This window comes from Amborella trichopoda, chromosome 1, assembly GCF_054954075.1.
Source record: "Amborella trichopoda isolate Santa Cruz 75 chromosome 1, AtrichopodaSantaCruz75HAP2 v2.0, whole genome shotgun sequence".
In the NCBI taxonomy this organism is placed as follows: domain Eukaryota; kingdom Viridiplantae; phylum Streptophyta; class Magnoliopsida; order Amborellales; family Amborellaceae; genus Amborella; species Amborella trichopoda.
In genome coordinates this window covers 27,924,680-27,996,768 of record NC_142336.1, presented here as the reverse complement: position 1 = coordinate 27,996,768, position 72,089 = coordinate 27,924,680, and the positions used below count along the sequence as shown (strand labels likewise).

Below are 72,089 nucleotides of genomic sequence, written 5' to 3'. Positions count from 1 at the left end.
CCTCTCTCTCAAGTGAAAAGAGTCAAAATTGCTCAAATGAGAAAAAGGGTTTATATATGAGCCCCCCCCAAACATGGGCGGAAGCTCAAAAGTGGCCAAGATTGCTCAAAAATACAAATAAAACGATTTACGAAACTAATTTCGTTTTTGGGCCAAATGACCAAACTGCCCTTTGGCACAAACTTGGAAATAATGAAATCATCCCTCCAAAAGGGGTTGTTTCCATAGCCATGCTTGGAGCCTTCTTTTGGCATCTTCCGACGACTTTCCGAGCTAGCAAACACTGTAGAAGCATTGAGCTCATCGAGGGGATCGTTTTGATACCTATTAATAAACTTGAAATGGATTTTTTACCATGTTTTGAAATTTTGACCAAAACCCATAAACTTGATTTTTTTTCATCCGATCTTTGCTTGTTTTTACCTTGTTTTTTGTCATTCTTTTGATAAAAAATCATAGGGGAGGTTGTTGTGAGTATTTTGCAACAAAAACCCCCATATTTGGTGGTCATTTGGCCACTTCGGCAATTTTGGGGGTCGTTTAGCCTTCATACGATGCCTTTCGAGCCCTCATTTCGAGCTCAAGAGTATTTAGAACAAAGCTCTTTGAGTTATGGTCACAATGGACCTATTTTTTAAGCCATTGGTTTCTAAAATCTCAAGTTATGGTCATTCGAATGATCACACATGTTGCTGAAAATTGTTGTATTTTGGGTCACTTTTCAAATGAATTTCTCTCTTTGATTTCTCTGCGCTCGAGCCGTCTCACGATGCGTGCCACTCACGAAAACGTAGATCTCGGTGAGAGGAACAACATGTCCGAATTTAGGGTTCATTGGCTTCAAGAAGAGGGAGAACCATCACTCATAAGCTTTCCATGTTTTGGAGAAGCATAGTTACTAAAAATAGTAACTGGTTCAAAAAGTTCATGTGAATAGTAAAAAAAAAAGTTGCCTTTTTTAGAAAGTGTGACCTAGAACGGTCGGATTACAATGACAATTTTTTTTGGCCTTCCGGATCCAGTAGTGGTGGTCCCGTAGTTATTAGAAGTCTCTAGAGTAGGTTTCCCCAAATGTGGTACCGCAAGTCGCTAAAAAGCTGCATGGCATTTTTTAGCAGCAAGACCTAAGAGGGTCGGGTTGTGTCGAAATATGGCATGGTGACCGTTCTTAACCACCCAAGTCCCCTGGCGGTGCTCCCATGGTCATTAGAAGCCTCTAGGGTAGTGTGCTGGCTATGGTGCACCGTAGGCATGTTAGGAGCCTAGGCTGAAAAGTAATTTCTTCCTATTTTCTCCAATTTGCATCGGAATTCAATGAAACTTGAGGGACATGCTTGTATTGTGATGGGTAACCCATGCGATTAATTTGGGCCCGATCTGGCACCATCGTCAAGGCTTCTCAAAATAAGGCTTATTTGGTCAAGACTTCTACGGTCCACAAGCATTTTGGTACCTCCGAGCTTAAGTTGTACTGGCTTCTCTTTTATTTGTATCGGGGATACAAGTGTGTCAAAAATATTATCAAACACCCTAGTTTGAATAACTTCATTTAGATTTTTGGATTCAAAATCACTCTTGGTTTGTAGGTCCCTTAATCCTTAGTCTGGGTGGCTAAGCTCATTTTAGTTAAAATTTTCCTTTAAAGGATTTGTGTTTTGTCACCTAACCTAAATGCGTTGAATCTTCATTAGAGATTTGAGATTTTTAAAAATTTAGGTAGGTTGCCCCAATGTGGGAGCGCAAAAAAATGAGTGATTGTGTCCGTGGGATGCCCCTTGTGCCCATCTTCGGTTCCGCAACCATGTGGTGCTTTTTGGTACTTAGACCAACGACTATTGAGACATGGAAATGATAAATAGGCTATGGATCTCATTGGGTTTGTGAGGGCGTAAGTGAATCGTGTAATTTTTCCCAAAGACGTATGTGATGTGTAACGTGATCAGGAGGAGTGAAGTTCGATGGTTCAAACATTAGGTTTAAATATTGAAGCAAAAGATGATGAGGCTCCGAATGCACCTAGTAGTGAGCCTAGCTAGTGCGAATGTGCCACTTGGGTCCGAAGTGGTTGAGTGATCATTGATCTCCTTTGCGAAAATCCTTTTTGGGTTCAGATCTCTGGTGGTAAACACTAAACTATTATTGCGGTGGGCAGTCCCTCAGTGCTTGGGCTTGATCACCCTCAGAGGAGTACTAGGTTGGCATGCTTAAGCGCAAACTGATGCATCAAGGTTTGTTAGTTGCAGCCTAAACCTAACTTGATATCCCTACCATGACAATATCTCCCATTATGGGAGTTGATCGTGTTCTCTTTCGTGGCCGCTGAAAATATCTGGCTACAATTTTAACCGTCGTTGGGTCCTTACTTAGTTTTGATTGAGGCATTTCCTATTTTTTTCTACTAAACAGGTCAGCGTTCCACTTCCTTGTATCTCTTGCAATGGCATATTCAGAACCTAACTCTAGCATGAAACTTACAACTGTTTCTTGAATGGACTTAATTATCTTGCTTGATTGAAAGTTGTTTCTCGTTCTCTCTTTGGGAAATCTATACTTGGTCACATTAATGGGAAGAAAAGGGCTCCAAGCAAGGATGAACCCTCATTTATGATGGGAATCTAAGCTTTCAAAAAAAATTACCTTTTGCGTTAATGCTCAAGATTTATGGAAATTAATTGAGGAAATGTATGGCCAATAAAATAATATTGTACGTATGTTTCAATTAAAATAGGAAATGTCTCAAACAAAACAAGGGGATAGAACAATAGAATATCTTGGCACTCTCAAGAGTATGTGCGATAAGTTTAGAATGTTCTCACCCACAACTACTGACCTAGCAATCTTGCAAAAGCCTACTGAGCAAGACAAAATATTTCAGTTTTTTGTCAGGTTAAAGACTGAATATGAATCCATTCGGACTCAAATCTTAATGACCATGAAATTGCCCTCCTTTAGCCATGTTTGTGCTACTATTCAACAAGAGGAAACTAGGAAGAACATCATGAGTCTTGAGTTTAAAAATTCTGAATAAAGTATCAAGAAATTTGTCTTGGTTGCCAACAATGAAAAATACAAAACTACAAGACTTCAAAATAATTATTGCAGTGATGGTGGAAGTAGAGGCCCTAACAATTATCATGGTGATGGAAGGGGTCGCAGTACTAGAGGGCGTTCTAGATGTTATCATTACAACAATATAGGATATGTAAAGAACATGTGACGGGTATTATATCCATACTTACGGCATATTAACATGACAGTCAACAAATCTATCGCTCAGATCGCAATCACTCAAGCTCATCGTTGCAACTGCGATCATTATCAGCAACCAAGTAACAACAGTAATTTTTCCTCTACAAATGATTCTTCTTCTTCTTTCTCAAACACAGTTAAACCTTATGCATTTATTTCTTCTTGTGATACTTTTCCTTGGTTAATAGACTTAGGGGCCACAAGTCATAAAACTGGTAACCTACAGTGCTTGTTCTACCTAAAAAATTATATAAATATGAACCTTATGTTTATTGTTAATTGTTCATTAATCCTGGTTCATGGTATTGGTACAGTTAATTTTTTCTCCAAATCTCATAGCTATGAAACTTTGTTTATGCTATCCTTTCTCATTAAAGAGCATGAATTGCAAAGTTATTTTTTCTCCAAACTCTGTAAATTTTCAAGGCTTGACCACGGGGAGGAAGATTGATGAAGGAAGACTGTCTCTTGGGCTCTACCAATTTAATTAAGAAAATAAGGCCTTGATTGCCAATCGAGATAATTCTGATATCAATAAATTGTGGCATTGGAGATTTGGACGCCCTTTAGATTAAGTTTTTAAAATTTTAATTCCTTTTTTATCTTTAAAACTCTCATTCTTGTGAAGTCTATAAACTTTTAAAATATGGGATTAAGTTTTCAAAATGCTATTTCTAAACCTATGTGGAGGAAGGTCATGAAAGAGGAACTTCAGGCACTTAACAAGAACCATACTTGAGACATTGTCAAGTTACTTAAAAGGAAAAAAGCAGTTGGATGTAGATGAGTTTTTACAATCAAATATAATAGTGATGGGTAAGTTGAGAGACATAAGGCCAGGTTGCGACCAAAGGATTTACCCAAACTTATGGAGTCAACTATAAAGAGACCTTTGCACCAGTTGAGAAGATGAATATTGTTTGGGTCCTTTTGTCTATCACAGTTAATTATGGATAGTATGTGCATCATATGGATGTTAAAAATACCTTCTTACATGGTGACCTTGAAGAATAAATCGATATAAGTCTTCCTCCATGTCATTCTAAAGAAAATGAGAAATGCCTTGTATACAAATTAAAGAAGACATTGTCTGACTTAAACAATCACCTCGCGTATGGCATGCCAAATGCAACTTAGCCTTGATAAGTGTCAAGTTTCTTAGAAGTTCAACTGATTCTTTAATGTTCATAAAAGGGGAACTTCATGTACAATAGCTTGACTCATTTATGTTGATGATATTATTATTACATGTGATGATAAAGATAAAATCATGAAGCTTAAAAGTTAACTTCATAAGAAATTTGACCTTGAGGACCTTGGTCAACTAAAGTATTTTCTCGATATTGTAGTAGCACATTAAAAAAGGAACTTCTCATTTCGCAAAGGAAATATGAAGTAGATTTGTTAAATAAAACTGAAAAAATGGGAGTCAAACCCGTTGAAACCCTTGTTAATCTTAATCGCAAGCTTAATTCAACAAATAGTAAACCTCTTGAAGATGTGGGTTGCTTTCAAAGACTTGTGGGTACATTGATTTAATTGACTGTGACACGACCAGACATAATATATGTGATTAGCTTTGTGAGTCAATTTATGCAAGCTCCTAGGTCATGTCATATAGAAGCTATCAGTAGGATTCTTAGATATCTAAAGTCGTCATCCGGTAGAGGTATTTGGATGGAACAAAAGGGTCACACTAATACTATTGGTTATTTTGATATTTTTCCAGTTGACAGGAGGTCCATTACTAGCTATTACACATTAGTCGAAGGAAACTTAGTTACTTGAGCCTGGGTCAAATTGGATTGGACCCTCTCTCGAACAACCGCGTGACTTAGCACATGTCGCTTATGCGGAGTGTGTCACTCTTGCGGATAGGTATGTCCAACCATGAGAGGATTTTAAAATGCGGTGAAGAGATGAACTGAAACACCTTCCTCGCCACTGTTTGAGTTCGTGGGATAAGCCCGGACTAATGCCCTCTTAGATCAGCACACGAAAGCCCTCCGGCTGTCCCACAGCTCGGTTTGGACACAGTCCCCCTCTCGAAAACTCAACACCTCACCTCTAGATCTTACTTAAGAAACTGCTGATGGAGTTTATAAAAAATGTGCTCCTCTTTGATGTACCTCTCAATGGGAGAGTTGCTCTAGCTTAATGGTTGAATGGCTTGATAAAGAGAGAGAGAAAGGAGAGAAAGAACGAGAGAGAATGAAGCCCCTTACGACCTAAGCATTGTGCGACTTGATGGTTAGAGTAGCGAGAGGATCAGCTTATAAGAAAGTTGGCTCAGGATGACCCTAACCCGAGTGATTGGGTGCAAGAGAATCAATGCCTCTTATAACACAAGCTCACTGTGCAAGAAGGTGGTTAGAGTAGTAGTCACAAAATTTTGACCCTAGAGCACTATTTCAGGACAACCCCGAGTCGGGTGTTTAGGAAATGAGGGAAGTAAACAATGAAGAAGACGAGATAAGACAATGATAAAATAAATAGTGAAATGAAATAAATGAATGATTAAAAAGAATATGGTTTAGAGAAGAGAAAATAGAAAGTGTAGAAGAGAAAATAGAAAGTGTAGGTGCAAGTATAGGGACTAAAGGGGTAGTTATAGGTAACGAGAGATTAAGAGTGGATAGAGTTTAACATGGGCTAGGGATGTGTAGGGGATTAGTTTGGACGAGGGCGGATGGGAGCTAGGATGAGCAAGCACGGGTAGGAGCCGAGACATGCTAGAAGCAGGCACACATTGATGTGCGTGAGTGTGGGAACGAGTGAATGATAAGTGCGGGAGTGTAGGAGCGTGAGAGCGTAAGGGTGCAGGAAAGGTGCACTAAGTGATGGTACTGGATGTTCTCTTGTGTAAATTCTAAATTTTCATGTTTCTAAGTACATCTTCTCTCTAGAAATTCTCTCATTTCGGATCACTCCAAGTTGCATGCCTTATATCAAAATGATCGAGTCTTCAAGATCTAGTTTGTGTCTAAATTGAGATTAATTGGACTTAAAACGAGCAAGATATGATCATTTTAAAATCATCTCGAAATGAGAAGACATTTATGATAAGTTAGGCCCAGAATAGTCTCGAAGGATCCAATTGAGTCGAAATTTGGTCCCTAGGGGTTTTTGGATGTTTCAGATCTCATGACAGTGGTATGGTACTGTTTTGAAACATAGGGTTGTAGCTATAGGGTCCCTTTTTAGCGTTATAGGAACTGGATTTGAATACCAAGTTTTGTCCTGATCATATAAAAACTTATCAGAACGCGACGAAACTTTGCAAGTGTCTTTAGGGTATCCCAAAATACCCTCTCATACATTTTAGAGCCATTCTGAAACTTTTTTAGAGGTTGTCTAGTTTTAGGCTTATTTGTTGTAGTATTTCCGTAGTCAGGTGGTGTCTTGGGTGCCGTCGGGACCAGGTTACTATTGGCTCTCTCCTTATTCACCTTGGAGATATAAGTATGTCAAAAATAATGTGTAACACTTGGAACAACAAAAAACAAAATGTAGTTTCTCGATCTAGTGCAGTGGCTGAATATAGAGCTATGGTTGTAACTACAGCTGAATTACTATGATTAAAATTACTACATTGAGATATGGGGATCCAAATGGCCAATCCGATGGAAATGTTCTATGAGAATCAAGTAATATGCATATGGTCTCCAATCCAATCTTTCGTAAAGAGTAAAGCATGTAGAAGTTGATTATCACTTTATGAGATAAAAACTCAATAAAAATTATTACTATTCGTTATGTTGAAAGTGAAGACCAACTTGAATATATGCTTACTAAAGCTATTGTAAAGAGAAAGTTTCATCAGATACAATCCAATTTGGGCTCCATAAATATTTATGCACCAACTTGAGGGGGACTGTAGAAGGATATAACATCAAGATATTGATTTTCCTATCTTGTGGGATTACAAGATATTGAGTTTCCTGGTTTGGGGGATTATATTTGTAATAAGATGTTTCCTAAAAACCGAAAGTTGTATCATTATAATCTCTGGTAAACCAGAGTAATCCTTATGATAGAGAAACTAGTTTTCTCTCTGTGAACGTAATCACCATGAACGTAATCAGCATTGTCGAACCACGTATATATCTTGTCCTCTCTCTCTCTCTCTCTCTCTCTCTCTCTCTCTTCTCTCTCTCTCTCTCACTCTCTCTCTCTCTCTCTCTCTCTCTCTCTCTTTAGTCTTAGCAAATTCTACAATCGTTTTCCCATAAAATATAGTGCATCTTGCAATAAATTATCTAGACCTTCTATTTTCAAGATTTTCATGTATTTATAGATCTACTTGATTTGAAATATTTTTGGAGTTCTTCTTTGTTCATGATAATTATTTTTTAAATTTAAAAATTCAAAATTAGATTTAAAAAAGAATTATAAGGCCATCATAAGAAATTTGAACACTAAAATTATATCATACTAGTAAGATTACATGCGTTGCATGTAAAATATAAAAGAGATAGGAGAAAAAATAAATATACAGAAAAATAATTTCATAATATTGAAAAAAATATATATGACTATATCAAAACACTAAAAATTAAACAAAAAAAAAGCTCATAGAATACATGATATCTTAAAAATTATGAATATTATTTATTATTAGATATTGACGTTATAAGAGTTCTTTATATAAAAGTAATAAAACGTGGATGCCTATTACTTATAATTTTTGTGAAGCATTTAGATATGCATTATAAGAATTTGTAAAAGTCGCGTAAAGTCATGCACAAAAATTTTACTATGAAAAGATAATTTCAATTTTTAGATTTCAAAACTCATTAACAAACATGTTAGTGGAAAATATTTCACCACAAGTTTAAAGAATATACTAGAAATAGAAACCAAAAGGGCTATATATGTTATAATATTTAAAAATCAATTTAAAAATATTATACTTCAAAGGTAAAAAATGAACCTTGCCTATATTCGAGGTCAAGATAACATAGTTTTTTAAAACATTTAAAAATTGTGACAATTGAAAGTGCTTTTTGAAAGTTTGGCAAAAACCTAGGAATGTTATGCACCAAAATTTGTCTATAATTTTATTGAGTTACATAAGGAAATAATCAAAGAAACCACTTCAAATAAAAATCAAAAGTTCTAAGCAATTAATTTCTCTAGAACAAAAAATGTTTTTTTTTAATAAAAAAAAATTCCTCTCAAGTGAATTTTAATCTGAACCATGAAATAATAAGAATTGCGTAATCAAATATGAAAGCATCAATAATATGTAGTAGCACAGACTACAACCAGCAGAAGGCAAATTCAAAATTATAGAAAACCAACACAGAAACCCTCAATAAAACCAATTGGAATAAACACAACTATCCAATTCCAAACTCCAAAGATGCATGAAATCCAGACCGATAAAGGACAACAATATCATTATTTACATCGTTGAAGAAGAGGTCTTAACCATGGATGCGAAACCTAGTCAATTTCCTCTAAAAAAACCCCAACTGCTCCCTAAAATCAGCAATGACTTCAGTAAAAACTTGGCCATTAGAAGCCCCACCAAAATCGAGGTCCCCATTAGAGAGATAGAAAGAGCCTCAAAAGATTATTTCTTATTTAAATTATGAGAAGAGAAGTATTCTAGTTTTCATAAATGTCTCAAATCACCTTAATTTTATTGTATGTTCCCTAAAATCTCTAACGCTATCTCTATCTATTTATTTCCTAAAATTTCTAACTCAATTCCTATCCATCTGTTCCCTACTATCCAAACATTCGTTGGATGGATTGTTTGGATCTATAATTATTTGCACTTCTCATCAACTCAACAATCCCAAGATCAAGCTACAATTCAGTTTGCTCATTTAATTTCTTGTTTGGTCCTTCAAATCATTGCATTGGTAAGGATGATTAAAGAAGACAGATGCACACAACGAACATACAAAATAATAAATTTAGCTAAATATACCATCCAAAATAAAAATTAAATACAAATAATACACACCAAAACCCAATGTCAACACAAATATATGAAGAACAAATCCACAACAAGGAAAAATAAAAGTCACATTCCTTGAATCATTGGAAATAAAATCTCGATAAAAACCTTTAGCAACAGAACAACAACTTGAATTGTCAGGGAAGGAAGAAAATAAAATAAAAAATTCTGATTAAATTTAATATTGCAATAAAAAGTTTTAAGAATGATTTACCTTCGAATATTTGGGGAAATTTTATTTTGAGAAAAATAAGAAATTCATCATAAACTATTTACAAACTTTGAAATTTTTTATGGAAAACAACATTAAGAATTTTTTTTATTTTTTAGAAGTGAATTAGACGATATTTTTAAAATACATAATATATTATAATTATTTCTTTTAATAGTTAAGAAAACGTAATTTATTTTGATATTTTAAAATATTAAAATCACACACTTTACTTTTTTTAGTAGGTTGCAACTAAATGACAATCATTAAATTATGACATGCATGGATGAATAGTATGAAAATCAATATTCAATAACGTTTTATAAATCTTAGATTAAGGAAGAACTAATCACTTAAAAACTAATTATAAGTGAATTTTAAAGTATATGGTATTCAAGTGAATTAAAAAATAGCAATAAATCATACTTACAAAATATATATATATATATATATATATATATATAGAAAAAGATGGGATTAGCCCACTAGTTCATGTGAACATATGAGCTCAACATCCCAGATTGATTCTAGGCCGATCTGACGATCACGGATGTTCGGTAGTGTTTGAATTTTAGGTTTTTTTCTACGAATCCAAATCACTTGAAATTTTAGGCGTGTGTTCATCAAAAATAGATGAGTCGTTAAAAAATATCAAAAAAATATTTTACATGAAATAAATTGATCAAACTACTCCTGAAAATTTTCGGGGGGTATTTTGATCATTTTTTTTCACGAATAATTGTTTTTATATTTTTATTAGGTGTGCCTTGATGAGAAGAATAAACACCTGAAATTTCATGTAATTTGGATTCATAGAAAAAAAAAATTCAAGTACTACAGGACATCCGTGATCCTCAGATCGGCTCAGATTCAATCTAAGCCGTTGGGCTCATATGTTCATATGAGCTATAGGGAAAGGATGGGGTTAGCCCGCTTGCGCATGTGCTTCAACTGCGCCCAACGGTCACGATGAAGGATTGCTAAATAGAAGGTCCGTGAGGCAGTAGGAAAGGGGGACGAAAAGGCAGCATTTTTTAATAGATAGCTGACACTGTCTGCGGGCGTACTAACAGCCTGACACTTTCTCTCTCTTCATTTTTTTTAAAACCATGATTCTCTCTCTTCCAAAGCTGAACGAAAGCCTCTCTCTCTGTTCCAAATAAAAAACGAAGGGGTTTGCTTCTCTCTCTCTCTCTCTCTCTCTCTCTCTCTCTTTCTCTCTTCTGGTTTGCCTCTCCTGGCTGCTGCGAAGAAGCCCTCTCTCCCTGCCACTCTCTTGCCCCTCCTCCCTCCTCGCTTAACAAAAGTAAACGCCCTCTCTCTCTCTCTCTCTCTCTCTCTCTCTTTTGGTTTGCCTCTCCTGGCTGCTGCGAAGAAGCCCTCTCTCCCTGCCACTCTCTTGCCCCTCCTCCCTCCTCGCTGTTAAGAAGAACCCCTCTCTCCCTGCCACTCTTGCCCCTGTTTGCTGATGAGATGAAACCCACTCTTGTGGATTCAGTGGATCGTAATTCAGCGTATAATCATGTTGGGGTTTGGATATTATCTCCATCTCTTTTGATGGTAACTCTCTCTCTCTCTCTCTCTCTCTTTAATTTTGGCGGCTTATCTTTTCTGAAGTGAGTGGTTTTACAATTTTTATGCTTTTGAAAACTGTGTGCTTTCATAGAATTTGCTGTTGCCCTAAGCATAACTAGAATTAGGGTGTTGTATTTTTTCATTTTTCTTGAAAGAGTAAATGCATCAATGATCAATTTGTATCAAATTGAAGTGTTGGGCAATCGGGTTCCCCTCCCCCAAATCCCCCCTATTTGATTTTTTTTTTTAACCAGTTCTTCACTAATTCAGCCAATCCAAATCGCCGATCCAGCTGATCTCTTTTCCTGCCACTCTTGCCCCTGCTCGCTGCAGAGACAAAACTCACTCTTGCCCTTAGTTGCTGCTGAGACGAAACCCTCGCTCCCTGCCACTCTCTTGCCCCTCGCTCCAAGGAGGCCGCTCGACTTTTCTATGCCTCTCTGCAGCTCACCCCATCTCTAAAGGGACGCCCTCTCTATATATTTTACTCAGTTTTATAGTACAAATTGGGTTTATATCTGTGAACCCTATTTGCAAAATCCCCATTAAGGAGCTCTTGGTATACAAAAGAGCCCTAATTTTCAGCAGTAGCTTCACTTCTAAAACCATATTTATGCAGCCTAATAGGAAGATTTGAGCATAAGCAAATCGATAGGATGAGAGAGAGAGAGAGAGAGAGAGAGAGAGACATTGTGTGTGTGTTCGTGTGAGTATTTTACTCAGATCTATAGTAAACATTGGGTTTATATCTACGCACCCTATTTGCAAAACATCCATTGCTCCAATGGAGCTCTCTATATACAAAAGAGCCCTAATTCGATATTCACTACAAATTTGTAGTGATCAATTTACCTAACCAAGTAGGCTTTAATATTATTGTTGGCAATTGAGAATAACCTAATATTCTCCTATATCACGATATGTTATCATGATAGTGTTCATGTAGTGGTACCTTGATATTCTTCTATATCACGATATGCTATCATGTTAGTCCCTATGGTTGTTGAATACTCCATTATCTTTGGTCGAAGGTAACGAATTGATTACTTAATTGGTTTCAGTCCCAGTGGTTGTTGACCCCAAAGGAAAGAGATATTCATGATGTTGTATAAATTGGATGTTAAGCTTAAAGAAATTAGTTTATGTATCTACTTAGAATTATGCCTTAAGCAAGAGAGACTACAAGTTTCCTGAATGTTTATTTTTATACACTTTGATATATCATGTGTTTTGTCTAAGTCCAATATCTTCATATGGCATCTGATGCTATGAATCACTTACTCTTCCTCTTCTTTTCCTTTTTCCTTTTCTTTTTTTTTTTTTGCCATTGGGTTTTTTTACCCCTGCTGCATTGAGTTTATATTACAATTATGTAGTATCCATTTGTTACAATTTTTGCATGTGGCAAGGTCGGTTGAGGAAAATATGATTGGTATTCTTAAGATGATTGTTTAAATACATGTATTTTTGGCAGTATCACATTGGGTAAGTCAAAAAATTGAGATCGATCCCACAAATCCAGTAGGTGTGACATCTAGCACATACCCAAATGCAGGTAACATTGATGAAATCCCGGATGGTGGTTGTGGCTCGCCAAACATAAGCCAAGAAATGCTAAAATATGAATTTATTTTCCTCTTATAGGGCTAAGGACAAAATACGTTGTAAGCTTTAGACCCATAAGAAGGCAGCATATGTGTTTCAACGGTAAGAAGCAAAACATGTTTATATGCGTGTAAATTCATATTCGTAATTTCATTTGGAATACTATTGTCACTCATCATAATGTATTTGATGTCTTAGACAGAGAGGACAAATTCGTATGAAACAACTTCAAAGGAGGGGGGCTATGTTGCTGTTTTTTTTTTTTTTTTTTTTTTTTTTTAAGTTTGGTGTTAAACTATTGGCATTATTGTAAGGTGATTGGGTACAAAGAGCGAACCATTATTTGACAATGGGCTGGACTAATGATCTTTATATGAATGGATTACCCCATTTGGCAGGTAGTTGATGAATTGTACATAATATTGCAGTTATCAAATACAATGTATTATCACTATGGCAATAATTGGTCAATTTGTTTTTTGAAAGGTTTTTAGATGAGTAGAATGTAAGCCAAATTGTTATCAGATGCTATATAGTATCACTAGGGAGAGAGAGAGATGGACGTGTAAATATGTAGCTTTCAATTGTTATCGAGTTCTTGATATTTTCATGGCCTCATTGGAGATAATACACCGTGGGCAATGGAATTTCTACAGGAACATAAAGTTTCCTCATTATTTAGTGGAATCATGTTTTCCATTACTGATTAAATGATTACATGATTTCTTTTGCAGTTTAATATACTAACTATATTTCCAACCAAGATGGAGAATGAACATCTAAATAATGTGGCAAGTTTAGAGCTGTGAAGACCGTGTTGTTACCATTTCAAGAACACTACTATGTTAATTGAATATTTGCCTCCAAAAGAAGATAGTTTGGAGGCAAACAAGGAAATGAATGAAAAAATCTAATTCCCTTAAGCTTAATGCACACAAGAGAGAGAGAGGCCGCAAGGAGGGGCACACGAACATCATTCTAAGTTGATGGATTAAGATTTAAGTGAGAGAGGCAGTTAAACCCATGCATATTGGAACCACAAGGTTCACATTGTGATGAAGACAGAAGAAGGCCATAACAAATTGAATCTTTTTGTAGTTAACAGCATCTCTGATCCATATATCATATTCTTGAATTTTTCGAGTCGGCAAAATGTAGTGTGTAATTTGATAACTTTTGTGGCAACAAATTGGCCATGCTTATTATGAATATGATATATGGATTCAAAATTAAACTCGGATAAGTTGAATTTGTCATGCAAACATTAACATCAGCACAAATTTGTGGTGTTAGAAACAAACATCCATGATGACAAATAAAGAAAATCTATAACAGGAACAAGATTGAATTAAGCACAAAAGATGATAATTAGAATGGCAATGAAAAGAACCTCTCCCTTTGACAATGGTATTCCAGCTTTATCATAGTACCAGGCAGTCTCTCATTAATACAGTAACCCTTGAGGGAGAGAGAGATTTAAACCACTTAAGAATATTTGATGAGAGAGAGATAGAGAGATAGTTCCAAATTACATTTATGTACAAATATACTAAATTGAACATTGTTGTTCCATAAAGGATAGAGAACAATTAAATGCCTATTGTAGTTACCGTGTGTCTTTGATATAAAGACACGCATCCGACCACATCCTGGTTTACATTTACAAGCCCTTGGAGGGAATTGGTTGTCGATATCAATTCTATAAAGAAGTCATAATTAATATATTAAAAACTTCATTACCACAACTATTCTTAAACGACCATTTATCTGAGATGGTTAACAATGGGTAACACACCTAATAGAAATCATAAAATTCATCCGAAAGAAGGAAAAGTAGTTTTCATTATTGTCAAATTCAGTGAAATTGAATCTTTGGAGTTTCAATATTAGATAGTACAGAAAAGAAAAGATGTTATTGGGAATCCATAAAAAATATTCCATCTAAAAAGAGGAATGAGCTCTTTTGTTAATTAAAGAAGCAAACTGCACATTTGTGTTTAACATAGTGTCAATATAACCACAATTCACATTAGCTAAAAGGATTTTGCATTTCTAGCAAACTTTAGATAATATGAGTCGTGATAAAAATAATAATAAATATAAAGACTTGAATTTGATGGCATACAAAGGTTAATAACCCCATCAGAAAGATGATGAATATGTCTGACAAAATTCCTCCAATATCAGAAGTCTCATTCTATTTTCAATATCAACAAGACTAGGAATATGAGCATAAGACACTAAATCAAGAAAAACAAACTTCTAAATTAATGAATATGAGCTCTCTCTCCTCCTCCCCCCCTCCCCCCCCCCCCCCCCCCCCCCCCCCCAAAAAAAAAAAAGAACAACTTTCTCCGTCTGTAAATGTCCAATGCCCCAATCTATTACGAAGAAGCGATTAGCGTGCATCCAGAAAACATCTCTCTCTGTGTAATATCTTAAATTCCACAATGAGAAATACGCTCCCTCTAAATCAGTCTAAATATGTTCAACAAGTAGAAATCATAGAACAATCTAAGATGTATTGAAAATGCATTAGAAGTGAATAAAAACCCTTGGAAAAATTGGCAGTAAGATATCTGCTTTTATATGAATCCATGACAATACATTGTAACAGGTAGACACCAGAACCAAAGTGTGTAATATGAGATGAATCCCAATCCAAAGAAGAAGAAAGAATCCTAGAGAGAGACAATAAGACATCAAAAATATCAGGTCGAGAACCCAAATCTTGTGACAGGCAGGTCTTAACCTGCTGTCTAATATGAGGTGATCTATGAGTTGATTAGTTGGTTTTTTATTTTATGTCAGTTAAATATGATGATGTCCATGAATTTAAGTGGTCCCTCTCAAAGCAGTATAGCCATTGATTCTTTGTCAAACTCTCAATCCAAGATACAACATTCTAACAACAAAAGCTTGATACTTTGGGAGGGAAAACCCCCAAGCAATTTATCAGATTGCAAACATGGTCTATAAATTATGATATCGATCTTTTTATTTATTCATTTTTTATTAATTAAGCGTTAAGCTTTTTCTATTCATATCCTTCAAACTCACAGTTGGAAGATGAGTAGGCTTCATCCAATAGGTCACTACTACTTCATCAAGGCAAATGGCATATGAGATAGAATTTGCATCACTGTTGGGGCACAAGTGATTTTTTAATGAGTTTGTTTTATTTAAATAATATTGGTTGCTAATATCTTGAAGATATTGGTTGCCAATATATTATATGTTGAAGGTACATTCTCTATTTGTTTGCTTTCTCTTTTTTTTCTGTATTTTTAGGTATGTTACTTATCTATTAATTGAACGGGTCATGGAAGTTCTCCTTATCATTCTTTCAACACAATACATGCTACAAAAAAATAGTGAGGGCTAATATTCAAAACAAAAAGAAAATATGGAGGGCAATCTATAAGAATATTGAATATATTTTTTAAATTTTTTTTCTTTTTTGACTGCTCTCTCTCTCTCTCTCTCTCTCTCTCTCTCTGTGCCGTGTTGTGATGTTCAAACTATTTTGCATGTCAATATGGTATTATGAATAAAAAAATTGCCTTGCAAGTGAGTGATCCTTAGGAATAATACTGATATGTTATCATTTGCAATATACTATCTCGAAAGTTAGTGGTTCTTGGTTTCCGTTTAAAATTATCTGATATATTTTCATCACATATTTACATTATTAATCACACTTCTCTATATGTATTATTTGCATATTCATCTTCTTGGAGGAAGGCATATCAAAAGATGAAGTGGCCTCTAGGTTAATGTATGACGTTGGAGTAGAATTTTCTTTATGTGATGCATATGCTTATGACAATAAAGTTATCTAATACATGCTTACTAGAGAAACTAGCAATTCAAACTCATACATAAAGTATATGCATGTTTAAATACTATGTATGTATCAATGTGTATGTATATGCATGTGTATATAGATGTATGTATGCGCTTGCTTTGATAAACCAATAGGTATGATGTGTTAGGTAATAAACTTGGAAAACAATGAAAATTCTGGAGAATTTAAATCATATAGTATTTAGTTCAAATATTTGGTTGTCTGGAACCATTCAAATTAAACAGAGTATTTGTAGTTCTAAGTTTTTGGAATTTTATAAAAACATCAAATGCATGGGCTCTCAAACTATTGGAATTTTGAATGAAATCAAGCTGATCGAAGCATGAAAATTAGTATTAGTTAATTAGCATGTAAATTATTTTCACTTAATGGAAGATTACATAGTGTAATCGAAGAGGGAAAGGAAGTTGGTTGGGGAGAGCGAGGGAGAGAGAGAGACAGGGTTCCATATAGTAGAATAGAATATTCGCCTATTTTAAAACCTGAAATATTTTAAAATCTTATATATATATATATATATATATATATATAGGGAAAGGATGGGTTTAGCCCGCTCGCGCATGTGCTTCAGCTGTGCCCAACGATCACGATGAAGGATTGCTAAATCGACGGTTCGTGATGCAGTAGGAAAGGGGGGCGAAAAGGCAGCATTTCTTAATGGATAGTTTGCGGGCGTACTGACAGCATGACTCTTTCTCTCTCTTCGCTTTTTAAAAAAAGGACGATTCTCTCTCTTCCAAAGTTGAACGAAGGCCTCTCTCTCTGTTCCAAATAAACAACAAAGGGGTCTGCCTTTCTATCCCAAAAGTAAATGCCCTCTCTTTGTCTCTCCTGGTTTGCCCCTCCTGGCTGTTGCGAAGAAGCCCTCTCTCCCTGCCACTCTCTTACCCCTCGTCCCTCCTCACTGCTGAGAAGAACCCATCTCTCCCTACCACTTTTGCCCCTGCTCGCTGATGAGACGAAAACCAAGCTACCTGCCACTCTCTTGCCCCTCGCTCCAAGGAGGCCACTCGACTTCCCTGTGGCTCTCTACAACTCACAATCTCTAAAGGTATGCCATCTCTTTGTATTTTACTCAGATTTATAGTAAAAATTGAGTTTATATTTGTGTACCCCATTTACAAAACCCCCATTGCTCCAATGGAGCTCTCTGTATACAAAAGAGCCCTAATTTTCAACAGTAGCTTCACTTTATAAAACCATATTTGTGCACCCTAATAGGAAGATTTGAATCCATATTCTCAGGGAAGGAATTGGTGTTTCATTGTGGTTGGACGTTTTTCATTTTTTTTGGGCATAAGCAAATCGATAGGAAGATTTGAACTCCATTTGCGGGCTTTTGGTTTGGTTCCTAGCTCGACGAAAAAGAACCTCAATGGATAAGAAAACTGAAATTTTGGGTAAAAATGATCATATCTTACTTCCTGTCAAGAAAGTGGCATCTGATAATTACTCCAAATTTGAATTTTCAGAGGGTCCATCCAATTACAGTGTATAAGTTCGAGGATTTGCAGAAGGCTATAAACGATTTTAGCTCAGATTATAGAGTAATTTTGGAGAAGGATGAAGAGAGAGAAAAGGATGTGCTTTTGTCAACAGTCATAGTGCCATTGCTAGAGAGAAGATGCCAGAGAGAAGCTTAGGAGCATGATGGATCCCAGTTTGGGAGAGGATTACCCTTTGAATTTGGCACTCACCATAGCTCAGCAGGTTAAGACCTGCCTGTCACAAGATTTGGGTTCTCGACCTGATATTTTTGATGTCTTATTGTCTCTCTCTAGGATTCTTTCTTCTTCTTTGGATTGGGATTCATCTCATATTACACACTTTGGTTCTGGTGTCTACCTGTTACAATGTATTGTCATGGATTCATATAAAAGCAGATATCTTACTGCCAATTTTTCCAAGGGTTTTTATTCACTTCTAATGCATTTTCAATACATCTTAGATTGTTCTATGATTTCTACTTGTTGAATATATTTAGACTGATTTAGAGGGAGTGTATTTCTCAATGTGGAATTTAAGATATTACACATAGAGAGATGTTTTCTGGATGCACGCTAATCGCTTCTTCGTAATAGATTGGGGCATTGGACATTTATAGACGGAGAAAGTTGTTCCTTTTTTTTTTTGGGGGGGGGGGAAGGAGGAGAGAGAGCTCATATTCATTAATTTAGAAGTTTGTTTTTCTTGATTTAGTGTCTTATGCTCATATTCCTAGTCTTGTTGATATTGAAAATAGAATTAGACTTCTGATATTGGAGGAATTTAACAAGAAGCACAAAGGACACTGCTGTGAATTCAGTTATAAATTCACAGCAGTGTCCTTTGTGCTTCTTGTTAAAAGTAACAAACTCGATATAACTTATAAAATATTTGCCACTAATACAATTTAGAGAAAACCAACAAAATTAATGTTTGCCCAAATACTACACCCTTAAACACCATGGCTACACCCTTAAACCCATATTCCACAAATATGTCCATTGAAGAAAACACCTTGTTTATGTTGTACCAGAATCAAGGCATCAGTAATACTAGCCAAAAAATTCAAATAAGAAATTATACATTAAATAACAAAAGACAACCATAGCACTTTTAAAAACAAAATTTAACGAACTGAGAAAACTCAAAATGAAACCATAAAGCATGACGAATAAAATAAGAAAAAAAGATGAAATTGTATGAAAAATAAAAAATATGAAACACAGGGAATATAGTGTACGTATTTTAGAGTGGTTGCATGAAAAATGAAAATTTTAATACCCATTATTTTTTTATATGAGAGTTGAGAGGGGCACGACTTTTAAACCTATTTATTTTATCTAAATTGGGATGAAAACAAGATAAGAATATTGCAAACACCTATCTATCTTTCTCCTCAAGTAGGATATAGAATCTCTCTCTTTTAGCATGAGAGATATATTTTAGGTGAGGAAATAATATGTATAGATTTTAAGATATAGTTACGATATTCTACTTTAATTATAAAATAAGGGTTAGTTTGACAAAATAGAATCTGAATATTCAAATTTTAAAAAATATGAATAAAGCAATTGCCATATATGAATTATAAATCATATTTATATGTATTTTTCTATACATATTTGATTGTCTTAGACTACTGATAACTTTGGAAAGAATAATGATGAGTCCCTCGCAATGAAAGCCCCATTTTGAGTGAATAATCCAACCCTCCTTCAAGATATTGGGTAAAGGTAACATATTGGACAACCAAATGTCTTATTTTTCTCTCTCTATGCTATCTTGATCGCTTTTACAAGTAGCTCCATCCTTGATTCCTCGGCTCTATCGATGGTACTTACATTGTGTACCAACAAATTTTTGTTTTTTTTTTGACAAAAGCACAAAAAAAAAAGTTATTGTGATTTGCCCAAGATCTCAAGCAGTTTCTCTGATACTTCTTGTTGCAAGTTTCGCATGATAGCATCCTGGCTGGTCTACTACCTTCACTTTCAGCAGAGAAGCACATCCGATGCATAACCATTTTTGATGGTGCAAACATTGAATGAAGACAATTGAAAGTTCTGTTTGAGTTAAATCCTAGCGTAACTGTGCACACAATGTTCTATCATGTTCCTTCAACTACTACACTGTAGCCAATGATCACGGATGCCCTTGTAGACCCTAATGTTGACCCCTTGATATCTCAACCGTAATCACAAGCTAAATTTTCCTCTTCGACTAAAGAAACTTGACTTCAAGATAATTATAAGGGAAGATTTCAAAAAACCCTAAGAGTACAGTTTTTATTCAACTTACCCCCAACCTAACTTTTTCTCACTTTTTTTTCAAAAATACTTGCAAATACCTCCCAACCAAATAAAATATAAAAAAATACCTAAACTACCCTCCCTTACTTTTATCTTACCCACGCATCTCTCTTCTCTGTGTAAGTGGGCTCTGGCACTGTGTAAGTACACTCCGGCAGTACAACACTCTAGAGTCACAGCGCTCCGACACTGTCTATGTGCGCTCCTACAGTGAATCATGCACTTCAGCACTGTGTAAGTGCGCTCCGGCAGTGCAACACTTTAGAGTCATAACACTCCAGCACTGTCTATGTGTGCTCCAACAGTAAATCATGCGCTCCGGCATTGTGTAAGTGCGCTCCGATAGTGGAATCTGGAGTCACAATGTTCCGGCATTGTGTATGTGCGTTCAAGCAGTAGATTTCGCTCCGGTAGACACATCACTCTAACACTATCTATGTGCGCTCCAGCAGTGCAACACTCTAGAGTCACATCACTCCAACACTATCTATGTGCGCTCCGACAGTGGATCATGCGCTCCGAAACTGTGTAAGTGTGCTCCGACAGTGGAATCTGGAGTCACAGTGCTCCAACATTGTGTATGTACACTCCGGCCGTAGATGATGCGCTCTGGCACTGTGTAAGTACGCTCCGACACTGTGTAAGTACGCTCCTGCAGTATAACACTCTGGAGTCATATCGCTCTAGCATTGTCTATGTGCGCTTTGGCAGTGGATCATGCGCTCCAGCAGTGTGCAAGTGCGATCCGGCAATGCAACACTTCAACGCTCCGACACTGTCTATGTGCGCTCCGGCAGTGGATCATGCGCTCTGGCAGTGCAACACTACACCGCTCCGGTGATGTCTATGTGTACTCCGGTAGTGGATCATGCACTCTGGCACTGTGTAAGTGCCCTCCAGTAGTGTAATCTAGAGTCACAGCGCTCCAGCACTGTGTATGTGTGCTCCGGTAGTGGATCATGCACTCTGGCACTACGGTGGTTTGCTCTGACAATGAGCTCCGAAAGTTAACATCAAATTTGGCCAAATTGATTTCTATGTACAGGAATGGCATTTCCGTCTAGAAAAAATGAACTTTTTCCCTTGGGAGTATTTGCATAGAAAGTGTGTTTTTTAGAAAAAAGTGAGAGAAAAACTTAGACGAGGGTAAGTTGCATAAAAAGTGTGGTTTGAGGGGTCTTTTGTAATTTTCCCTAGTTATAAATGTGGAGAGAATATCTTCAATGCACTTAGTGATCCTCTATTTGACTTGTTCCTATATTCGGCTGTGCAAATCTCTCTCGTACCTTTTCTCTCACATCTACATATAAGCTTTCATAAAAAAATATCTCACCTCTCCTAAAATCTTTCAATCTCAAGATTCTCTATATCCATATATATCTTTCATTTTCAAGTCACTACTTACACATCTCTCCCTACATTCTTTTTCTCTATCTTTCCCTATCTCTCTTTCAAATACATAAGCTTCTATAAAAAAATTTCATCTCTCCTAAATAAAAAATTTTCATCTCTCCTAAAATCTATCATGCATTAATCTTTCAATCTCAATATTCTCCATATCCATATATATTTTATTTTAAAGTCTCTCTCTACACGCATTCTCTGTCCACCTTTCCCTATTCCTCTACCTTAAATGAGCTTCCATAAATATCTTTTTTTCTCTCTAAACATTTTTTATCCGCATCTCTTTTTCCCATTTTTCTTTATTCGTTTTCTGGAGGCAACTCTCTCCTCTTACTTTGGCTTATTTTTGCAACACGTGTCATCTTTTAACTCTGGCTTAATTAAATTTTAACGTAGCACACTTTTACCAACTGCACCAAAAAAAATGCTGGCCTTAGCCGGGCGAAGTTCTTTCGACAAATTTTGAGGGCCCAAACGCCTGTAAGCAATATTTTTGTGCCTGGGAGGCAGGGTCGGGTCTTCCCAAAATGTTTCGGGGTCGACAACACCCGATAACCGCCCTAATTGTGTCCCTAATGTTTCATGGTATGCACGCCATGCTTGACCCAGCACTGCAAAACCACTCTTCGCTTATTCTTTACTCTTCAGCCGTGCCATATGGCTAACCAGCCCACTAACACCCCTAATTTCACTGAAATGTCCCATACTCCTCCTCCTCCGCCTGAGTTTTCAGGCGAAATCTCCGCGGGTTCTAAGACTCGTTTTCCGAATCCTCCGGAGACTTATTTTCCGAATCGTCCAGACCCTTCGAATCCAGACCCTGTGACGCTGAGGGAGCAATGGAGGTTTGCAACGAGGCAATACGGCAAGTGGTACTCTCACGCATGGGGCACCGCCATTCTTGCTGGAATCTCCTTCTTTGCCCTCGGCTGGTTCATCAAAGGCGGCAATCCCTTGACCTCTTTTAAGCATGCTGATGATGATCACAAAGCAAAGGGTGATTAAATGATGGTTCTTTCTCGCGATTTGGAGGTGCATTCCATCATCTTCTATTGCTTCTTCATGTTATGGAGAATTGTAAAAGTTATATGGTCTCAAAAATGTTTACATGATTATTGTTGTGGGCAATTTCTCCCTCTGCTGTTTTTTTTCATTTGTCTTAACCAGTGACCATATGTTTTCATACCTGTTTCATGATCTCTATCTTTCTCCTCTTTTTTCTGTGAAATTATTGGGAAAAAGTTTCCTTTTTCATTAGCTGAGAAATTAAGAATTTATGAGTTGTAAGTACTGGATACGTGCCAAGAGAAGGGAAAGACTAGGGGCACGTGGCTGAGCAAGGAAGGAGAAAGGTCTCGTGGGCAGCAAAGAGATCCATTTCATCTCATCTCTATGATTCCATTTTCGATTTGTAATTCTGATCGCTCTTCAAATTTAACTTTTCTCTCTTCAGAACTACAACCATAAACTTTTCTTCTCCTCTCCAACTTAAGACCACCAAATTCGTCTTGTCTGCAACATAAAAGCCACGAACCTAGAAGATCAGCCCAAAAGTCCACCTAAGAAATGGATGAAAATTGCAGTTAAATCTGCTCTAAACAGCAAGCCGAAAGGCGAACCTTGTAACCTTAAGGGTAGTGGGGCAAATTCAAATATTGATGGTGAGGAGCCAAATTCAAGAAAGCAAAAACAAACGCCCAAACCTTCATAGAGCCCGAAAAAACTACATTCAGCGTTCATAATAAACTTCAACCTTCAAAGCTTACTTCTGTTTGAAGATTTGAGGACGAAATCATCTTCTAACCTTAGTCAATTTGAAGATTATGGGGCCAAATCCATCTTCTCTGCAATTTGAGTCCACCCAATTGCCCAAAAAAACATGCCAAATAACTGCCCAAGAAGAAAGCCAAAAGTTGTAGAGAAATCCTCCCAAAATAAAATAAAATAAAAACCCAAAAGTTGAAGAAATCCAATCCACCCATAGAAATAAAGATGCAAATTTTCTTCTCCTCCTTATTTTTCTTTTTTTTCCCATTTGGAGGAATTCTGGACATATAAATCGGAAAAGACTTGCCTCAGCCAAAGACATAGGCCAAGTAAGTCGGCCGAGTCCAAGTCTTGTCACATTGGAATAGCAGTTTCTTTTAGCTTCTGTTAAACTGGAGAATATCAAAATTCATGTTTGTCTGTGTTTTGTCTAGCGCATGCCTTCATGTCTAGACTATAGGCACTCATAGGAATGATGCAGCTAAGTTGCCGATCAAATAAAAAGGAAAATGAAGGTTTAACTGTGCTTTGCCAATCATACTTGGATGATCTTGACATGTTGGATTGTTTCCTTTTCTTAGGGTTGGGGGTAAATGGGTTTGTACTCTCTCAGAATGGTCTGGTTTTCAATTTGGCAAATCAGCTCTACAACTTCTCATGATGTGTTGAAACCCAATGACATTCAAGGGTCATTTCATGTTTTATTAAATGATGGGCAGTCAATTAATTTATCTTCTATTTTTCATTGTTTCAAAAAACAGCCCGCCCAACATTTTGGTATCTCCCTAGATGCCCAAGAGGCATAGGCCGCCTCACCTAGGCATATCCAGTATTGATCGATTTTGCGATTTTTTTGAAAGAAGAAAATTTTGAGAAGTTCATAGATTTATCCTAAACGTTACCATGTCACATTGCAATCAATTTTAGGGTCCAAATGAGGTTAGTGGACAAATCATAGTTGTTGGAAATGCTTGGGAACCCAAACTTTTTAGGAGCCAGAATCGCGGAATTGCTGTCGATTAGAAAATTCCTGTCTTAAGAATCATTATCTGTACAATAGGAACCGCGGGGAACGAGATTCCTAGTTTTTGAGAATCGTGTTTGAGCTGAAATAGATCCAAGTTTCATCTGCATATGGAATCGATATTTCGTCTTCAGAATTGAGATTTCCATCCCCTTGGAATTGACACTCCAGTAGTCAAGATTCAGTAATCTGTGGAATCGAGTTTTCGACATCTATGGAATCAAGTTTCTGACATATATGGAACAAAAATATGTTGCTGTTTCGAATCATGATTCTAAGATATTTGGAATCAAGTGTTTGAAGTATATGATCAGAGATCCATGCCAGTTTGAGATCAAGATTTGCAATAATATGGACTATGCAATGCGTTTGACGACCCCTACTAGGAATCGATATTTCATTTTTATGGAGAAGAAAATCCCAATCACATCTTGAGCCTTATCAACGTTAGAACCTATATTGGACGTCTCTTATTATAAGGTTTCCCAAATTTTAAAGTGATTGTGTTAATTATGAACTTACGGTATTTGTAAATTGTGATTTTGACTTCATTATTATAAAGACAAAATAGAATTATGTCTATGCCATGGTTTTACTTTTAATTGTATGTGTTGTATTTACCAGGTATATTTTAAATTTAAAGTAAAAGCCATCTAGGTTGGCACAAGTAAAATAATAAAAACTTGTAGCCACTAGAAGCATTCAAAGGAAGATTTCTACTCCAATTTCCTTTAGGAAGTGCACAACCATCATAAACATTGGACATTATGTACTTTGAATTGGGTTTTTTTTTTTTGATACTTTGAATTTATTTATTTTTGAATCAAGATTTAATCCTCGATGGAATCCAGATTCGATATATTTGGGAACGTCTACCCACAATTAATGGGTTTAAGTTTCTAAAGATATGTTGGAACGAGATTCCAAAATTAAGGAATAGAGTTTCCTTGGTTCCGATAAATGGTTTCTAAAGATGTATTGAATCAAGATTCCGAAATTAAGGACTTGAGTTTCCTTGGTTTTGAAAAATGGTTTCTAAAGATGTGTTGAAATGAGATTTCGAAATTAAGGAATCAAGTTTCCTTGGTTCTAAAAAACAGTTTCCGTGGAGATTTCTTAACAGAAATGTGGAATCGGGTTTCGGAATCGGAATCGCGAGGTCGGTAGAGAGATTTTGGTAACTATGGGACAAATTATAGGATTCTGAGCTTGTTAGACAACCAAAACATTGAAGATCAGACATCCGAAAAATTGAAGAATTAGGGATCTCTTTTTTTGCCATTTGTGTAACATCTTTCATACAACAACATTTTGTATTGGTGTTTTGGTCTCATTGCAGATTTGGAGTCTATGAGTATAATTGTATGTGGTATGGACACTATATCACTAATATGATAGGTACTAATTTTTTTTTTTTTTACTTTTTAAGTTTTTCAAAGAAGCAAAATTTTCAATGATTCGAACGTGCTTGAATATTTATGCGCATATATTTGTATACAATAGTGGTGATGCCTTGGGGCTGCCCAGCATTTTTGTAAACCTTCAATACTCTTAGCAACTTTGGGAGGCTATCAAAAATTGAAGGTTATAATACCAGGGCTCAAGTTGATACTTGTAATTTGATTTAAATACATAATGATGCCACTGTAATGGACGAAAAATATTGTAGTACCTATTTATAAGAACAAATGAGACATACATAATTGTACAAACTATCGAGGGATCAAGCTTATAGCCATACTATGAAGCTCAGGGAGAGAGTCATTGAGGAACAATTATGGCATGAAACATGTGTATCTGAAAACCAATTTGGTTTTATGCCAGGCAACTAAGGCTATTTTCCTACTTAGGCAACTGATTGAGAAGTTTAATGCGAAGGGAGTGCACATGGTCTTTATTGATCTAGAGAAAGCTTATATAGAGTATCTCGAGAATTAATTTGGTAGGTTTTGAAAAAGAAAGGAGTCTCCAGACACTACATCGACTTGGTGAGAGACATATATGATGGAGCGCTAACTAGTGTACGATCAACTAGTGGAGAGACAAGTGAGTTTTTAGTGACAATAGATCTACATCAAGGTCCAACATTGAGCCTGTACCTCTTTATCTTAGTTAAGAACGACTTAACTAGGCACCTACAGGATGAGGTACCATAATGCATGTTGTTTGCAGATGACGTAGTTTTGATCGATAAGACACAAAACGACGTCAACACAAAGAACTTTGGAGTGATGTTTTAGAATCCAAAGGTTTTTAAAATTAGCTGATCTAAGACAGAGTGTATGGAATGCAAGTTTAGTAATAATAGGAGTAGAGATGAGGAAGTAGTTAAGATTGACGGCTAGAAAGTACAAAAAAGACCGCACTTTCGATACTTTGGGTCGATAATCCAAGAAAATAGAGAGATTGAGGTAGATGCCATACATAGAATTAGAGCTGGGTGGGTGAAGTGGAGATGTGCAATTGGAATTTTATGTTATCACCGCATACCAATGAAGTTGAAGGGCAAGCTCTATAAGATACCTGTGAGACGAAGTTTGCTCTATGGGGTGGAATGTTGTGTAGACAAAAAACAATATACCCATAAATGAGTGTAGCGGAGATGATGATGTTGAGATGGATGAGTGGCATGATAAGAAGGGATAGAATCTAAATGGAATCCATTAGGGAAAGTTTAGGTGTAACACCAATAGGCGATAAGATGAGAGAAAGTAGACTTAGGTGGGCTAGCCATGTGTGGCATCGATCCAGTACAGCACCTGTTAGGAGGTGCGAGTTAGTTCAAGTGAAAGGATTGAAAAGGACAAGGGGAAGGGTCAAAAGGATGTGGTTGGAAGTCGTCTAAAAAGATATGGAGACTTATGGCCTCACTAAGGGTATGGCGTCACTAAGGGTATGACCTCACGTGGTTGAAGATCATCTTCTTGAGTCTACAATACATCGTGAACTCGTAGGGTCCCTCATCTATCTCACTATAACACACTTAGATATTGCATATGCTATCCATGTTGTGAGCAAGTTTGTTTCAGATCTTCACCGGCCACATCTATTAGTAGTTCACCAAATTTTGCACTATATTTTAGATACTTCCAATCATAGATTATCCTTGGACTCCACATCCTTTTTAGATTTCAGTGCATATGGAGATGCATATTGGGCAAGTGATCCAGACACTTGCTACTCTACTACAGAATGTTGTATATTTCTTGGATCATCATTAATATCATGGAAGAGTAAGAAACAAGACCTTGTCTCTAAGTCAAGGATTGAAGTTGAGTATTGTATTATGTCCTCTGTTGCTAGTGAGATTATTTGGGTTTGTGCTCTTCTCAATGATTTTGATCTCTATTTCAACTCCGACACCTCTATATGCTGATAACCAAAGTGCAATTAAGATTGCATCTAATCAAGTTTTTCATGAGCAAATAAAGCATATTTATGTAGATTGCCATTATGTTCGCGACCGCTATCTTGATGGTACATTATCTCTCTTTTGTTTCTTCTACTACACAAATGACTGATATTTCACCAAATTCGTTACTCAGAAACACCATGATTATCTAGTGGACAACCTAATGCTTTACTCATATCCGCATTAGCTTGAGGGGGGTAATAATGTGTGAAATCTATAATTTTCACCTTTATTGTCATTGTATATTTATGTAGAGATAAAGTGGTCTCAATTATATATGCATTTGTATATAAACCCTTTAGGGTTTTATGCTTGGGTAATGAGAGCTGATCAAACTAAGATCGTCGTGTCTCATTTCTCATCTCTCTACACCTTGTTGTTGTCTCCAATTCTAAGAGGCCACATGCAACGTAGACCTAATACAACAACGGTTAGGAGGAGCGAATTGGTTCAAATAGGAGGCTCTAAAAGGGCAAGGGGAAGGCCCGAAAGGATATAGTTGGAAGTAGTGAGAAGAGATATAATGACTTACAGTCTGATTGAGGGTATGACTCTTGATAGAGTAGAATGGTAGAACAAGATTCGTGTAGCTAACCCCCAAATAGTTGGGATAAGGCTTGGATGATGATGATGATAATGATGAATACAATTCAATGTAGGCACTTGAATTTCGTATTGGAGCCCGAGAGAATATTATTATTTTGTGATTTCTAGAATTTTGTTTGGATTCATCAGATATGTTTGGATTCATGGATTATGTTTGACGGATACACTTTAGAATGACCATATGTCATTTGGATAAAGATCAAATCTTCGGTACAAGTTTGAAAACATGTAACCATTGGAATAAGTTTTCACTGTGGTTATAAGGGAATTTGGGTTTATCCTTTCTAAACCAACAAGATTTGGGGATATGTTTGAATAATGTGTACTGATCAACTCCACTTGTGATGGTGTCTTAGCGGGTGAAATAAATTGATTGCTCAGCAGAAACTGTGATCAAAATAGTTCAATTCAAATTTGAGTTTTAAACGATTCAAAATTTAAACAGATTAGTTGTAACAATCAAGATTTCATCCTAGGCATCATCAATCGTTGAATTGGAGGAAGGGCATGAGATCAACAAATAATGAAAAAGAACTTATCTTTTTTGACCATCATCATCATCATCAGCGTCAAAGCCTTTTCCCAACTAATTGGGGTCGGCTACACGAATCTTGATCTACCATTTTGCTCTATTAAGGGTCATATACCCTCAGTAAGGCCATAAGTCCCCATATCTTTTCTCACTACTTCCAATCATGTCGTTTTTTGGCCTACTTCTTGTCCTTTTTGAGCCTTCTATTTGAACTAACTCATGCCTCCTAATAAGTGTTATACTGGGTCGGCGCCACACATGGCCAACCCACCTTAGTCTACTCTCTCTCATCTTATCACCTATTGGTGCTATACCTAAATTTTTCTGAATGCATTCATTTTGAATTCTATCTCTTCTTGACTCATCCAACTTATCTTCTTCAACTGATTATCACTATAGAGTCTACAAAAGCACTCTAACCAAAGAGAAGTCCTCTTTTTGGAGACTGTAGCGAGGAACAAACCTGGAGAGAGAACTTGTGGAATGGCATCAAGCTAGCCCACACAGGAAGACGCAACAAGCTTGGATACATGACAATAGTTGTGGTGTAGACTCAACTAATCCATGTATTTGCTAGGTGGGTCTCATCACACCAGTTGGTTTTTGTTACAGTCCACTTCCTGTAATCAGGCCCATTGATCAAGGGTATACCGTGTTTGCTTAACTGAGCATGGATGTAAATGAAACAAGTTGTCTTTTAACAATCAAGAGTAGATTTGGTTTCCTCATTGGTGTGTTTCTTTGGTAATCTGGTTTATTGCATTTGGTGTCCCTTCCTTTGAAATCTTCGTTAAAGCACACTTCTAGGAGAATCATGTGTCAACCTCAAACTAGCCCCTTTTTGTAGCATCACTATCCCTGTTTCAACTCCTTATATTTTCCTCGAGGGGCAGCCCATCTAATTCATTTAGAATATTCTTATCATTCTTCACACCAGCAAGAAAACGTATGCGCTACCGCCCAACGGCTTTGGCGCTAGCGCGCAGCAAGAAAATTCCCTCTCTGCTATAAAAATTGCTAATCTACCTTGTGTGTCAGGTGGTAAATACAAGTTTATTCCCCTTTTATTTTTCTCATTGTTTTATCGCACACCTTGAATGACATATTGACTCATAAAACAGTAGTTTCATCATAAGCTTGTTCAAAGAACTTACAGAAGATAAGTGCACGGCTCTCATCACTCTTCTGCATGGTCTAAAAGCCATTGAATCCTATAATATGTTCAAAGACCAAAATTGTTGAGGTGGTTGACCAATAGAGAGCATATCACATGGCCAATGATGCCCGGGAATAGCATGGAATATGAAGACATGATTTCTTTTGTAATTGATTATCATTCTGCTCTATTCAGAGTTGCTCGTTTCATTAGATCAATGTAAGTAACATTTTTCTTCAAAAAGAGTGTGTGAGGAGTTGCTTATGGAGCTTCCTCATGGTTTGTTCTCTATTGGTTCCTCCTAGGCTGTTAAGGCCTGGTTTGAGGCCTCATGTTAAGGTCTGTCTCGGCCCTATATAGGCCTGAATTTTTTGGGTTGGGCTCGGGCCAGTAATGGCCTGCCCTGTGTCCTTCCTGAATTTTTGTAAAGTATAGCTATTAATGTATTAAATATTTTTTCTCATATTATATAGGCATGGCCCATTTATCGGGCCCTGTCCTTGTCATTATGACCTTGGGCCTAGTCTCGGCCGGGCCCACTCTAAAATCTTTAGGCCCGGGCTGGGTGCTGCATTGTTTTGGGCTGGCTGTGGACGTGGCCCCGGCCTGAACCTGGCCCGTTAACAGCCGTAGTTCCTCCATGATTGCTGTCTATGTAAGAATTTATATAATTTCAAATTTTTGAATAGGTTCCTGAGTTGTGGTTTTTGAAGATCTCAGTACTGTCAGATGGAATTGGGGGAAAAAAAGTTGTGGAAACAGTAAAAGTCTCTGTATTGCTTTGAACGGGTTCTAAGAGGGCATTTTACCCTGCTTAGGTAGGTCATTGTTCTTGGAGGATGGAAAAGATTCAAATCAAAACCTCTTGTTTCCTTAAATAGAGGCAAGTTGCACATTTAAAGGATAATGTCAAATGTCTTCATGCAATCATACAGACCTTATTCTTTAACTAAAAAAACACCTGCATACTAGTAGATTTGATGTCAACAGGTATTTTCTAAATTAATGCATTCTAGAAGGATGAATGGGTTCACAAAACAGTTTTAAAACTGGTCCAGCAAAAAGATGAACTTGAAATAGTACATTATCTAGGAAATGCAGAATTCATAGGAAACTTTCGAAAGAATGCATGGAAGGGCATTAATAGGACAGTATGAATACATATCATGACATGTTGCCCTTTAATGTGCCTGGGATATTAATGAAGTGCATAGAGAACAGGAAAATTGAAAGAATTCCTTGAGATATTTTCGAAATGCAGGGATACATGGGGTTAATGCAGGGGACATTTTCAAAGCCTGTAATATTAGCTATTGCAAGAAACATTTTGTGCTATCATCATTGTTTTAAAAGGCGGCCGCATCACTGCATATGCGGCCGCATAATGGATTATGTGCCCCAGAGCGCATTGGATAGGGGTAGGGGTGCATATGCGCTTTGGTAGGATGCCCGCATATGCGCCGCATCCCCCACCGCATATGTGGCCACATAGCACATAGCACATATGCACCACATAGCTCGTGGGCGAAAATAGTGACGAGGATGGGTATTTTGGTCATTTTTCTCCCCGAAAGGGGGACCGGGGGGGGGGGAGTGTTTTGGGGGGTATTAAACCCCCCTCCAACACAAAAACACAACCATCTTCGTGGCTGTTTTTGGCTCAAACAAAGAAAAAAATTAGGCAGAATGTGTTTTTTTTTGGCAAAAAATTGTCAATTTGCTCTTGGTGTTGGTTGGGTTGTCGATTGGCATTAGCTTGGGCTTTGTTTTGAAGAAGTTTGAACATAGATTCGTCAATGTATCAAGGGTTTCAAGGGCCAAGTTTGCAATTGCGATTATGGTTTTTGGATGTTTATGAATTATGATAATATGAGTTTGCATGCAATTGCGATTATGGGTTTTGGATGTTTATGAATTATGTTAATATGATGTCTTCTAATGTCTTCTATAAAGTTTCTTTCAAGTTTCCAGTTTCTAATGTCCTCTAACATGGGATTCATAGTCTCTGAACAGCTGATAATATTGGAGTTAATTGATAAATTAAGTACCTACTATCACATAAATTACCTGCATATATTTCAGGCATTAACCTATTTTTGGAGATTTTTTAGAATTGTTTATATTTATTGACCGCAGCAGGGTGATGTGCTCGCATCTGGACCGCATCGTTGCATGGTACCCCCGACCGCATTAGGACCGCATCCCGCTTTTTAAAACACTAGCTATCACAGTGGAAGTATTCCTCCTTATTTGATAGATTCAAAACTTTGCAGTATAAATTAGTTGTCCCTGTGAACGATCACAGATTATGGACCAAAGATTGTGAATTGCTTGAAGATATCATTTTTCACATAGGAGCCATTCTTGAACCTTGATCTATTGGACATTCATTAATATGACGCGTAGTTGGAGTTGGAAATACATGGGCAAACCTGAAAGGTGAGACGAACTTAAACTGCTGTGGCATCAAGAAGTTGAAAATCGGATCCCTGTCTGTTTTGAGAAATTTTATCAGTTTGAGATTTCTTCATTTAATTTACTCTCTATTTAGATGATGTAGATGATACGAATTGCATTGTGTATGTTTCGTAGACAGATTATTTTCTTGGGAAGGCAAAAAACACAACTGTACTTCCATATTTGTTAGTGAAGGTGTATGTTGGGGAATCGCTATTTCCACCAGTAATATTGTCTCATAAATAGTTCTGTGGGTGACTTAACAGTAATGCTTACCCTCCACTGGAACTCTTTAAGTGCTGGAAATAAAATCTACTGGTTGGGAACTTTAAGTGCTGGAAATAAAATCTACTGGTTGGGAAGTGCATATTTTATGCTTGAGAGTTTCATCTGGCTTTTGTATCTTGTCTTTTGTTAGGACGCAAGGGTCTTTTGCTTAAAGGTTTGTCAAATTGCAGTAGGCTTTTCTATGGATTTGGAGGCGATGGGGAATTAGTTATATGTTTTTCACCTTGTTATGTGGGATTCACTGACCTTGACCATTAGAAGGTTTAGGGAGGGCGGTTTTGGAATGAATTCCATAGAACTTGTGATGTTAGGATCAGATAGATCGGGAGGTGCTTATAGGATGATACTTTGTTCAAGTAGAATGTCAGCTAAGGATTTGACGCCTAGAATGGCAGGTGGCTGAAAAAGTTTATACGAAGAACTTAGAAGGCAAATATAGGAAGCCAATAATAACTCTTGTTTTTTTTTTTTTGAAAATGTTAACTTAATTGTAACCCTTGATGTTGAGATGGCAGAAGATGTCATTTTTGGAAAGATTGTGAATGATATTCCTATGTTAAAATGTTTTCAAGTAATTTAGGTCGATGGATGAGGATACAGATCAGAAGCCACTGATAACTCTTGGTGTTTTCTTTTTTGAAACTTTTAGCTTGAATTATAACTCTCGATGTTGAGATGGCAGAAGATGTCATTTTTAGAAAGATTGTAAATGATATTCCTATGTTAAAATATTTCCAAGTAATTTAGGTCGATGGTTGAGGATACAAATTAAAATATGGATGATATTGTCTCTGAGATAGATGACGTCTTTTATGCCCCCACCATTGAGAAGAAATTTGGATATGGAAGACACGGTAGAATTATCGGTATACTCTTTATAACACATGTGAAGAAGAGTGATCGAACTATTGAAATGTTTGGGTGGTTAAGGGTTTTAAAAGATTTAGAAATTTCATTGGGCATTGTGCTATGTATGATCTTTCCATGTGGTGATGGGGGTGAGCTCTTTGTTGTGCGCAGTCTGGAGAAAGGACATACGTTCTAGGTATTGGAATTTACTTTCTCTTTTATGTATATGCAAGAGTATAGAGAAAGGAAGCACCCTCTTGGTTTACAATTTACTTTCTTCTTTCACGTATTTTCATCTGAATAATGTATGGAGTGTTGCTTATATGTGTTATGAAAGTCTGGCTGCATGACTTTTTTTTGTATCTTTTACTTTTTCAATAAACTTACAATACTAGTGATTCTTTATTTTGCATTTAAGATCTATTATTGTAATTATTGGATTCACCTGTTTTCCACTGCTACTCAGATTTTCCCTCCATTTTTTCATCGTTATGTTGTTAAAAATTACTTGAGTTAATTGCTTTAAGTTGTGCTACCCTGCACTGGAGTTGACCTTGTTGACTATATATAATATTATAAATATGAATGATTTGGTCTTCTTTTGCTTGTTTTTCTTCCTTAACTTTCATTGTTTTCTTCTTTCTCGCTTTTCCCTTCTTATTCTTTTCTTCACTCTTTTCACCTATTTTCCTTTGTTTTTTATATTTTTTGCTTTGCCATAATCTTCAAAATAGAAAAGACGCCCCATTAAAAATCCACCAAAACCCTAAAAAGAAAGTAACCCTTCATTCCCCCAATGAATGAAAATTCGGCCGCCTTGCCACCCAGGCTTAGCCCAGGTGGTGACGTCTGGGCAAGCATGCCTAAGGCGGGCACCCAAAAAAAAAAAAAGAAAAATTCCAATCCACCCAATAAAAATAGGGAAAATATCTCTTTATCCCCTATTTTTGACTTCTATATCTCATGAGATCCAAGAATTGAAAATATTACTTGTAAGCATAAGGTCTCTATCTTTTATATCTTACAACCCCTTAGATCCCTTTGACCCTAAATTTTGATCCCAAAAAACACTAAAATGACACCCTATCCAAACTTTTCTTTTTCCTCAAAAGCCCATCTCTCTTTCACTCTAAAACTCCATCTCTCTCTCACTCTAAAACTCAAAGTTGCATAAAAATTCCCCTCTCTATATCATCTTTCTCCTCTCACTCTCTCTAAAAATTTTCTGGCATCGTGGCCTCAAAAAATGGAATCTGAGGTATATGTGCCGTATATCTCCTGAAAGGATACTCAGATCGGTTCTTCGCCTTTGTTTCTTGGGGAAGATCGTAGAGTTCCTTAATAACAGAGAACATTTCCTTCTGCAGAGACTCAGGGACTGCAATACATACACAACCTCGAAATACCCTGGTCCCAGGGCCTTCCAGAGCATCTCGCACCTCTCGTGTTAGGGTTTTCCATCTTCATCTCTCAGTTCCTGGTATCAAATTACCAGACAAATCAAATACTGCTATTTCATACCTGAATCAGAGCCCATGTTCAAGACAAATGGAGCTGATTTTTTTTGGGTTGAATGGGGATAGATTTGATTTTTTGGTTGGTTTGTTGCAAGAGGTGCGGTGTATATATAGAGCAGGTCACAAGCTCTTCCCCTTTAGATTACAAGCACAAATATTAGTTTCTTAGTAAGAGCAGCTGGAGAAGAAAGTGACAGGAATTCCTTAATTTGACGGCCCATATCAGTCAAAAATGGCCACTGGTTCCTCTATTAACTAGGAAAACATAGAAAGAGAAAAACCCAAAGTTGCCATTGGTTCTTCTATTACCTAAGGAAAGAGAAAATCAGAACCTGTAGAAGTGATCAGAAGCCTTTATAGTTCAAGTGTCAGGGAAAAGGAACGATTGGAGACCAAATGAAGCTCGAATTTTTTTCTCTTTATGTCACAGTTAACTTTGAAGAAGCCTGCAAAGATCAGTTTTAGAGAGAGAGAGAGATTCTGTTTTTGGGGTTAGCTACAAGAAGACGAAGAACTAGTGCTGGATGAAAAGGGAAGTGGTGCTAGAGAGAGAAAATGGCCATTGGTTCCTCTATTACCCTAGGAAAATATAGAAAGAGAACATCAGAACTCGGAGAAAGAGACGATGCAGAGAGGGGGAGATAGAGTTTTGGGGAAGAAGAAAAGTTTGGATAGGATGTCATTTCAATGTTTTTTGGGGTAAAAAACATAGGGTCAAAGGGGTCCAGGGGGTTGTAAGATATAAAAGATGCGGACTTTTTGCTTACAAGCAGTATTTTTAATTCTGGGTCTCATGAGATATAGAAGTTAAAAATAGGGAATGAGGAGATATTTTCCCATAAAAATAAAGCCTGGTATTGCCCCTCTCTCTCTCTCTGGTCCATCTACTCTCTCTACATATGAGAAGAAGAAGATCAGAAGCCTTTATAGTTCAAGTGTCAGGGAAAAGGAACGATTGGAGACCAAATGAAGCTCGAATTTTTTTCTCTTTATGTCACAGTTAACTTTGAAGAAGCCTGCAAAGATCAGTTTTAGAGAGAGAGAGAGATTCTGTTTTTGGGGTTAGCTACAAGAAGACGAAGAACTAGTGCTGGATGAAAAGGGAAGTGGTGCTAGAGAGAGAAAATGGCCATTGGTTCCTCTATTACCCTAGGAAAATATAGAAAGAGAACATCAGAACTCGGAGAAAGAGACGATGCAGAGAGGGGGAGATAGAGTTTTGGGGAAGAAGAAAAGTTTGGATAGGATGTCATTTCAATGTTTTTTGGGGTAAAAAACATAGGGTCAAAGGGGTCCAGGGGGTTGTAAGATATAAAAGATGCGGACTTTTTGCTTACAAGCAGTATTTTTAATTCTGGGTCTCATGAGATATAGAAGTTAAAAATAGGGAATGAGGAGATATTTTCCCATAAAAATAAAGCCTGGTATTGCCCCTCTCTCTCTCTCTGGTCCATCTACTCTCTCTACATATGAGAAGAAGAAGATCAGAAGCCTTTATAGTTCAAGTGTCAGGGAAAAGGAACGATTGGAGACCAAATGAAGCTCGAATTTTTTTCTCTTTATGTCACAGTTAACTTTGAAGAAGCCTGCAAAGATCAGTTTTAGAGAGAGAGAGAGATTCTGTTTTTGGGGTTAGCTACAAGAAGACGAAGAACTAGTGCTGGATGAAAAGGGAAGTGGTGCTAGAGAGAGAAAATGGCCATTGGTTCCTCTATTACCCTAGGAAAATATAGAAAGAGAACATCAGAACTCGGAGAAAGAGACGATGCAGAGAGGGGGAGATAGAGTTTTGGGGAAGAAGAAAAGTTTGGATAGGATGTCATTTCAATGTTTTTTGGGGTAAAAAACATAGGGTCAAAGGGGTCCAGGGGGTTGTAAGATATAAAAGATGCGGACTTTTTGCTTACAAGCAGTATTTTTAATTCTGGGTCTCATGAGATATAGAAGTTAAAAATAGGGAATGAGGAGATATTTTCCCATAAAAATAAAGCCTGGTATTGCCCCTCTCTCTCTCTCTGGTCCATCTACTCTCTCTACATATGAGAAGAAGAAGAAGAAGGCTCCAAGTGTTCGACGCATGGCCTCTCTCTCATACATACACACACAAAGAAACACATGGACCCATATGCTCCCTCTTTACATATAAGAAGAAGAAAAAGAAAACGATGACCTCTAAGTGTTTGATGTGAGGTCCCTCTCTCACACAGACTCTCTCTCTCCTGGCATATCCTCCAAGTATTTGAGACCTCGTTCTCACAAATACAGATTCAAAAGAAAAAAAGAAAAGAAAAAAAAGGATTATCTGTAAGAATTTCATGCGAGACCTCATGCACACATACACACATACACATTCACAAAAAACCATAGGGCCCCCACCCCAACGCCTTCCCTTAGGGCGCCCCCTAGGCGGCCCAGACCCTTGGCCACGTAGGCGACTGCCTCCGCCTTTTTGAATATTGCATCCTCCTTAGAATAATTAAAATTAAATTTCCTCAAAAACCTAAACTTTAATTCTGCCATTGAAGTCAGAACCTTAATTTTTACAGATCATTAACATAGAAACCCTTGAACTAGTTGTAGGAGACCATCCAGCACTAATTTAAAGCTATGTTCCGCCTCATCCTCTCTTGGATTCTTGCTTTAAATTTGATGGGAAATCAATTCTACTTTAGAGGTTCTTTTTAAGGAGAATATTGACCGAAGGTTCCAAAATTTAGCATTAGGAGTGTTGCTTTTTTCATTTCTTTTCACTCAAATATCAACTATAGCAAAAAATAATGAAATTACCGTAGTACATGATTGGGAACCTTGAACAAGTAGGGAGAAATTTAATCCCACTTAAGTGGCTAGAGCAATATGAAAAAAAAAACACCCTTGGCTTTTCAAGGTTAGCAACATGAATCAAAGTTTTCAATGAGAAAATGTGAGTTTGGGTTGCTAAGCCGAAGCAACTATGGTATTTTTGTCATTTGACAGTTCTATGTTTCTAACTTTAACAATAGGGAAATAACAAAAGTTTCAAAGGTGGACTCTCGGATTTTTACTGAGAGCCCCACCTAGGGGGAACTCTCGGATTTAAACCAATATGTACTCCAAGTCTTTATAGCAATACAAATGTTCTTTTATCAAAAAAAAAAAATTGAAAAGTTTCAAAGGTGAAATTAATTAAACTTTTGCATGCAAAAAGAAAGCAACAAAATGCTTAAGGAAATCCAAATATTTGAAGCTCTACCTAAGTTGACTGAATCTCTGTCTTGCTCTTTGTAACGATGCTCTTAGTTTGGATAAAAAATAAATAAATAAAAAAGAAGATTTTTCATTATGTTACTTTTCCTTTGCTCCAACCAATGTTGTCAGATTCGCTTCAGGGTCTTCTCCAGTTTGGGGAGAAAAATTAAGCAATTCGGTGCTTTGGCCGATTCAGGGGAAGACTTCGGGCTTTTTGTTTTTAATTTAATGTGTATATATATATATATAGGGAAATGCTGGCGTAGGCCCACTAGCCCACACATATAGGCCCAACTGCCCAATTTGAAAGATACGATCTCATTTCGTATTTTAATTTTAATTTCTTTTTAAAAATCCAAATCATGTGAAATTTTAGACGTCTATTCTTCTCATTAACGCGCGTCTAATAAAAATATTAAAAAAATAATTCGTAAAATATAAATTGATTCAAAATACTCTTGAAATGTTTTGGGGGTATTTTGGTCAATTTATTTTTCACAAAATAGTTTTTTGCTATTTTTATTGGATTCTAATATTTTTAAAGAGCACAAGCCCAAAATTTCAAGTGATTTAGATTTATATAAAAAAAATTAAAATTAAAATACGAAATACAATCGTGATCATTGGATCTACCTAGATTCAATCTAAGTTGTTGGGCCTATATGTAACTGTAGGCTAGTGGGCCTATGCCAGCATTTCCCATATATATATATATATATATAGAAAGATACTACAAAATGCTTATAGGCGAAAATAAATAGTGATTTTGCCTACCTTCATCACCGTCCAAAGTTCATCGCACGGTCACAATTGTCTGGTAGTGTTTCATTTTTCATTTTTTTTCTACAAATCAAAATGACTTAAAATTTAGAGCGTGTGTTCATAAAAAATAAGAAAATCTACGAAACATATCAAAAACATATTTTCATGAAAATAATTGACCAAAATACCCCTGAAAAGTTTGGGAGGTATTTTGGCCATTATGTTTTTGCGAATTATTTTTTTTTATATTTTTATTAGGTGCGCCTCTCTAAGATGTACGTATACTCCAATTTTCAGGTTGTTTCGATTTATAGAAAAAAAATTAAAAATGAAACACTACCGGACAATCGTGACCGTGCGATTAACTTTAGATGGAAATGAAGGTAGGCGAAATCACTGTTCATTTTTGTCTATAGGCGTTGGGAAGACTTTTCCATATATATATATATATTTATATTTATATATACATATATAAATATAAGGAAAAAGTCTCTAGGCTCTAAACAATCAAATTAGAGCCCACCTCAAAAATTTCACTAGAAGACGTTGTTTTAATGCCTAAATATCCTCAAATTAATCATCTGGACATCTAGATGCATGGACATGAGAAAAAAATGGATTTCAAGTTTTGAAGTTAGTGCATTTTGTAACGCATTTTTGGACTGTCAATTTTCAAGATTTTCAAGTTTTCATAGATCTGCTTGATCGACACTATTTTTTAAGCTTAAAATTTTATAATTACAGATGAAAATATATTTTAAGGCTGTCACAATAATTTCCAATATTGAAACCACATTTCTTGGCACTATTTGAAGGTGCGCTTTACTTTGATTGTTTAGATCCTTGGCTCTATACAAATGTAACCTAAAAATAATGACAAAAATAAAAATAAAATTTTTAAAAAAGTAGGAAAAATAAAAAATATACTCTTATGTAGATATTCCTTTGCTTAGGCCGAAGAGGTTGAAGCTTCGGCCGAATCGGCTCGAAGCAGACACGAATCTGATCGAAGCGGCCCCAATATGACTGAAGCGGCAACACCAAGCTTCACTTTTCTTCGGTCTAGGCCTAAAATCCAAAGGCTGCAGCCTTTTTGGCCAAAGCGAAGTGAATTTGACAACACTGGCTCCAACTTTAGCTTGAGATATAAGGTTTTGAGAGTTTATTTTTTACCCCTAGTATACATTACTTGTGTTTCTATTTTTTAGATACAATTTTTTAAGGGTATATCTTTTTGGGTAAATCAAAAGGGTTTAGACCGCTATTTGTTTTCATTAATAAGGAAAGAAAACTCTAAAATACAAAATTTATGTTACAATTCTTTCATATATAGTCCTAGCCATATCAGAAGAGATGGGGAGAGAAAGGAAGTCTGAAGGTCGAACTTGCTATACTATGGCCTCAGAGAGATTCGTAGCTCTTGTGGCTAAGCAACTAGCCACCATCTTGTCCTCACGATATGAGAAATGCTTCAAGAGTGGCCAACAAGATGATAAGGGAAATTTGATATAGCAATATGTAGATTCCATGGGGCTTGTGTCAACCCTAGCAAGAATGCACTAAAATTTGGGAATCACTTTCAATGAGTAAGGACAAATATTGCAGCTTGATAGCCAACTGGATGCCCCCTTAAAGGGCTGAAAATATAGCGACATTATTTGTTGTACGCCTTCGAGGTATGACAAATGCATCAAGAAAGACACCCTTATCATTATTGATTATTCCACCGCATCAAGTGACTCTAGGGTTGCCAAAGGATGGGCCATCGATGTTGAGTTAATAGTAGCCCATCAGAGGTGGAGACCACAAAACCATAATGGGAAGATGATTGCTAAAATTGGGTCTTTGCAACTCTAACGCTATCTTTGCAGATAGACTCCAAGGCTTAAATCAGTTCTTAGTGCATCTTCTATCTATTGTACTCTATCCTTTCTTTGTCCAGTAATCTTTTGCCTACCCGTACATGCAATTTATTAGGGAGATGTCAGCGGAACTTTCTTTGGCTGGTACTTCAGATAACCAGGGGATGCATCTGAATAACTAGGATACAATGTGCCTTACACTTGAGTAGGGTGAGCTAGGTATTAAAAAGGTACACGATGTTAACTTAGCTGGTATGATGAAGATAGCTTGGAGACAAGCGGCAAATCCCTCCATTTCTTTCAAAACGTGTATTTCAGAAACCCTTCTATATGGCAATCTAAAAGGGTGGATTTCTCCTATTTTTGGAAGGGGATCTTAAACTGATTAAAACACAATGTCAGATGGGTTGTGGGCAATGGTAACTCTATTCACTTTTGGGCCGGGCCATGGTTGTCTGAAATCTCAATCTGGAACAAGTTTGGTTTTAATATTCATAAGGATTTGGAATGGTTTGCTAAAACCAAGTTGTTTCATTTTCTATATTTAAACCCACATCAATGGTGCCTGTGTGATTCAGGACGACATGCCTCCACTGGACCCCTTATTCGGGCTTGGCAAGAGGTGATTTTTTTCTTGATTCTTTTGCAGCCTTTCGAAGATTTCCTTATGTGGATTCACGCCTTGGATGGGGCCTTCTCTATAAAAAACAATTCGTGGAATCACATCATAGAACAAGCACTTACCCCAACCAATCTTTTAAATCTTTATGGGTCTCTTGCTCTCACCCACAGTCTAAGTGGTTCACTTGGCTTTCCTCCATCTCCCCACACCAGAGTTGCACCAAAATACATGGATCTCCTTCGCATCATATTGCCCCCTATGTCTCGATGGGGGGCACTTAGAACCACAACATTTTGCTTTGTCCTTTTTTGTACGTGTTATTCGCTCTATCATGGGGCGATGTAAAAAAAAGATTCCCTATTAGGCGACCAATCCCTTATATGTTCGACATTTGGATGCAGTACTGGTCAGATCAAAAGCCTACAGAATGTTTGGATCTCCTTGTTCTCGACAACAGTCTGGTTCCTCTAGATGGAGAGAAATTCATGCACATTTGAATGGAGAAAATCCAAAAGAGAACAGTTGTTCCATCACATTATCTCACATTGTTGCAAGTTTGGCGAAAGAAAGGGTTTGGGCTTTTCACCCTTCGGAGAAGTACATTATTGATAATCTGAAGATCCAATGGCATCTTGTGCAAACCATAGCTTCCATTGTAGTTTTGTGGTCTTCACCTCCGATGGGCTACTCTAAACGCAACATCGATGGCTCGTCTTTTGGTAACCCTGGAGTGGCTGGATGTGGTGGAATCATCAGGAATGACAAGGGTGACTTTCTTGCTGCATTGTCATACTTCTGGGGCATATAACCACCAATATTACTGAAATTTCAGTCTTGAGAGGGGCATCTAGTTGGCTATCAAGCTGCAATGTATGCCCCTCATTGAACGTGATTCCCGAATTTTATTGCTTCTTGCCAAGGTCAACACAAGCCCCCCTGGAATTTATGTGTTGCTTCATTAAACTACTCTTATCATCTTATTGGCCATTTTCAGAGCATTTCTCATGTTTATTGTGAGGCCAACATGATAACTGATTGCTTGGCCAAATGAGGTGTGAATCTCTTTGAGGCTATGGTTAGGGGAACCTGGCCTCCAGATTTCTTTTCTCTCCCCATCTCTTCTAATATGGCTAGGACTACATATGAAAGAATTGTAACATAAACTTTGTATTCTTGAGTTTTTTCTTTCCTTTTTGATGAAAAGGGGTAGGGCCCAAATCCCCACTGATTTAAGGGTATGTTGTAAATATTTTTTGTGGAATTTATTTTTATATTAGGATTTAATTTTATCCCACTTTTTATGTGCTTATTTCAAAACCAAAATTCAGAAGGTATTAGGAGATGTTTAGGGTTTAGAGGTTGATATTCTTCTAAAAACTTAGAAGCTCGTAAATCTTAGAAAAAGGCTATTATTTTCATATTTGAGATTTCTTCCTTTTTTGCACATTTCTTCTACAGGTGCTAGTAGAAGTGGGGATCTGAGATGTGTAAGTTTTGCCTTGACTTGATAAAAATGATAAGAGCAAAACCTGGTGCAATCTTTTGGTAAATATAAAATGCAGGGATTAATAGATTTAAGAAACACCTCGCTTGTACGAGGGGGATGTTTCCCCATGTAAGGAAGTCCCAAGAGAAGTTATAAAGGGGACTTTTGACATTGTAGAAGCCGAGTTGCCTTCACTTGTTAACAATGATAAGAACAAAACCTGGTGCAATTTTTTGGTAAATACAAAAATGCAAGGATTAATAGATTTAAGAAACACCTTGTTAGTATGAGGGGGATGTTTCCCCATGTAAGGAAGTCCCACGAGAAGTTAGAAAGTGGATTTTTGACATTATGGAAGTTGTAGAAGGCATGAAAAGAGGCAAGTATCGCAGAGTTGAGGACAGATGTGAATGTTTTTGGTAATAATGGGGTTCATGATGGAGGGGAAATAGAAGTGAGTTCCTCTCAAAGTTCTAATGAGTGGAAAGAGATTGAAGAAGCCTCGTATGATGGGGCCAATGGATGTCTTTTTCTCCTCAATCTAGACGTCGCTTTAGAGAAAGGGCAAAAAAACAAGTAACACAAGAAAATTGATTCCTCCCAAAGTTGTAATGAGTGGAAAGAGATTTCTAGATGCCGCTGTAGAAAAAGGGGAAAACACAAGTAACACAAGAAAATTGGTTCAAGAAGGAAAATTGGACCTGAGTAAATAAGTATGTTGCTTGGTTTTTTTTAGTAGGCGGGTACTACATTAATGTGGCTCTCTTATGCAGTCTCCATTCAATGTTGGAAGCTATTGGCCAATTTGGGCCAGGGTTGAAGGGCTCAACTCCATATTAGTGTAAAGAGCCATTGCTTCAGAAGGAGTTGCTGCACACAAAGGCACCTCAAGACCCATGAGGATCTGTTGGTCCAATATGGGATCACATTTATGACAAATATATGGACTAATAAGAGTGTGATGGACCCGATGGTGAATTGTCCTTTAGGAACAATATTTTTTAGACCTATTGATGTATCATGATGATATACATGATGCACAATATTATCAAAAAAAGGTATACATGATGCACAATTCATTTTTTCTTTGATTGATAAGGGTACTAAAGTGTTGGGTAAGTGCACAAAACTGTTAACTGGTAATAAAATATTTGTGAGTTTTTCTATTATGAATTGCCTGCTTAAACCTTGTATAGGGCCCTCTTTATTTCTATCTTGAAACCTATTCTCTGTAACTCTCCAAACATTCGAGAGTGTGTCATTAAAAGATCACGTTTTACCGAAAAAAGGAGGTCTTGTAAAAGGCAGTTGTTTGGATCCTTTGGCTTTAGTGGTTGCTAATTGAGAGTGAGAATGTTCATTTCAAGGTAGAAACACAACAGACGAAGCAACAGTGGACATAACCCACAATTATGGATTTCTTAATTAGAACAGATTTTTCAGTATTTCTTCCAAATTCCGCATCATCTCAAGTAGACAAGGGACCAAAATCATTAGCTAACCCACAGAAATGAATTTGACATACTAAATACCTAGCTATTAGTATTTGAAATACAAAATATCGAATTCGTACACACCACAAGATGTTATTTTCAAGTACAATCTGATTTTAGTACAGATTTGAAATACAAAATACGGAATTCTCCAGTTAGTGCATTTGGTAGATGAGTCTTGGAAATGAGAATTTTATGAAGGTGTTAGTGCATCTGGAATTTGCCAGAGCATGTTTGTATTAGTGCATCTGGAACTTTGTACTATGGTATGGAATTCCATAAAACACCATACCATCGTGCTGCCATCTAGCAGCATGGTGTTAGAGCATCTGGAATTCTGTAAAACATGTGTTCCCAGAATCCGTACCAAGTTGCCAGAATTAGAGTTGATTATAGTTCTTCATTTTCTCCTTTCCATGCCTATAGCCTCATAGAAACACCATATAATTCTTCTATTACGGAATTCCATGCCTTTTACATGACCTTTTTTGGCAAAACAGGATCTTTTAATGGCACACTCTTGAGTGTTTTGAGAGTTATAGATAATAGGTTTCGGGATAGAAATAAGGAGGGCCTTATATAGGGTTTACACAGGCAACTCATAATAGAAAAATTCACAAATATTTTATTGTTCAAGAAACTCATTGGTACATAGAAACTTCACTCATAACTGTTTGTATAAAGGTAGCTCAGACTTGTATGTTCAGAGTTATTAGGACTTACACACTCCAACCTATTTTACAAGACACTCATAGACTAACAATTCCTACTCTGAATGCCTTTTATCTTTCCTCATATATACATCAGTTGCCAACACTAGTTGCTTGGTTTCGAAGTAAAGCATCATTTAATTGTTGCTTTGCGTCGAAGGAAAGCATCATTTGTCATCATAAAGTGGATTCGTACAACATCTTCTTTTCCACCGACATTGCATTTCGTACAACTTCCACCGATATCAGCTTCTTGTTACAGCATCCACTGACATTGCTTTTTAATCTTCCATCATATTGTTTAGGTTAGACAATCCTACGTCATCTAAACTTTCATAGAAATCCTCTCCATTATTATCTATTCCTCTAGTAGTTGTTCCTCCTTTCATCTCTTGATTGAGAAGTCTGTGGTCTTGGGACTTCTTTACTTGAATCATTTCAATCGTATTAAGATATACAATTGAACTTTTAATTATACTTTCCCATTATTTTGGGATTAAATTAACCCATTTTTTGAGCATAATAATTATTATTCTCTCTTCGATTCGAATATTCATAGTAATGTTTTTCTATTGCTTTATAGATCTTAAAAAATCCTTCAGCTCTGGCTTTGGAAATGCTTTTTTCTTGATAGAATAAACCTCTTGAATTTGGTAATGGAAGCACTCTTTGTTCTCCATAATTAATGGTGAACACATGTGGGGCTGCATCTAACTTTCCCAGATAAATTTCTGGCAAAGTATTATAGCAGGTCACAGAGTGGCTTTGGAATTCATTTAGAGAATGACATCAGTGAGTTCCTCTACAAATCTTCTTACTTTTCCAAGTTTCGAGATTTCCTTATACTTGGATAGTATTTCAATAATTTTTTCTTTGTTCTCACATAGATCCTTGTGAGAACGTTTTGGAATTCCGTTTATTACATTTGTTAATAGCTCATAATGTTTTGCCTTAAGAGATTCTTTAGCCAAATTTTTCAAAAATTCTATCTTCTGCTTTGTTGGCAACTCATGTGAATCCATGGAGTTATTCTATAACATGAAATTTAACTCTAGTTAGTGCATTTGGCAAACAATTCTTTTCTGTTGAAAACTGTTCAATTGTAAAAGAAATTGATTAAACCATATCTGCCATTGCAATAATCGTCCTCTACCTAGACATTTATCTAACATATTTTTACGAAAGGAAGAAAAATTCTTACTAGGAATTCTTTAGGTGCTAAAAGATTTCAATTTTTTTTATACCATTTTTAACAGCTAAATATTCTTGTTTATTAATATGATAATTTTGGTCTGCATTTTTAAAAGTACCTAACATATATTTATATAATTCTTCTCTAGTATTCTTCTGGCCTACCTTTTACTATTGCATTCCAATATTGATCTGAGACATCCGTTTCTAATATCATGAAGTCTTCTTCTTGAGGTAGTTTTAGCTTTTCTAAATTTTTCTTTTTTATTTTTACTAATTTTACTTGTTTTATGTCTTCTTCACTAAATTCCCATTTATAATCTTTTTTCAATTTTTTCTGCAATGGATTTCTTAATTCTGCCAGTTTGGGTATGAAAGACTCAGCATAATTTAGGCATCCTAAAATCTTTGTAACTATTTCTTATTTTCTAATTTGTCTGGAAATTGGTCTATTTTTTCTAGTACATGAGGTTGCAATTATGTACTTCCTTTATCTATCTGTATTCCTAAGAAATCTATCTCCTGTTTTTCTAACTCCATTTTCTTTTCACTTAGCACTATCCCATGGTCTTTTAATTCTTCACTTACTGCTTGTAGATGGAACCTATGTTCTTTTATTTTACTAAATACTAGGATGTCATCCACATGTACTAGACAGTTCTTTCTAATTTCTTAAAAATTTCATCCATCCTTCTTTGAAATATTTGTGGTGCATTTTTCAATCCAAAAGGCATGACCATCCATTCATACTGACCTTGTAGGCCATTGAACGCAGTATAAGGAATACCAGCATTTTCCATCTTTATTTGGCCAATATGCTGATTTGCAATCAAATTTACTAAACCAATCAGCTCCTTGAATGCTATTAAGTAATACTTCCTTATTAGGAATAAAATACCCGTCAAATTTTGTATTATCGTTTAGCATTTTATAATTTATTACCATTCTTGCTTTCCCTCTTTTAATTTCTGCATGATTTCTAACTAGAAAAGTTGAACTGTGGACTCTTACTCGGTTTTATTAACTTTTTATCTAGTAATTCTTTTAATTGTATTTCAACTTCATTTCTATCTTGTGGTGTATGCAGCATAGGTTTTGCTCTAATTATTTTTGTTTCATCTAACATTTTTAGTTCACATTTTACTTTATCTTTTTCCTGTAATTCTAAAGGATTTTCACTAAAATTTTCTTTTAGGCTATTCCTTATTTCTTCTAAATCTGGTATTTTTTGTTTTAGTGTTTTAACATTATGATAATAATTATTTATCTTATCTATCCAATCTATTTCTGTTCTTCACTTTTTCTAAGGATATCAGGTGTTGGCGAAATGCCAAGGGTAAAGGGTAAACTACTAGGGCTAAGGCTGTGAGAATGTTCATGCCTAGTCACACGTACCCTTAACCTGATGTCCAAGTTCACTAGACCCTCTTCCAGGTTAACGAGATTTCCACTTCTTTCCTAAGTATGCATAGAATATTTAAAAAGAGAAACCAATTGAGAATTACATTCACTTTAGAGGATTGGTCTAAATCCAAGTGGCTATGGATTCTAGAGGGATGAGGGCACGTGATATTCTTCTTTTGTCTAAGGCTTTTCAGTATTTCTACCCTCTGTCAAAGTGTTGTGCATGTTGATAGTGACATGAAGCCTGCTATGGGCTTTATATATGATGCCTAAGATGGAGCTAAGAGAGAGAGAGCTCTGAGTCTTTTGGCAATGATGAGAACAACTGTGGCCCAATATGGGAGATTATAGACAGAAAATGTAGTATGCAGCTTCATCGACCATCGCTCGCAACTGGGTACTCTTTGAACCCAATTTTTTTTTTATTCTGACCTGTATATTGATTAGAAATATGCAATTGTTGAGGGCTTTAACGAGTGCCTTGAGAGGCTAGTTCCCGATAATGATATCCAGGATAAGATATTTGCTGATGAGTTGATTTTGTATAAGTTCTTATTGAAATCATTTGGGATGAAATGGTGCTGAGACAAATGACCAAATCAAATCGAGATAGTTTATTTAATTAGAATAATTTCTTTACGATTCATTCATGTTTCATAGTTTCATACTTTCATATGATGTTTTAGTACATAGATATTAAACAGTTTTAAGAGACTGAGACAAGTCCACTCGGAAGCGGAGTTACTTAGCTTAGGCTAGTAGCCGAGGCGAGTTTGGGTGTACATACTCGTCAGGTGTGTCATCCGATCAAACTTTGGATGCTCTTGATCGAAAATTGATCAAAGCAATTCTTTCCAGGCTATAATATCCCATGTTCTTGATCCAAATCATTCAATCTTTGATCAACTAGGATCAAAAGTTCTGATTTTGGCATTTTTCATTGTTTTTCATGTGAAGAAAATTTGTTTATTTTCTTAATCCTCGTAATCATAGAATTCTCTTGTTTTTTATTCGCATTGGTTGTAGTCGATCTTGATTCAACCCTATACAAGATCCCCATACTTATTTGTTGGTTCAAAAGCTATAAATTAAGAGATTTGGCACGAAAATCCTCGGTTCTTGTGGGCAAAAACAGTTTTTTTTTTTTTTTCAAACCACAACCAATCTGCCATTATATCAATTTCTCCCTGATTTTAGCCCAAATCTGTTGAAACTTGGTTCAATTTGATCTTGATTCAACCCTCTGGAGTAGCCCTATACTGATTTTTTTGATCAGTGGCTGAACATGGAGATTTGTGTGCCTGAAAGTTCGCGGTTTTTGTGAGAAAAAACAGTTTTTTTTCCCAATACCCTTCCCTATCTTCCATTTGGTTGATTTCTCCTTCATTTTTGGACAAGAGATCTCTTGAAACTTGGTGGTATTTAATCGTGATTCAACCCTCTGCAATAGCCCCATACTGATTTATTTGATCAAAGGCTGAAAATTGAGATATTTGGGCCAATAAATCTCATTTTTGGACTCGGCAAGAGCCAGGGCTGAGTCCATGGCCCGAGCCAAGTACTAGAATCTTGATATTTAGGCTTATAGTGTTGTTGTTTGTATACAATTTGAATATGCTTCGCAATTATGGAGCCATCATGGGAGTATTGCTCCAAATTTACAAAGTATGGCCTTAGGGGTATTGACCTTAATAGCTGATTCGGTTGTAATTGCAAAGTTCCTTTGAGATGGTAAGTTGGCATTTGCCATCTTGCAAATTTACATTTTGTTAAGATTAGTAGAGTTGTAAAGAGTATTTGTTAATTAGTGTATTTCTAAGTTTTTTCTTAAATCATTGTAACTTTATGTTAACTTACGACCTAATAGTTGCTATTAATAAATCTAGAAGTAACTTTTAAATTCTATTGGTAATAGTAGTTGAGTAGACCATTAATCTATTGAGAGTTTAAGACTATTATAGATTTAGTGATTACGCAGCTGTTGTTGTGGGATGCAAGGGATTGTGCTTGTGCTGGAGTGGTTAGTAGTTCACATAGGGAACACTACATCGTAAGTTCGACACTTACTGCTGAACTATCCAAAAAAGATAGTCTAAATTACGGCTCATGCATTTTCCATTGGTGCATACAAAGAGAGGGGGCTTGAACAAAAGGGGGTCAATGATTTGATCTTTGTCAAGTATAAACAAAGGCTACAGGAGCGTTTTGAGGATCCCTTGAACATGGATCCATTGCATCCAAAGACTTGTTGACGGATCCCAGGGCTGAAGATGTCTTCTCTAATCAGAATTTCACTTGGGATCTGGTTGAGGAGGCTTCAAGGCAAGGTTCCAACCCTAGGAGGGTCACTAGATCAATTATCAGCACTCCTAGTTCACAGGGGAGGAGGCTGGAAATAGATTAGTAGGAGGAGGTCGCTGGGAATTCGCAAGAGTTAGAGGAGGGCCATTATGTTGAAGAGGAGGACGATTTTGATGATGATGGCCTGGAATTGGATGGAGGTTATTGGAATGAAGCAAATGTTATTATGAAGTAGATGATGATTCAAGACTAAATTCTACTTAAATTTCTATTCATCTCTTTTGTCATTTTATTTTTATGACTTCCTTGGTTCTCACTACATTGTGGTTTAAACTTTGGATTTTACCAATTTGGGGAGTGTATGGACTATGGAGATTGGAGTCCTAGACTTCAGTGTATGGACTTGTGGTTAAGTTAAATTAGTGTATGGTCTGTACGGATATTTGAGTGTTTCATGGAATCATAGATATCATTTATTAATTGTTATATGTGATTTGATAATTTCAATGTGTTTTCAGCGTGGAAGCACATATAAACAATCATATATGTGTAAATGCATGAATACACAAAATGATACTTATATATGCAGATATGTGCGTGTGAGCCACTCTTATATGCATATATGTCTGTCTAGAGCGCCTGAAGAGCGTGGCGCCTGCCTAGGTGTGTAGGCACCCAAGCCCTCCGCCCCCAAAACACACCAAAAAAAAAAAACACAACCCTCTTCCGACTTCCTAGGCACCGTGCCACCTACCATGTTTTCCAACCTTGCCATTATGTTCTTGCTCTTCCCACTGTCATTCTCAAAATTTATCCAGAAAGTTTCATTTCATTCTAACTTTTGGGTAGGCATGGAACTTGAACCATGCATATTAGACAAGTGCCAGGATTGGCCTCTGGTTAGCTGTTTTTCTATTGGAAAATAAAACATACCAATGTAAACACAATTTATAATTATGAAAAGTATTTCACTGTAGTTCTGGAGATTCATCGAGGGGGGAATGATGCTGATGTTCCTACTCCACATTTCCCAACCTTTTATTTCTATGCCCCTAAGATTCTGTGTAACTATAATTTACAGGAATCTCCTTACTCAAAATAGGGCTCCTCCTTGATAAGTTGGAGATTTGGGTTGCTAATTGATTCTCTGACCAAATTAGATTCTCTTACATGTCACCATTGTGATGACCATGAGAGCTTGAGTTTGAAGGACAAGGGCCCTGGAGAACTTCAGCAATACAGATATGGTGTGAAGCATGGTTTTAGGACAGGTATCATCAAGCCAGGTTTTTCTTTTTTGCCATAGATGGCATATGAGACAAGAAATGGATGAGCACATTTTCCTGGCTGTTTTCTTCAAAATGTTCATTGTTAGTTCTTAATGTCAAGTGAACTTTCTTTCTCAATGTAGAATTATTTTGGCATTTCATTTCCTAACTATTCATGTGATCTAGGCATTTTTCTTCATCCAAATCGTTAGGAAGCTTCGGTACTCGATGGGCTGACCTTAGTCTGAGATTCCCTGAAACAATGAGGTTTGAGTTTGTACCAAGTCTGAGATTTTCCAGATTGCTCGAGGAAGTTGAGCTACCTACCTTAGGAATGAACTGGTTTTGTTATGGTCGCCCATTGATTCATGTATTTTTTTTTCCATCGACGTGGTTTTTGTCTTGAAGTTTTTTTCTGGTTTATGACCTGCTTTCTGTGCTTTTCCAAATTGCAGGTAAAGTATATCGCTGTGTGTACAAATCTGGGGTGGTTGGTTTCATCTTGAAATTTATTTTGCTCAAATCTCCAGACGTTCAGAAAGTTGCCCTTTAACACGTTTAGTTTGTTGTGCCCGCGCTGTATTTATTTCTACTTTTCTGACCTGTGAATGTTACCTGTTTAACAGGCATGTAAATGAGGCATGGAAAATGATCTTTGATGACGATAAAAGCAAGAAGGTTTTTAGACTACCCCTGTCAATGAGCAAGGGTACTCAAGACAAAAACTTTTAAGGTTAATTTAATACGACGCTGTCGCTTTTCTCAGAGGTGGTTCATAGAAGGGGCCAACCTTGAGCAATCAAGGTAAGGCATATCTCTAAACCGTATCCAAAGATGCAGGCAGTATAGCAGCCAAAAAGCCTTGTGATGGTCTGAAAAACTATTTTTATTCAAAATACAATGCCGATCGAGTAGATCTATAAACATTTGAATATTTAGAAAATAGATTATCTAGATAATACGTTATAATGTTAAGACTTAAAATCTTTTTTTAAGAACCGTAACTAACCATATATCTTGAAGTCGTGAATTCAATTGGAAGGTTTATGGAGCTTTTTTGAAGTGGCGTTTTGAAATGCACTTTATCTTTATTGTATAAGGTGTGTTACTTTTTCTTTCTTAAAAGGCTTTTAGAAGAGGGAAAGCTTTTATATGCCACTAGATATAGGGAATTTATATTTGTCACTCTCGCCTTGTGTTCACAAAATCGAATCGGGCCTAGAAGCAGTTTAACCGGCGTAACCGGTAAACCGGCCGATTCAACCGTTCTAACTAGGCAAGTCCGGAACGTTCAAAAAATGGTTGAAAAAAAAATAAAAAAGATACAAAACCAAATTTACTAAAATATGAAAAGCATATAAAGAATGATTAAAACAAAACACATTCAAATGAAGTTGAAAATTAATGAAAAAAATGGATTTTAACCTATTTTATATTTTTTAAGGGTTATTTTTAAAATTTTTTAAAAAGATGGGAAAATATAAAAGTGAGTGTTAATGACTAAAACAATTTTTAATCTTTATCATAATGTAAATAATATTTTAAAATGCATTACAAATCAAATTCTTTATTTTTATGAATATATATATTTGATTTGTTTTTTTTTTAAATACCGGTTGATTACTCTAACCGCTCAAAACCGGAACCGGTCAGTGGCCAGTTCTGATCTAATCGAGGCATATTAAAAAAAAATAAAAAATTAAAAAATAATATATATATGGCCAAAATCGAAAATGGGCAGTTTCATCTGTTAAAAAAAAAAAAAAACAAAAAGAAGGAAAAATTATGTAAATATTTGTTTTAGTTTATGTGATTATCAAAATATCAAATAGTTTTCGTTTTTATTGGTATTTTCATTTTTTGGACTTCATAACAATTTTTTTTTAAAAAAGTTGAAATAGCCCATTTTCTGTTATTCAAAAACCGAAATTCGGCCAATTTCAGTATCTCTTCTTGTTTCTCTCTTCTTACCCTTCTTACGTTCCTTTTATCGTTCTTTTGATCCTCTCTGCAAAACCTATCAGCCCATTTTCTATCTTTCTTGAAGAGGAAAAGTTATTTGATTAATTCATGGAGGAAACTATACCAGAACCTACCATAACAACAGTGCCATACTTGAAGTGGGGAGCTCAGGAACGCCTTAGGTGCATGAAGGTTCAGTTAGCGGCTACATCGGGTGATTTTTGCGAACGATGCTCTTGTCATGTTGTTTGAATGAATAGTTTGGATACATTCAACCATAATATTATAGTGAGTCTCTAACCTAGTGTTTAAAAAAATGGATTGGTGACTTGAATTGGTCACACTCATAACCGTGTCCGATCGGGGGAATCGATGGATTAGATCGGAAGAATCTGTAATTTTTGTCTTAAAATTTTTTAAAAATAATTCAAGAAAAAATTGTTCATCATTGTTTTTTTTTTTTTCTCGACTTCGTGAAGAATCGGTAGGAATCGATCAGACTCTGTGAAGAATCGTCAGAATTGGTGGTTCCGTGAAAAAATCGACGAGACTACTATAAAATGATCAAATTGCGTTTGAAACTTTTAGGATATTTTGTTATTATGTTTTATCAAGAATTGGTGGTTGTTTTGTTTCAGAACCATAATGTTCAAAGCAATATGTTCAAGGTGATCGATGTAAAAGTTTTCTAACGCTTGAATTGTAATTTTTGACGAGTTATGAGGGGAGGTTTATTTATGTTGATAGGGCTGTTTAAACTGTAATCTAGTCTCTCGCATACTCTTGTTTTTTGTATCTATTTGCACGTGAATTCATTTTGACCCTTGGAATCAAAGCACTGAAAATTTCATGAGTAGTGAATGTCATAAGAGTGATTGATCGTTTTGCTCATTCCATGTAACGAACTGTTCTAAATTGAAATGGTTGTATCAAACCGTATTCGCTTTCCCTCACGCTGGTGTTCCTAAAGTCGGAGCAGTGGGTAAAGGCCAGTGACCCCCGAGTTCCACTCCAGCTTGCCAATTCGGTAATTCGGAGCGGACCTTGAGAAGTAAAAAAATAAAAAAAAGCAAAAAACAGACAAAAAAGAAGAAAAAAATATAAAAAATTGAATTGATATATTTTTTTAAGGACTTGGTTTCTATGCGGTCAAGCTTGAATATGTAGAAATGTGGGCTTATTAATAAATCTATTTATGGGATGGATTTTTGCACTTAAGTTTTAAGAACATGTAACCTTTAACATGATCATGAATATGAAAAAAAATACGTAAATTTTAAAAACTAGAAATAATAATTTTTAATAAAAAAATATTTGGACCGTTAGTTTTCATTGTTTTTGGGTAGAACACCTACTTGCATCTATCTTTAAGATGGATGCTTTACACTTTTTGAAATAGTTATGTCGTCCAGCATGAAACAATTTTTTTTTTTTAAATCATAAAGATGGATGCTTTACACTTTTTGAAATAGTTATGTCGTCCAGCATGAAACAAATTTTTTTTTTTAAATCATGCATTTATTTTGCAGATTGAAGGTAACACAATAAAAATTCTAACTAAACATTATTTTTTTTAGGAAATATGAGGGTATTATAGAAAAATAATATTTGATCTATACAACTGGAAATCTACCTAAAATATTATTTTGAGAAAATTATATAAATATCCGTTATATTTCCCGTTATTACGAAAATACCTGAAACTTTCTATTATTATTTAGATGTTCGTTTTTCGAACTTCATAGCACTTTTTAAAAAAAACGATGAAATTGTCTATTTTAGGTTTTTGAAAAACTGAATTTTATTGCTTGTAACTCGGCATGTTAAAAAAAAATAAAAAAATAAAATAAGGACGATACTATAAAACACCTATACACAAAAATGAACAGTGATTTCGCCTACTCTCATCACCGTCTAAAGTTCATCACATGGTCAGAATTGTCCGATAGTGTTTCATTATTCATTTTCTTTTAAAAATCGAAATAATATAAAATTTGGAGCGTGTGTTTATAAAAAATAGGCAAATTTATGAAAATATCAAAAAATATTTTACATGAAATAAATTGATCAAAATACCCCCAAAATGTTTCAAGGTTATTTTGATCAATTTTATTTTCGCGAATTATTTTTATTAGATGTGCCTCACTAATATGTACACACTCTCAATTTCAAATCATTCTGATTTGTAAAAAAAAATTAAAAAACGAAACACTATCGGACAATCATGACCGTGCTGTAAACTTTCGACGGTGAAATCACTATTCATTTTCGCCTGTAAGAGTTGGGAAGACTTTTCCAAAAAATAATATATATAGATATATATATCTGGAAAAGTTTATATAGAGCCGAGGCTCTAAACAATCATATTTGAGCTTACCTCAAAAAGTTCACTAGAAGAGGTTGTTTTGATGCCCAAATTTCTTCAAATTGATCATCTTGGCATCAAGATGCATGGACATGAGAAAAAAATAGATTTCAAGTTTTGGAAATAGTGTATTTTGTAACACATTTTCAGATCGTCAATTTTCAAGTTTTTATAGATCTGTCGATCTACACTAATTTTGAAGCTTTGAAATTTATAAATAACTATGAAAATATATTTTAAGACTATCACAAATATTTTCAATAAAGAAACCACATTTCTCGACACTATTTGAAGGTAAGCTCTAATTTGATTGTTTAGAGCCTAAGCTCTATACAAACAACACCTATATATATATATATATATATATATATATATATATATATATATATATATATATATATATATATATATATATATATATATATATATATATATATATGCGGCCAAGCCTGCATATGTAGAAATGCAGGCCTCTTAACAAATCTATTTTTAAGATGGATTTGAAACTTAATTTTTTAGGACATGCAATCTCTAACATTAAGATCATGAATATGAATACATAACTAAAATTTAAAAATTAGAAATAGTAACTCTAGTAAGAAAACATTTGGACTGTTAGTTTCCATTGTTTTTAGATGGAACACTTCTATTCATCTTTAAAATGGACGCTTTACACGTTCTGAATTGCATATGTGGAAATGCGGTCCAACCCGCATAAACAATTTTTCATATATAATACGATACTTATTTCTATCATTATTATTCAAATAACATATTGGTAAAAGCAGATGGTTTTCTTCAAGAGGTTTTGGTATCAAATCCTAAACCCTTGACATGAAAGTGTAGAAGCATGATAACCAAAAAGCCAATTCAGCCCCAAATTTAAATATGTGGGCCTATATTGATATTTTAAAATTTTGGCATACATAATATTAATATTTTTAAATTTTGGTTTTTAAAATTTGATTTTTCATAAAACGAAATTTTAAAAATTTCGGTTTTTGAAAAATCGAATATTAAAAAATTTTTGGTTTTTCAAAAACTGAAAATGGGCAGTTTCGTCATTTGTTTCTTTTAAAAAAAGAGGGAAAAATTACATAAATATCTATTTTAGTTTCAGTTATTATCAAAATACCGAATAGTTTCGGTTATTATTGATATTTCCATTTTTTGGACTTCATAACAATTTTTTTTGAAAAAAAGATGAAACTACCATGAAAGTGTTGAGGCATGATAACCAAAAAGCTAAATCAGCCCGAAGTTTAAATATGTGCGCCTACATAATATGGATATTTTAAAATTTAGGCATACATAATATTGATATTTTAAAATTTGAGCATACATAATATTGATATTTTAAAATTTTACTTTTTAAAATTTGATTTTTCAAAAACTGAAATTTAAAAAATTTTGGTTTTTGAAAAATTGAATATTAAAAAAAATTTGTTTTTCAAAAACCGAAAATGGGCAGTTTCTTTTTTTTTTTTTAAAAAAAGAGGAAAAAATTACATAAATATCCGTTTTAGTTTTTGCTATTGCCAAAATACCGAATAGTTTCGATTATTATTGATATTTTCTTTTTTGGATTTCATAACTATTTTTTTTTTAAAACAAATGAAACGACCTTTTTGGTTTTTGAAAAATAGAAATTAGGCCATTTTCGATTTTTGAAAAACCTAAAAATTTTTGGGGTAGTCTGTGTATTCTCTCTCTCTACCGCTATCAATTGGATCAGTAAAATCCTCTAGTGAACTAAGCCGAAAGTCTATAATCTTCAATAGCGAATCCTCACTCTTGTTGAAGAAGAGGCAATTCTCGGGTTTCATGTCCCGATAGACTAGCGAATCCTCACTCTTGTTGAAGAAGAGGCAATTCTCGGGTTTCATGTCTCGATGCACTATATTTGCTTGGTGAAGGCCCCCCAACACACTCGCGATTTGCCTGATCACAGCTGCTGCTCCGGCCGTTGTGTATCTTCAGTATTTCTTCCTGTTCCTCTCTCTTCTTACCCTTCTTACGTTCCCTTTATTGTTCTTTTGATCCTCTCTGCAAAACCCATCAGCCCATTTTCTCTCTCTCGTAGAGAAAAAGTTATTTGATTAATTCATGTAGGAAACAATACCAGAATCTACCATAACAACAATGCCATACTTGAAGTGGGGAGCTCAGAAACGCCTCAGGTGCATGAAGGTTCAGTTTTAGGAAAAAAACAACAAATCCTCACCCGTGTTTTTTGAGGCCTCCTCTCAAAAACCCATTGACACTGAGCCCGAAAAAGTTGCGTAACGTGCTGGGGAATTGAATCCAGTCGCTGGATTCCGGCCGAATTCCCCTGAAATTTGGCAGAGACCTAGAAGGCTTAGAGGTTAAGATCGACCTCCAACTCTCTCGCAAAGAGAAGGAAGACGACTCTCTCGCAAAGGAAGGTTGGCTCTTAGACCCAAGAGGAGGCCCAAGTATATTCAGAAGAAGATAAATAGATTGCTTCCTGGTGGATGGCTTCCTGAAATTAACCCCAGTGCATACGAGGTCCGTGAAGGTTTATAACCCCCGCAGAGCAAAACATACATTTATAACGGACATTGACGAAATTTTCCCTATTATATTTAATTGTGTGATACTTTTGTTGAGTAAGATAACACTCTACAACAAGCAACCTAGAGAAATCTTGGATAAAAAATGAAATATATGATTTTGATTTGGGAATCATTCAAATTTTTTAATCCTAGATCTTCTTGATCATGGTTTTTTATCGGAGAAGATAAGTTGCAGATTTGTTAGAGGCTCCAATATAGAGTTTTTGATACAAATTTCATATACTTTGGTTGAGAAATCAAGAAATGGTGGATTGAAATGTTAGAGGTGAAAAAGGTAGAGTTTTTGATCTCTCAATTTCGCCAAAAATCGATTTTGATCCCAAAAATTTCATATGGGCACTATAAATTGTTGCATGGTGATAGAAAAATCACTTTTTGAAAGCTTTGGTTTTTTACCATTTGTTTGAGGGCTTTTTTGTCAATACAATTAGGTGGCTTATATAAAAGCCAAAAAGGGAATTTTTTTAAGTTACACGATTCTTCTTGTTTTGAGTTCACCTCTCTCTCTAAAAGGGGCTAGAGCTTCCTTGGGTTATGTTGAGAAAGGGAAGGAGGTGAAGAACGATTTTCTTGTCCCATTTTGGGAGAAATGGTATGAGCTTATGTTGCTCATGTTCTTGAGTTATCCAAAGTGACGAGGGTAAATCGTGATTTTGAATGATCATAAGAAGGCATTCTTGGTGATGTTTTTTTCATCAATTTTCTCCTTTTGAGGTAACATTGTATCTCCTTGTAAATTTCCCTTTTGACAGTGGAATACTTGCCGGTTTGCCCGTAGACGTAGTCCTACGGGGTGAACCACGTTAAATTCGTGTTCTGGTTTGTCTCTTTAATTTTCTCTTATGACAATGTTTTTCATCTCTAATTTATTTTCTTAAATTTTTGCACAAGATCCTTGAGCTTATTAGTCGATTATCGATTTTACATATTTGGTATTGAATGTGTGATATTCAGTGAACTTGTATTTTGGATAGTGGTGCTACACATCATATGTGTTCACACAAGTCATGGTTTAGTCCATATGAACCATGTGATGGTGGTTTTGTGTTGATGGGAAACAATTCAAGTAGAAGAATGGTTAGGATTGGCACGGTGAAATTACGGATGTATGATGGAAGTATCTATACACTTGTGCATGTTTGACATGTACCGGACTTAAAGAAAAGTTTAATTTCTCTTTCGGTACTGGATTCCCATGGCTATAAATTCACCGGACAAGGGGGAGTTCTCAAAGTATCTATGGGTGCTCTTGTTGTGATCAAAGGTGTTAGAGTTGGGAAATTGTATAAGCTATTGGGAAGCTCCATTGTTGATGATGCAGTAAATTCGGTAGTGGAGAGCAATGATCTTCCACTACACTTATGGCATAGGAGGTTGGGCAACTTGAGTGAAAAGGGTATGGAGATTTTGATGAAGAGGAAGCTAATTCTCATCATAAAATTTGGGGAATCTGAATTTTGTGAGCATTGTATCTATGGGAAACAACATAGATCAATTTTCAAAGCCAGAAGTCAGACAAGTAAGGGAATACTTGATTATGTTCACTCGGATTTGTGGGGGCCCTCACCCATATTGTCATATGGTGGTGGTGCATTGTATTTTATCTCTTTTATAGATGACTTCTAAAGGAAGGTATCGGTGTTCACTCTTCAATCAAAGAGTGATGTATTTTCGGCCTTTAAGCATTTTAAAACCGAAGTTGAGAAGAGTACGGGGCGTCACATCAAGACACTTCGCACTGACAATGGGAAGGAGTACAATTCCGATGAGTTTATAAAATTTTGTAAAGATGAAGGAATTAAGAGGCATTTCACCATGATTTATACTCTCCAACAAAATGATATTCCAGAAAGAATGAATCACACTTTGATGGAGCGAGCAAGAAGCATGTTGAGCAATGCTGAATTGGAGCAAGAGCTATGGGCCGAAGCCATAATGACGGCTTGTTATCTCATCAATTGATCACCTTCGGTGGCTTTGGGGGAGAAAACACCCTAAGAGGTATGGTCCGGAACTTCTTGTGATTATTCTGATTTAAATTTTTTTTGTTGTGATGCTTATGTTTTAATTCTTAATTGCCAAATAAATAAGCTTGAGCCAAAAACAAAGAAATGAATTTTTGTTGGGTTACCAAATGTGTGAAAGGATACAGGTTATGGGATCTAAATGCTCGAAAGATAATTACAAGCCGAGATGTACATTTTGATGAGTCATCCGTGTTGACAAGAGGTGTAGGAAATGAGATTAAAGAAAGAGATGAATCACACAATATCACCCAACAAATTGATTTGCATCCTTATGTCCCATCATCTAGTGAAGGCCATTTGCCGGAAGAAGCACACACAAATATCAATGAAGAAGTCATTGATGAAGAAAAGAAAGTTAGTGAACCAAGTGATTTCCCATGAAGAAGTTGCACCATCCATGACAAGAAGATCTACAAGGGTAATTCGTCCTCCCGAGCAGTTTAGGGACTATGTGGATCCTGAAGTACTATATGCTTTGGTTGTTATGAATGAAGAACCGAACACTTACCAAGAAGCTATGGAAGGTGATGATTCCATATCTTGGAAGAAGGCCATGGAAGATGAAATGTTGGCTCTTCGTAAGAACAAGACTTGAGATTTGGTAGAGTTGCTAAATGGTAGAAAAGCGATTGGTTGCAAGTGGGTGTTCAAATTCTTAAGAACAAGACTTGGGATTTGGTAAAGTTGCCAAAGGGTAGAAAAACGGTTGGTTGTAAGTGGGACTATTGGAAGTTTAAAAAGGTATAGGGCAAGGCTAGTTGCAAAGGGGTTTGCACAAAAGGAAGGCGTCGACTTTTTTGAAATATTTGCCCCGGTTGTCAAGTTAAACTCCATAAAGTTAGTGCTTAGGCTTGTTGCATTACATGATTTGGAACTTGAACAAATGAATATAAAAACGACATTTTTATATGGTGAACTTGAAAACGAAGTGTACATGAAACAACCGAAAAGATTTCTTAAAAAGGGAAAGGAAATATTAGTGTTTAAGTAGAAGAAATCCATATATGGACTCAAGCAAGCATCAAGACAATGGTACAAGACTTTTGACATATTCATGATTGGTCTTGGACACCATAGAAGTGATTATGACCATTGTGTTTATATGAAGTTTTTTTATGATGGTTCTTATTTAGTCTTAGTCTTGTATGTTGATGATATGCTTTTGGCATGCAAGGATAAGACTAGGAATGATGAGCTCAAGGCATCTTTGAGTAAGAGTTTTGAAATGAAAGATCTTAAGCCGGCAAAAACAAGTACTTGGAATTGAAATCAAAAGAGATCGATGGAGTGGGACTTTTTCACTTTCACAAAAGAGCTTTGTGGAAAAGATGCTTGATAAGTTTGGCACGAGTAATGTAAAGTCGGTGGAGACTCCATTAGCTCCTCATTTTAAGTTGTCTTCCAAGTGGTTAGGTGCCTCGATCTCCCCTACCCGAATTAAGGTGATCGGGTGGCACGTGTCTCAGGTTGGAAGACCTGGGATCTAAGATCGCTCTCTTGAGAACCTCGTTCACAGAACAAGGACAGATGTCTAACTAGTGAGAGAGGAATTTTAATGTGAGGTGGGGACCAACCTCACCTGGGTCCGTGACTTACTCGGGCTGACTCGCGCGGGTGCCCTCTTAAATCACGATGGAAAGCCCCCCAGCTTCTTCAGCTGGTTTGGAATCACCTCCTTGACTTGTAATCTCCTTATTTTCTACACAACATTATCATGGTTAACTTGCAAGACAAGTGTGGTTAGGTGCCTCGCTTTAGCCCCAGGAGGCACATGTTTCGAGTTTTTGGTGAACCTGGGATTTGAGATTGCTCTCTCAAAACCTTGCTTGAGGCCAAGGGCAGGTATACGAACCACTAAGAGAGGAATCTTAGGTGGGTTCGGGACTTACTCGAGTTGGCTGGCGTGGGCACCCTCTTAGATCACGAAGAAATCCCCCTAGCTGCTTGAGCTAGTTTGGAATCGTCTCTCTTGACCTGTAATCCTCTTGTTTTTCTGCACAACACTTCTATGCTTAATTTGTAAGACAAGTGGGTCAAAAGGGCCCACCCTTGTCTTAGGGCAATGCAGGTTCACATGAGAAGGCGATGAAGTGCACTGTTCGGTGAAAGATAGAGAAGGGAAGAGAGCTTGGTGTAGGGGTGAGACTAGCATGACAACATGAAATTACCGACTCGGAGTGGTAGCAAGATGGGCATGGTTCTCAGAACCAGTGCGCAGCAATACTACTCGAAACCGAGGTTGGCGTGTCGGTGATAGGCTAGGTCTACCCTCAATCAAGTGAGAGGAGAAAGAGGTGAAGAGGAGAGAACAAGACAACAAAGAGAAGGGGAAGCCCGGACGTCCATAGGCATCGTGGTGGGCAATGCAAGGAGACAACACATCCCTTGTGGATGACACCAGCTCCTGACGAGGCACACGACAATAGTTTCTCCTAGGTCGCATGGTGATAGGCGCGGGACGCAGGAAGAACAGCGGTGAGTGCCGGGCACTAGAGTAGGCTCACGGACGACGATTGGTGTTGCCGAAGCTTCTAGTGGGCGGCAATAAGTGTCACCATCTTCGCTAGACACGTAGTAGAGGAAGATCCCTGCAGGCGGCAACAAGCTTCGCCATTTGGGTTCTTCGCCGAGACATCACACTTATGTCTGTGGGCGGTGAAAGACATCACTGTCTATAGACTTCACTAGAAGAAAGAGACAGACAAATAGAAGGGGAAGGGGACTCTTGCATGACACTATCATCGCCATGCACAAACTATGGGACCAACGGAGAGGCATGCATGACACTGCCACTGCCGTGCATGACCTCTGCAAGGAACTTAGGCGATGAAGAGAGAGAAGAGAGGGGAGAAGAGGGAGAGAGAAGAAGAAAAGAAAAAGAAGAGAGGGAAGGTTTACCTCAGCTCTAGAAGTACTGGTCAAAAATTTTTCTCTCACCTCACTCTCTCTCTCAAACATGACACCACAATGGTAAGAAAGAGAAACTTGTATTAAGTGAAAACTCTCGCTTGTGTGTGTATGCCTCTGCTTCTTCTTTTTTTGTGTACAATGATGGTACATATATATAGAAGTATGCCCCAAACATGGGTGGGTGATCAAAAGTAACCCTAATTGCTGGAAATTAAGATTAAATTGAATTAAAATAAATTAGAAAATAGGGTGTAAAATGACAGATTTGCCCCTTCCTAACAAGTCATGGAATTTCAGAACAGTCCCTGTGTTGCCCTAAGACTTGCATGATCTTTCATGGCTGATCCAGGGTCGTTCTGATCTTTGGTTGATCATAAGATGATTGTTTTCTTGTAGGGCTCGACATGACGATCGATTTGATACCAATTTCGAGCCATGGATCGTGTTTTTGGCGCACGATCATGTGACTTGAAATTTGAGTAGATCTTGAAACTTTAGATCGATAATGTGTTCGTTCCATGATGTCTGTTTGTGTTTTCTCCACTGAATCACACTAAGCATGCCATTACGATCATGGGGCACCAAACGCAGCTCAATTCCGTGGCCGAACGAAGATTTTGCGAGTTTGGAATTTTGGCCCAAGGATTTTGACGATAAAATTAATAGTCTATTCGTCGGCTTCATGTGCAAAATCCGACCGCTAATCATGTACAGGGTTGAGGTCAGAGATGGCCCGAGACCTTACGCCCGCAATGGAATTGGTCTCGCTCGATTGGGCTCGCGAGCGGCATGATTTGGCCACTCAAGCGAGGAACGACGCTGCTGAATTTTCTGCACATTTCTTCAATGGTCAGCAACTTCTTTCTAGCTTTTCTTCGCGCTCGGGTATTGTCACGGGGCGTGCCACATATCAAATCGCTCATCTTGACTAGAGGAACATGCTCACCAAATTTGAGCATGATCCGACTTAGGACGAGTGCGATATGAGCATCAAAAGTCACTGGTCGTGACTGTCCCTTCAATGGTGTAGTGTTGCAGGGTAGCCGCACGGGAATAGCGTGCGGCTTCTCCTGTTTCACTCTTTCGCCTATAACTTCTTCTGAGAATGTTTGTTTCAGCTGAAACTTGACCCTTGAGGGTTTTCAACCGTGTCTGATCCAATGATGGTAGTCCCACAACAATTTAAAACTCTAAAAATGTAGCTCTAGTTATAGGGGTCTGTTTTAGGGTGTTAGAGGCCGATTCTGTTGGAACTGTTTCTCAGTTTATGCTGCCTTAAACATGTCAGAATGCGACAAAACATGGCAGGAGACTCTTGAGAGACCTTATGAAGATCTTGACCAGTTTTGGAACTGTTATGAGACTGTCCAAATTTCCACTACTTACTAAGTCTTTATTGAGCGGGGGCCCCATGTTGATGAAAAATAGCTTCCAACAAAGTGGGCCTAGAGACCCACCCTTTTCTTAGGGCAATGCACATTCATAAGTGAAGGTGATGAAGTGGATAGTTCGAATGATGGCAGAGGAGGGAACTTGATAAGGGGATAAGATTAGCATGATAGCTAGACCAATGACCGACTCATAGTGGTAGCAAGACGGGCATGATACTCAGGACCAGCACAACGAAAATATTACTCAAAATCGAGGCCTATATGACTATCCTAATCTTGTGTGGCAGCAAGATGGGCATGGTACTCTGGACCAGCACGACAACAATATTGCCCGACAATCAGACCGTTATGGCAATGTTAGGCCGAGTCTGCCTTGAATCAAGTGAGAAGAGAAGAGAATGAAGAGAAAGTGCGAGACGACAAAGAGACGGGGTCCCAACGGCGCGTAGGCATCGCCATTCACAGTCTTGGGGCAACAATGCCACGGCCCTTGGATAGCAATGGACTGCTCACGATTTGAGGGTGAGCAGTGAACTACGGGCAGCGCTAGGCATCGTAGTTGGCAACACAAGAAGGCAACACATCCCTTCATGAGCGGCGACAGCCTTTTGTGACGCGCACGACAATAACCACTTGCGAAGCGCACGACGATAGTTCCCTCTGAGGCACATGACGATAGGCATGGGACACAAGAGAAACCTGCAGATGGCAATGGGTATCGGGCACACAGAAGAGGCTTGCGGACGCCGAAAGGCACCAAGCGCATGAAGGAAGCTAGTGAACGACGATAGGAGTCAAGCACATGAAAGGAGTTAGCGGACGACGTTAGGTGTTGCCGCGACCCTTCGCAGGCGTCGATAGGCATCGCCGTCTGTGATCGGCATGCAACAAGGGAAGACCCCCGTGGGCAACGATAGGCTTCGTCGTCTGTGCTCCTCATTGAGACGTCGAAGACACATTCGTGGACAGCGATGCGCAGCGCTGTCTGCAAGCCTTATCGAGAGGTAGAAATAGACAAAAAGAAGGAGAAAGAAGCTCGCATATGGTGCTGCTATCGCCATGAGCGACCTGTGAACCCACAAGAGAAGAAAAAAGAAAGAAAGAGGCATGCAAGACACTGCCATTACCATGCATGGCCTATGAGGAAAGTCCAGACGAAGAAGAAGAGCGAGAAGAAGAGAGAGAAGAAGAAAGGAAGGAAGAGAAGGGAAAGAAAGATTTACCTTGAGCCTAAGGGTACCGATCCAAAAGTTTCTCTCTCCTACATCTCTCTCTCAGAACGTAACCCAACAATAAGAAGAAGAGGACATTTTATTGAGCAAAATTCTCTTTGGCGAAGGGTCTGCATACAATGGTAGTATGTGATATATATAGAGTTTTGCCCAAACATGGGTGGATGATCAAAATTAACCTAATTGCTGAAAATTAAGATTTAACTGAATTAAATAAAATAGAAATATGGGGTGCAAAATGACAGATTTGCCCCTTCCTAACAATTCGTGGAATTCCAAATAGTTCCTGCTGCTGCCTTAGAACTTGTGTGATCTTTCATGAATGATCCGGGGTTATTCTGATGCCCGTTTGTTCGAAAGATGATTTTTTTCTTGTAGGGCTTGGTATGACGATCAAATTGATACCAACTTCGAGCCGTGGATCATGTGACTTGAATTTTGGATGAATCTTGTAAACTTCAGATCAATAGTATGGTCGTTTCTCGATGTTTTTCCGTGATTTCATCGCGGGATCACACTGAGCATGCCGTCATGATTGCATAGCAACAAGAACAGCTCGATTTTGTGTCTGAAATCTGGCGCCGGAATTTACAGTTATTTCGTCGGCTTCATGTCTGAAATCTGACGGTTCATCATTCGCGAGGTTCAGACCGTGATAGCCATGAGCCTTACGCACGAGGTGCAACTGGTTTTACGCCGATCAGGTTTGTGAGCATCGTGATCCGGCCGCTCGAGCGAGGCATGTTGCTGCTGATTTTCTTGCAACTTTCTTCATGGATCAGCGACTTCTCTCTAGCATTTCTCCGTGCTTGGGCATCGTCACGGGACGTGCCACATATCGAAATGCTCATCTCAATGAGACGAACACGTTCCAAGAAGTTTGAGCATAATCTGATCTTGGACGATGGAGATATAAGCATCATAAGTCACTGTTCGTGACTGTCCCTTTAATTGAGTTTTAGTTGCAGGGTGGCCGCAAGGGAATAACTTGTGACTCTTCCTGTTTTGCTTTTTTGCTTATAACTTCTTCTTGGAAGGTCCATTTAAGCTGAAATTTTACCCCTGGGGGTTTTCAACTGTGTCAGATCTAATGGCGGTGGCCCCACAACAATTTGACGTACCGAAAATATAGTTCTAGTTATAAGGGTTCGTTTGGGGGTGTTAAAGGCTGATTATGCAAAAACTGTTTCTCAACCTGCACTGCCTTAGACATGTCAAAAGAAATGCGACAAAACTTGGCAGGAAGCTTTTGAGAGTCTTTATGAAGATCATGACCAGTTCTGGGGCCATTATGAGACTGTCAGAGTTTCCCCTTTTCGTTAGGCTTTATTGATCGATTTCCCTTTTATTTCGCATCGGGGACCCATGGTGATGTAAAATGTCTTCCAACAGCATGCCCCACTGAATGTTGTTGTTTGAGAGAAGCGAGAAGGAAAATCATTTGGAAGATTTCTTCTGGCTTTATTTCTTTTTTCTTCCTAGCCACAAGACTACGTGAACGTCGAGGAGATTTACACAATGCTGTAACTAGGATGCTCAAATATTTGGATGCAATGTACAGGTCTATCCATGGAGACTTTAGGGGGAGAAGTGACTTTTGAGGGATCTGTCGAAGTCCTCACCCTCAAGGGATTTTTGACAGCAGAGGATTTTGTGTGGACCTCGTCGGTCAGAATCAGGCCTATCTGGAAGCTAGGTGCCATGTTTTAGGGCACTATTGGATTGACAGCCAAAGAACTTTGGCCGGCTCTTGTTTGCTGCTACATCAGGTTTGCTTTTGACAGTCAGGGTACCTCTATGGGCCCCATCTGCCGGGTTCAGTTGGGAGCTTTTTGTTGCCTATCCCAAAGGTTTGGGCATGTAGGCTAGAGGGGATTTCGACAAGGCAACCTGAAGTCTCCGGTCCTCCCTGGCTTTGTCAGTTTCTTGCCTTCGGAGTCTTTGGTTTGTCATAAGGGTTTTCTTGTTCTTGTTGTTTGGGATATCTTGTGAGGCTATCACTCCCAGGTGAGCCATTTTGTATTGTGATTAGATGCTAATTGTTGAGGATTTTGTGTGGACCTCATTAGCCGGAATTGTGCTTGTTTAGTAATTAGGTACCGGTTGAGGTTGTGATGCTACATCAACCTGCTTTTTGTTGGTCCAAGTGCCCTTTGCGAGTTTTCACCCAGACTGGGGAAGTGGAGCCGTAGAGATGGTTTTCACCAACTTCCTTGATTTTTGGGCTCTTTTACCGATGACCTTTCGGACATGTCCACCCTTTTCATCTGTTTTTGCTCCCGGTGCCCTTTTGGGGTCTTCACCATGCCCGGGTTTTTGTTTTACGAAACTCTTTTACTCATGGTTTCGTAACAATGCCCATCCGTCATTTTTACTCATGGCGTTCCCTTGTCCAGGTATACACCATGCCCGTTATTTTTGTGAAGGCATGTTTAAGGTCATGCCTTCGGGACTTATACGAAGCCTTTAATCGTCATGCGGCCAGGACGTATACTATAGTTTAGGGTCATACAACTGGACCGTAGTGGAGATGGATGGCAGTTTATGAAGGCAATGGAGTGAGTATGATGGTGATTTTGACTCACTTTGGGGAGATGGCACGAGGCTACCTATGAAAGATGGATGACATATGGATGGTGGGTGAAAAATGATGACCCATTAGCTGACGACAAGTATGGATGGCGAGATGATTCACCATTTTATGAGCATGGGCAAGACTCATTGGGGAATGATGAATAATGATAGTGAAGTGACTGGGTTCACTGGGGAAGCAATGAAGGTGGTATGTGCATACGGATGAGTCGGTTAGGGAAGGCGTGCATGAAGATGCATGTAAAGGGGGTGTGCGCATATGTGAGGGCATGTTTAAGGTCATGCCTCCAGGACCTGGACAAAGCAGTTTAACATCATGTGGCCAGGACGTGCACTATGGTTTAAGGTCATATAGCTTGGAACGTGGTTATGGAGTTTAAAGTCATGTAACAAGGACCATGCTATTTAAGGTCGTGCAACTAGACCTCTGTTACAGTTTAAGGTCTTATAGTTTGGACCATGATGCTAAGTCTTTTAATGTCAAGAAGCTAAGACGTAGACTATGGTTTATGGTCATATAGTTTAGACCGTGGCTATACATATTAAAGTCATGCAACTAAGATCATGTTGTTTAAGGTCGTGCAACTAGACCTCCGCTACAGTTTAAGGTCTTATAGTTTGGACCATGATGCTAAGCCTTTTAATGTCATGCAACTAGGACGTAGACTACGGTTTATGGTCATATAGTTCGGACCGTGGTTATGCAGTTTAAAGTCATGCAACTAGAATCATGTTATTTAAGGTCGTACAACTAGACCTCTGCTACAGTTTAAGGTCTATAGTTTGGACCATGATGCTAAGCCTTTTAATGTCATGCAGCTAGGATGTAGACTATGGTTTATGGTCATATAGTTCGGACCATGGCTATGCAGTTTAAAGTCATGCAGCTAGGACTATTGTGTGGATCCCCATGTAGGTGAAGCTGCATGGGAGGTAGGTCTGTGGATAGTAATCTGACTCTGTGGATAGTAATCTGACTCCCTGGGGACACCATTAAGGATATACACAAGTAGAGATCTTTAGATGAAGATTATGTCTCTACGAGTAGGGGCAAACATAAGTGAACTCCACTCAGGATTAGCTGGGCTAGTGTGGCTCCCCGGGGATAGTGAGTAATGGTATAGATGTAACTCTGCTGAGGATGACATGCTAGAGAACAGATGTAACCCCACTGGGGGTTGGAAAGATAAGAATGACCCTATGGAGATAATGGGTTGTGGCACGGATGTGATTTCGACTGGGATGTTGGTGTGAAACAGACCCATCAGCGATTGAAGGGGTAAGGCGACCCTCTTTTTCTTTTTGCATACACTTAACTCCACTGGGGATGTTGGTGGAATATGTCTAACTCCATTGAGGATGTTGATGGAATACACTTGGCGAAGAGGTGCAGTTATTTCATAATTTAAAGTCATGCGTATGGACTATTTGTCGCACCGTTTATCATCTTGCTACAGGGACGTGCATGATAGTTTTAAGGTCTTGTAGCTCGGACCATAGTTATGTAGTTTAAAGTCATGCGGCTAAGACCATGCAGTTTAAGGTCGTGTAACTAGACCTCCCCTACAATTTAAGGTCGTATAGTTTGGACCATGCAGTTTAGGGTCATGCATCTAGACCATGGCCGTGGTAAGGGAAAGTGACTCTCTTAAGAACAGAGTCGTAACTGGAGACTCGACTCGTAGAGAGTGAGACTGGGGTGCAAGGAGTGAACTTCCTGGGGATGCAGGACGAGGTGGCGCACGAGGTGTTAGTGCCCTGATGAAGTGCGCACGGCGTTAGGCCTTGTGAACTGCTCATGACGATACCTTCTGGTAAAGCACACGTCGATGGCTTTTGGGTGAGGCGCATGCATCGTTAAGTCTTTACGAAGCATGCAACGATAGCTCCTTAGGGAGGTGCACGATGACAGCTCATTGGCAAAATGCGCAGCGATAACTCCTTGGCGAGGCACGTTGTGATATCCCTTTCGGGTCTCGAGCTTGACTCGCCTCGGCCTGGTCTTATTGGCACTTGAAGATGAGGACTAGAGCGTCATTTCGAATTTGTAAGGGGCAGTTTGTGACACCGCTGAGTATAAAGGGAGTAAAACCCCATTTTACTATTTTACGAAGAGGTAAAATAGTCGAAGAGAGTTTTTTAGAGAGAGAGCCGGAGCTTCCATCAAGAGATTTTCGACAAGAGTTTTTTGACCAAAATTTGCAGCAAAGAGGCCTTCAGTAGCTTTTCAGTGAGTTTGAGCAGGTTGTGGGCCTTTGCAATGTGCTTGTTTTTGGAGAGTTCTAAGGTTTTCTGAGCAGGGGATAAGGGCTACTCAAAGTTTTGCCAGGAATTTTGTGGTGAAACTGCAAGAGTCACAGTGGTGCTCTGCCAGAGTTCTAGTGTTTTTCCAGTAGTTCCGCAGTTGCCGGTAGGCTGCAGCAAGGGGTTCTGACGGTCCTCTGGTTGTCAGAGGAGAAGAAGGAAAAGAAGCAATGGACTCACCGGAAACACAATGAAATTCTGTTGAGTTGTGGTGAATTGCAGAAGTGCGAAGAACGGAGAAGGAAAACCCGTAGGGTCACAAGGAAGCTTTTAGGGAATTCTGACATTTTTTTTTTATACTCCTGACTATTGAAAAGGGGAAAGAATGGGGTCAGATGGGGATTCCCGGCGAGAGATGAAACACTAGTGAGAACCTGAGGCGCAGCTAGGGCGTAACGGTCAAGGAGGTGAAGGGTTGTGGGATGGCAAGCGGTTACCCTCTGCATGCACGGTGACAAGTCACGTCATGGATGTCAGGCGGCGTGCCCAGATTTCAAGGGTAGAGGTGTGCCGCACGTGTGACACATGTGAACAACTGGAGCACATGCGTTTCTGCTTTACTTCGGCAGGCGGTGTTAACCCCTTGGTCATGAGACGGCCGATAGTCCATCTTTGGCTGTGAGACAGTGATAGTCTTGCCTTCTGTACACAACGATACCATCTCAGCAGGTAAATAGCGATAGCTCCTTAGTCGCCAAACGACGATAGTCTTGCCTTCTGCTCACGATGACACCATCTCAGCGGGTAGACATCGATATTCTTGACCTTGGCTGCGAGATGGCGATAGTTTGCTGGCGTTATACCTTAAGTGACTAGTCGGCGATACACCCTTGTGGGCGCAGTTTTATGCGGTCCCTTAGCATTCTTAGATAGTGAAGCTTTTGCTCTAATGCCCCGGCCTTCAGGTGCTATTCTAGACATGAAGAACCTCCCACGAGCAGGGGAACTTGGCACCAATGAATTCACCGGCGAAAGCTTGATGAGAGGTGAATCACTCTGGCTCACCGAGGCTTTATGTGAACCAAGGTGGCCCTTGAGCGTCACCTTTGTTAATGACCCTGTCCGGTTTGGGGTGAGAGAAGATAATGATGGCAATG

General features: G+C 37.4%; 2 long non-coding RNA genes across 6 annotated transcripts; both read left to right on the top strand.

Moving 5' to 3' along the window:
- The first annotated feature begins 10,563 nt into the window (after positions 1 to 10,563).
- On the top strand, positions 10,564 to 13,096 carry LOC148783767 (uncharacterized). 2 transcript variants are annotated; one of them, XR_016046357.1, is made up of 4 exons: positions 10,564 to 10,991; positions 12,481 to 12,561; positions 12,651 to 12,713; positions 12,810 to 13,096. It is a non-coding gene; the product is annotated as an uncharacterized LOC148783767 (long non-coding RNA). The 2 variants fall into 2 exon arrangements; XR_016046359.1 differs by lacking the exon at positions 12,481 to 12,561 and having other exon boundaries at positions 10,573 to 10,991; positions 12,562 to 12,713.
- A 9,265-nt stretch (positions 13,097 to 22,361) lies between these two features.
- On the top strand, positions 22,362 to 54,022 carry LOC110007524 (uncharacterized). 4 transcript variants are annotated; one of them, XR_016046356.1, is made up of 3 exons: positions 22,362 to 22,709; positions 52,068 to 52,416; positions 53,734 to 54,022. It is a non-coding gene; the product is annotated as an uncharacterized LOC110007524 (long non-coding RNA). The 4 variants fall into 4 exon arrangements; XR_016046351.1 differs by having other exon boundaries at positions 53,702 to 54,022; XR_016046349.1 differs by having other exon boundaries at positions 53,660 to 54,022.
- The last annotated feature ends 18,067 nt before the right edge of the window (positions 54,023 to 72,089 follow it).